The following is a 72,089-nucleotide window of genomic DNA, read 5'->3' on the forward strand; positions in this document are numbered from 1 at the left end:
CGTTATGAAGAAATACAAACTGTACTTGGAGATGGACATGACCCCAAGGATAGATTCAAGCGTGTACTGATCCATTGTGCCTTCCGAAATGGCGAGATCACCCAGGAAATGCCACGAAAACATCCCAGAACATAACGCTCCGTCGTCGAGCCTAGACTCTGCCGACAATTATTGAGGGGTGTTTGCTTTCAGACGTTTCACGCCATGGACCCCGACGCCTATCTATCCCATGGTGCATAAAACTTGATTTACTGAACCGCACAATAACCCTGGGTTCGGTGTGCGGCGGCGGTGGGGTTTTGTACCACTGAGGTTTACCGCGGGGACGAAGCCTCTCCGTCGTTTCTAAGGTACCCAGTTCAATACAATACAATACAACTGTAAAACATGTATTTTGTCTCTTTGAAAATTAATAATTGTCACAATTAACACACAATAAACTGATTCTACAGTTACAATGACCTTTATAAAGTCGTTGGATGTGAGGGCTATACATTGTCTCAATCGTCACTTATGAATACGCGTATTGCATTGATAACAAAACAACTTTCATTACCTTAATTATTTCCAGTGTGGTATCTTGCACATAAAAAAATCATTAATTCCCGTAGAAAATAGTTATGTATCCAACACACATCAGATACAACACGTCTTTAACTTGAAAGTCCTCCATACATCTCTCCAACTAAAGTTACTCTCTACATGTCTCCGTTTAAATTTACTCAAAAACATTACCCATCACACATTGTACCAGCGATCACTGCTGACTAGCGACACTACAACACAACCGAAACTACATTTGAGCATCTCTGTTCAATGTACTCTGTGATATACCTTTCAGCCATCATCTGCTGGAATTTATCAGTTTCTGTGACGCATTCTACAGGCCTTCCACCTCATCAGCTTCGTGACAGTGGCAGTGGCTAGGTTGGACTGTGTCAAACGTCGGGCTTTGTACGGGCGCTGATGACCGCGCAGTTGAGCGCTCTACAAACCAAACATCATCATCATCACCCCATCAGCTCATTGATGGATGGACTTGCGTGGTATCCATTCTTGCCTGATATCTTCTCTATATTTCTGAGGCTAGTTTTACTATTTTGTTCGGGTTCCCTTCTATATGGGCAATATAGTTATTAAGTTTTTTGTACAGAATAGTGCTAGCGCTTGAACTACTTCCCTGCTCCGTTCCTCAGTGGTGAAACATATATTCCGAGTTTTATTTAATGTTGTCTTCATCATACGTATGATAATTCTATCATAACCCCCTTGATCTTGTTATTCTTACGGATTTCCCATCTTAAAGAGTATCCCATGAAGTTTCGCGCAGCCGTATTCCGTCGACGTTTGACCACGATATTTGAGCTGACAACCATTCAGTTATCCTCAGGAGTGCGTTTTGCACTGGAGATTTCTAGTTCACATCACTAACTTTATATAAAAAAGATAGCGCGAAGACGCATACGCAAAAGCAGCCGCTATATGAGCGACTTACGTCGGGTTTCGCGTCCTCTTCGAGTATGACAGAGTTTGGGTACAGCGCTTTTAATTTGGGGGAATTTAAACCAAAGGTCTTCTGGCGATATGTGGACGATACTTCTATAGCGTGGGCGCACGCTGAAGAAGAACTGTCTCTCTTTTTGTAGCATCTGACTTCTATCTACGAGAATATCACATTTACGTTGGAAATGGGGAAGAGCGGCTGTCTGCCATTTCTGAACGTCGTGGTCAATCGGAGAGTAGATGGATCATTAGGCCATTCCGTTTACCGTAAGCCCACACATACAACCTTGTATTTGTAGGCGTCTAGGTAGCACCACCCATCACTACCTATACGTGGCCTTCGCACGTTGATGCATCGGGAACATGTGTCTCATGGAGACAGCCTTGCAGGCCAGCTGGAACACCTACGGTCTGTGTCCAAAGATAAAATTTGCTCTCCACGTCATATCAGCATTCGCTCACTTAAAAGATAAAGAAGAGAGGCCTCGGTTCAAGTCCAGGTCGTTCCTGCCGTACGTCGACAATATTTCGTTGAAATTGGACGGAATCATAAGGAAAGTAGTCTTCCCCCAACCTACAAAGATATGTGCTGTTTTCGGTTCATCAAAAGAAGATGTGGAATGCAGCGGATGGAGCATTTCCTAGTCATCTTTCGAATGGACCTTTTCTTTGTCAACTCAGTTTTCATTCCAAGACTCTTTGACGTGCCACTCTAAAACCATTGTCTCACAGGGACGTGAAAACGTAAGAGGATGTGTGGACGAGGTACTGCCGACGTCACAGCGTGGAATTCCACATTCTACTCCATTTCGGAGCGTGAAATGGAGAATCTGGAATGCCGTATTTTTGCCCCACGGAGAGGAACATGACCAGTGGGATGCGACATCGTTTTGCGTTACAAGCAGAACATTAGTATCCGCCATGTTGTATGGGGTTAAACATCGTATTTGTAGTTTTTGCTTCTCACAGAGCACGCGGTATGGATATCAACTCTTCCAGAGTATCAACAAATTGAGAATCTCTCGAAAACGCGTCGTTTCGGCTAGGATTGTTTGTAACAAAATTACAGAAGACTGCTTATTGGTAGATAAGAGATTGCTCTAGTTGTTTTTAGTGTTATTACTTGTGTGCTACGAAAGTATACCTCTTCATTGCTACCCAGAGTGATGAACTATCAGAAGCGCGTCTTTTTGGTACAATTTGCATAATAAATATTAAATAGCAAATTTTATAGGTACTGTCTTTGGAGAGCGAATGCCATATACATGGGAACAGCGTTGCAGTGTCGAATCTCAGGGCAGTGTATAGCGTCGTGAACTCTGATAAGTGAAAACCACAATAGTGTTTTCGTCTACACCTTCTTCGAAAACATTTTTATCTTTTGTTTTCTAAAGGATTATAGGTGTTTCCTTATTCATTTAATAGATATATTCTGTCAAAAGTAGATGTTATTTATTATTAATAATGTATTTGCTTCAAATCTTGTAGCAAAGGCCAACGACTGGAACATTTCCCGAGTGGCTAGAAATCCTATTCGCAACTACCGGCCTATCTCTGAAAGTAAACACAAGTTACACACTAGAAAATTTGGATGTTATGAAACTTTCTGTAAAATAAATACGCATTCTGATCTGTGGGTTTAAGGACTGCTTCGCGTTAGTATTTTGAAGTAAATATCTTCTTCAGTGATGGTGAGTAGCTTTGAAAAATATCTCTTTTTCCATTCGAATGTACTGACGATACTAATCTCGATATGAAACCTGTGTTGTGAAGTGCTTTATGTCAGAGTGTTGTTAATCAATGATACTTCCAGAATACGAATATGACAAAGCGAAAACCGACACTGGACACTAACATAAATTAGATTTAATTTAAAACCGAAACTGGAATGAATATTCAGTTGAGTTAACCAATGATTTCTACTAGTATACCTATTTATCTCAGACCGTTGTGTAGCTTCTTGTAGCATTCCTCTATCAGCAATATGCTGTTCAAGCTATCGATGAGTTCAGAACCTTCTTCGACCATCGCAACAGAGTTACCGCGACTGTTTTACGCGAAACCATTTTCCTAAACAAATTATGTGGTTTGCCAGCCAAATGAAGTCGTCATCGGCCGCTAGAGAACGCTAAGAGTTAATTTTACGATAACCATATCGTCCCCCTGTGCCTATGGCGCTGTGTCTCGTGAGGTACAATGTCCCAACCGCGTCCACATTAATGTTAGCTGTCTTATTCCTTGTGAGGACGGCTTAAGGGATTTTGCTCGTACTGAAACCTGCACCTAAGAGCGTACAATGTGATTCGTGTTTCGTTCTTCGTGTCTTTGTAAGTACTGTATCGCTAATTAAGAACTGAAATTTTTTCTCTCCGTTTCCCTTTTAACTATCATCGTCATCTGCATCTCTTCAGCAGTTTTCAGAAGTCAGCAAAAGATACTTCGCGGATCGTACTTGAAGAAACAGAATAATTTCAATAGTTTTCCTCTAAATCCGTCACTTCTCACATAGCTTCTCACTGAATTTTCAATAGTGATCAGTTTTTAATCCAACTTCTAATGCTCCGAGAATAACGTACAACACTCAAGAGCTACTCCAACTAGGATTTCGTAGGTCATTTAGATGATGTGATTTATATACTACTTCAGAATCAAATCACTTAAAACGAATATTCGGATAATTGACTGTTAGGACCGTCTCCTGTGGCTTATCACTGACCGTGCAGGAAGATGACATCCTTTCGTCTATTTCGGCATATTAAAATAAATTTATTAAGTTGAGTGTCACCTACTAATATTTTCAGCAGTCGATAATTGTCTTAAAATTTTCCAGCTTTTGTCAACAATTTTCTAATGTCGTGATCACCTTGAATAGAATTACGTTGTCTCGAAACAGTGCTGTTTATACGCATCATGAACAGTATCTTTCGTGTCATAACTCTTTAACGTGTTACGGAAGGAAGACGTTGATAGAGTCGCATAATTTGTTTATTCTTCATTAAGCAAGTATTTTGTGTAAGAGACGACGTAATAAAAGTCAAGAACTACAGCAACAAATTTGGTCCCACGAACAAGAGTTCCATGCTTGTCTTGAAGGAAAAGAGAAACATGAGCTTCCCGTGGTTGGTGTTTGTGAAACCCGCACTGATACCTTCTGAGAAGTTTTTCGATCCACTCGTGCTCATTCAGTGAACACTAGATTGAAAAACTAACTGCACTTGGACAACATTTCCCTAACCATTGTAACAAAGGTGTTCACTATTCAGTGAGTTTCATTTTCAATCGGCTTCCATTAGAACTGAAAACAATATCTTAACAATGAACCCCAAGTATTGAAATATGGGTTGAAAGGTTTCGTTGTGGCACACTTCTTCTACTCAAGGGAAGAATTCTTCGCAATGGTTGAGAGCTTTTCTCTGGATTGTGTCATTTATTCATTTACTATCTGTCACAATGTTTTATGATTTATTGATTCTTTTTTGTCAATTATCTAATTATAGTTGTGTAAACTGTGTATTGACTCGTTTCATGACGACGGGAGGTTGAACTCTAATCTTCCTTCCCCTCTGCTTCGTTTCCTGACCAAGTAACCTTGGGTTGCATGGTCTGGTATCGCGCGCCGCGGAGGCAGAATGCGCGCCAGAGAAGATGGAATTAGGTGGCCGTTAAGCGACACCGCGACTTTGCAGCGCTGTGCTCGCATGGTGAGAGCGCCAAGGTTCCGCCACGCGAGCACGGAAAGCCAATAGCGTTCTCCCAAGCGGGTATATAGGCGGCTGCGCAGTGCGCAAATGGCCAGTTCAGCGCTCGCGCTTGATGCTGTCGGATCTGACTTCGCTGTACTGGGACTGCTTCATACTTAGCTTGTCACCGAGTTACTGTTTTTGGTGGTGTTTTGGGATTTGTCTTTCCACTACTCGTCGCCTTGCTGTCGTCGTTGTGGCGGTGGCTTAGCGTGGTGCCTAATTGTTATCTAGTTTATCCTTTCTTCCAGGAGTGCTAGTTCTTAAAGGCTCGCAGGAGAGCTTCTGTGAAGTTTGGAAGGTAGGAGACGAGATACTGGCAGAATTTAAGCTGCGAGGACGGGTCGTGAGTCGTGCTTGGCTAGCTCAGATGGTACAGCACTTGCCCGCAAAAGGCAAAGGTCCCGAGTTCGAGTCTCGGCCCGGCACACAGTTTTAGTCTGCCAGGAAGTTTCATATCAGCGCACACTTCGCTGCAGAGTGAAAATCTCATTCTGCTATCTAGGTTGTTTGTCCTTGCCCTGGTCTGTTGCCTTGTCTGCAGTATCTCTGTCGCATCTCGTTCGCCTACCTTTGCTTTGAGTTACTGTTCCGCAGGAGGCTCTCCCACCAGACAGCTTCCACCATTTCTTAAATTCTTCCGGATCTCCGACGTGCGACCCGAACACCGGATGTAGCATTGATAAAGAGAAAAAATGAAGTTTTGTAATAGCATGGACGCTAAACTGGTTTGCCTGCTAGCGCAACAGCAGCAGTTAACGAAGCGACAGCAGGAGCAGCACAAGTTAAACTTGCTGCAAGGGTGTGATTTGTGCAGCCAGAATATGCACTACACCTGTGGCACATTTCTGATGTAAGGCTTTACCTTAAGCCTGATCCCGTTTGGTTTGTATTGGACTGTGCAAATGTCGTAATAAGCACACTGCACAGTGTTCTTAAAATTTTGAGTAGGGTACGCACTTCCTGGTATATTTTACTCACTGTATTCTGTGTACCCAGTGCTGTCAAATATCAGCCAATCCGAAAGTGCCTAAAAAAAGGTGAAACTGCAGCCAAGACTACTTGTTTCTTCAGATCGTACATGCTGGTAGCTACGCGAAACCCGCTATGAACGGGGTAAAATATTGCAAAAATAACGCCAGCTTCAGGTGGACAAATTCAGGTCACACGAGGGTCTGTTGCGAAAGTCCTCCAAACGTCATCTGTCGTTCCACCTCTCAGTGATGCTAAGGAGGACTGGAACACACATTTGCATCCTCGGAAACAGCTTTACACGGCGTGTCAAGTTTCGCTTTATTCATTGCAGATGTCGTTATTTTTGTCCAGGGCTTCACTCGACAAGTTCTTTCTGCTCCGAAAGCGGGCCCTGCTGTCATCCCAGTCGCACTCTCCTTTCAAGAGATGTGCGTACTGTTGACTAATTACTATTCCCAGAGATACCATGTGGTGGCCTCCGGGCTCGTGTTCCATCAACACCACAAACAGCCAAGAAAATCATACCACACTTGGGTGACTGACTTGCAGTGCCTCAGCCGAAAATACAATTTCACTTGCATCAACCAGGTTTGCAAGGCTTCATACGTGGGCTCCTTGACTTGTGACATGTGGTCCAGCCTGTACCAGATCAGAAAGTCTCCACTGCCGCACTGCGGTGCTGAAACTAGATAACCCCTAGTTGAAGGACATTTTAGGCATCGCAAATTGCACAGTGTCTACCGAACGACTCATGAGGAGACCAGAAGTTGTGGCAGTTAGCGCACCTCCACCAGATCCACTCTCATACCGTAGGCATAAGGCAGTCCCAGTTTGCAACACTGCCGTGGTTCGTGCTTGACTGACTCCTCTATGGCTTGTGAGTCTATGCTTGTTCCTCATCACACATAATGGGGGAAGCTCCTTTCGTGCCCACTCCTGAGTGGACTGTCAAGAGGCTGGGGGTCCTCCACACTTCATGGAAAGAGGGGCATCTTTGTGATCATTGTGTGGCAGCCTTACAACCCTCTACTATACCGCCCCTTGAGGGCCCCAAGACGCTGTATGTGTGCTGCAGTCATAGTCCCACTGGACATATGGAACTTACTTCTCACATTCCGCGTTTATAGTGAGTACCTCCGTTTTGAGGCAGACATGTAGGTCACCGTCATTGTGATCAGTGTGGAAAAGTATGCACGACTAGGCTTGCCCGAATCGTCTCCACACTTAACGGCGTTTGGTGGCCTATGGGGGCCATTTTATTCTCCTTCGTGGGCAGTTCTTGATCATGGCAGCCTACATAAACGTTACGCAGCTCATTACATTATTTGGTGTTGACCGCTCTCTCGCTACTAACGTTTTTGGTGTCTGTGGTCTTTTACCATCTGGGTGTTCTATCTCTGGCAATGTCAAGGTCTTTTCCTCTGTAGGCACTGAACAATGTTTGCTCTCATCGATTCCCTTCTCCATCCAAGACACGTACCTGAACTGCAGGTGCTTTTGGGCAAATTCTTACCATAAGCATCCCACATTGCACAACCACTTAATTACTTGCGTAACAAGGGGCGCCCTATAACTGGAGCCATGCTTGTGACCAGGTTTCTCCCCAGTCACAAACCACGCTGAAATCTGCATCTGCCACTTGTCTCACGCGCGTCTCTCCCTTACGTCCAGTGATCGTAGCGGCCAACGTAACTGCCTACGGTATCGGGCAGCTCTAGCACATAGAAAAGAGGATAGCCAGCTGCGTATACTTTCAAGCCATTGTCCCCTGCACAGCACAACTACTCACAGATGGAAAACGAGGCACTGGCGATGGTGTTTACTTTTAAGAGATTTCATGTCTACCTTTTGCCACACAGTTCTCTCCAATTACAAATCACAAACCCTTTGTTACATTATTCAGGCCCCAAAAAGCTCTATGCATCCAGTGCTGGGCATTATTCCTGAGTGCGTACAGCTAACTATACCATCTGGTTTAAGCCCATGAAACAACATCCCAAAGCCGACGCCTTTTTATATCATCCCACTGGAACAGGCTCTGGTTTTGACCAAAAGGCGTCTGCTTCAAAATTGTACAACAAGCATCCTTGGGAATTTTCCTCGTTATGTCCACATGTGTAGTCCCTGCCACATGCCATGACCTCACCCAGCTGCAGGTCTGCTGCGTCATGGTGGATGCCTTCCCAGGGACAGTGGGGTGTAGGCCAAGATGAAAACTAATGAGGATGTGCTGGATGCACACCATGAACTCATGGACTATTCACTAGATGTTGCTATTGACACCCAGCCAGTACATATGTTGGCAAGCCAACACCTTCAAGTGGGACATGCCCCAATAATTCCGGTGCAGCAACCTTAAGGCTGACTGCTCATCGAGTACCCCTAAGACACAAATGCTGTCCACCACAACCGACGTCATCCTCACCGCCGTGACCCAGGTTTTCGTCATCGAAGGGTTACTTCGAACTTCGGTCTCTGATAATGGGCTCCAGTTCATGGTGTCTACCTTCAAAGTGTTTTGTGTGACCAATGGCATAAAACATATTATCTGCCCTCCATTCCATCTTCCTCCAATGGTGAAGTAGAAAGTCTCTTTCGGACCTCTAAGCAGAAAATGAAGAAAGCTGCCGAATACTCTTCCTCTACATTGGCCCTCAACCTGTTTTCGAGCACCTCTCACACCTTGCTGATTGACTGTCGTAAGACTGTCAAGGTGTTCCATGAGTGGCAACTGGGGTTCCTGCTCTATCTTCTGACAGCACTCCCTTGAGCACTCTGCTCCCTGCCTTCCCAGGGGTATGCACCCGGTGTGGGTGTGTGGGCCTGCTCTTATCTGCAGCCTTGGATGCTCGTGACGGTACTAGAGACACAAGGGTGATGATTAACATCTTTCCAAATCCAAAATAGTCTCGAGTGCCACCATCAAAACCAGTTCAAGCCTTGGTCATATGTGTCACACCCATCACCACACACTCGTGGTAGGCGCCACTGGCTATTGCCGACGACTCCTGATGCGTATACTGGCACCATCTTCTGCATCCATCAGAGTCAGGTGAACCCTCCACCATTCCCACCTACAGTGGCATTACGATCGACATCACTGAACATTTTCCGTCCTACAATCATAATTGCCTCTTTTCTGCACACGTCACTGCATAACTGTCAGAATGTGTGAAATAAACAATGTCCTACGAGGAGGATAGAAAATGGGTGCCATGTGATGCATCAAAATATTGCCACTTCTCAAATAACGCTATTCCTCTATTGCACCAATGAACCAATGTAATGTTTAATTCCAAGTGTCTGGAAGGTGGATTTTGGGATGGAGGTTGACTTGTTATATTTTGTGGGGGGTTTCTTTTTATCTTTCATGAAACCAGGAACGTGTAATAGGATCTTACCGTTTATTATGGTAATGGCAAGAGTTTCCTGAAGACTGTTCTTATATGTATTAATCACTGATCGCCATTTCAGCCCACTATGCCATTCCCAAATGACGCTCACTATGAATCTAAAATGCTCTTGGTGACTAATTCCTGCTCTTACTTATACATCATGATGAATACGCTGTGGATGCTCTCGTTTTTGCAGGGTTGCATGCATACGTTTCTGGTTTGAAGAATACTCAGGCAGTTAGACGCACTCAACTGCACATCGACATCTCACTAAATCACCCAATTGTAATCATACAGAAAAGCTCCGGCTCCATTTGCAACAGTGATTAAACCATAGCACTTAACATCCTCATAATTGATAACTTTTTGTATTCTAATCTACCCAGTTAGCTGGGTTTGCCCTATATGAATAAACCTCGGGAGACTCTTCCTTAACAAACTGAGACATCAAGTGTAGAGGTTGTGCTGATTTCTCCGGAGGAAGACTAATCCTATGTTCAGCATACTTACAGTTTTTCACAGTAGTTAATCAATTTCGTAAATAGGCTATTAGATTGTATTAAATTTCATAAATTGGATGTACTGCAACGTGAAAAATGCGGCTAATATTAATATAAGCTTTTCATGTTCCTAGAGTGAAATCCCAATTTAATATTTACTGTGTCCTTGTACCAAATTTGAAAAGGCAATCTCACTCAGAAAATAATGTTAGTTCATGTATCGTGAATTTTCGAGTTAGGCGGATGTCAAGAATTGGGTGGTCCAGTAGCACAAATAATTGAGCCAAGAATGATTAGATTGTCAAGCTTACTTTTAAAACAACTATTATAACTTTCACTGATACTTCTTTGTATGTGAATCAGCCCTAGGTGGTACTTCAAAACGCTATTCCTTTCGGACAAAATTACACCAACTATATCTTGAATGAGTGTGAGATGTCAGTGCTGCCCTTCAACGGCTATCGGATGCCTTCAGTGCAGATCAACACGACACAGCCTGGTATCCAACTTGTTGCAACATTTATTATTTTACATAAAGCACTCGTAGCATCGTTCAGCTGCATGGCGTCAGATACAATCGGGCTTACTCTTTAGTAAATCACACATAACAATTATCTGTAAAATTAGATACTCAGTCCATTTACTTTATTACCTGAAACACATACAATAAAGATTAATTCGATAATAGACGGTATTCTTGTATGAGGCTTTGAACATTTGTGGTACAGAAGAGCATATAAAATTTATCAAAGATAAATATATGACTGGGAACGCGGAATTAATTTTCGACAGCAGTGTCAGATTAATTTTTCTTCTCGATCCCTTTTTAAACGTTTTACACCTTCAGCATGCTAAGTAAAACACCTGAGTTATTTTGGGGACTTCACCGACACTGGCCGAGCGGTTCTGGCGCTACAGTCTGGACCGCTACGGTCGCAGGTTCGAATCCTGCCTCGGGCATGGATGTGTGTGTTGTCCTTACGTTAGGTAGGTTTAAGTAGTTCTAAGTTCTAAGGGACTTATGACCTCAGCAGTTGAGTCCCATAGTGCTCAGAGCCATCCACCGACACTCACAATTTTAAAAAAAAATCTTCGAATATGTGTCTACACTGCTTGGAGAAGAAAAATCAAATGTCGCAATAAAGATAAAAATTGACAATCATAAATAAAAAATGACAATCATAACCTTTCGTACAAATTGTGCACCGTATAAACATATTTTGTTTTATTTTCTGTAAGATAACTTTACTAAAATAAGGACTCTACTGGTAGGACGCATAGTGATAAGTAGTAAATCTATGCAGCATCTGGAATACTTTGCAAGTAAATGATCTCGAGAAGTGCAAGAGTTGTCATGGGTCGCCTACATGTGAGGTTCAAAGACCTTGAATGCATTATGTCATCAAGATAGTTGTGGCAAGAAAATTTAAAATAATGCAAGATGGCGGTGGCAAGGAAATTTAAGAAAAGCAAGGTGGAACACGAGAGAAATTTAAACATTAATTTATAACGTCCATTAAAATGAAACAGTGGATTACAATGCACTATTTTACCAGAAATTGAAATGAAACACCTACCGACTATGTAACTGTCACATCGAAAGTATTCTATTCAACATTACAATTTTACAGTATGTCTGCATGAAAAATCGTGTAAGCTGAAACTGAATTCCTCGTTGAAGTATATGATTCTTTCTCAAAAATTATGGAAGCACACAAACACAGACACACACTTATTTTCATTATGTTCCACATTATTTAGTTTATCTATCTATCTGTCTATCTGTTTCCCTGGTTTCCTCTATCTTTCACTCTCTCTCTTTTGGCAATTCACTAAGAAAAAGCATCAGTGTAAAATACTGTGCTGTCTCATCGCTAAATTTCATCGGTCTTATACTTTACCAGAATCTGTTCATGTCAAAATCTGTACTGCCTAACAGTAAAGTTCATCAATCTATTCTATACACCAGTAAAAATGTTTATCCAAATACTGTACCGTTTTGTCAGTAAATTTCATTTCACTCTGTTTTATACTTCAATGATGAATAGTGATTTTACATTAACTTTTTGAAATGATCGTTACGTATGTCTATTTGTAACTGATTCAGAATCTTATTGCTGCTACTCTATATCACTTTCAATTCATCTACAATCTCAGTACGAGTTTTAGTCTAGAGCAGTAGCTCGTGCTTGTTTGGAGTGCACATCAGTTACATAGTTACATGCCAATAACAACAATAAGATGGAAAAGTCAAATGAAGCAAACCACGTTACTCTAGAATATATTACACAAAGCCTTACATTACTTTCATTGTTCATAATACACATATAATTATCTTTAACACTTTTTAGAGCATCATATACTGTAAACACTACATTAAGTCAATGTGTAAAACATCCCCAGCGTCTATTCGAGTTTTAACAGCTCTGTCTCCCTTAATAAAAACACACTGTCACTCAGCTGCGTTTTTTAGGTCAAAAGTATACAGTGTAAACCATATTTCCTTATTGTAAGAGACAGCCAGTTTATTTTACTGTGTCAGAAACAGAATTATTGAATTATATGAGAAAAACGTAAATTAGTTACAAACTGCGACGTGTACACAATTTATTCAACATGTAAACCTCACTATAGGCATTTGGATAAAGGTTATGATATGTGTTCGATATGGTATTTGGGTATAGGTTATGATATGTTCGATATGCCTGCCATCATTGGCGATGATGTGGCGCAGATGTATAGCGAAACTATGCATGACTGGCTGAAGTGTTGTAGAATCAATGCTCTTGATGACCTCCTGAATGGCTGTTTTCAGCTCAGAAATGGTTTAGGGATTACTGATGTACATCGTGTCTTTCTTACAGACCGACAAAAAGATGTCGCATGTGTTCCTATATTAACACAGTTCACAGTCTTTGCTTATATTTTATTTGAGAAAAGTGTTAGCATATAGCAGAACTGCAAATGTTTGCAAACACTGCAATACACCAACGTAATTATCACAACCGAATTAAATGCAGGGGAATGCAAAGTGAAATACTTCGTGCAAATAACTGGACATGTCAGATGTGGATGTAAACAACAGAATCTGTAGCGGGAAAACAAGAATGAAAGACCAGCATGAACACAAATGTTTGAAGGTCGGACGAGTAAATTATCGATACCAATGCGCTGTAAGTAATCTCACTCTAGGAGTTCAGGAAAAACTATAATGAATGGTATTTCGTATTTCGCCAGCTGAATTGATTCTGCGCACATTAAGAACTGTGAACGTCACAGTAAGAATTGTATCATGTGTATCATGCGGCAAAAGAGTTACCATTATTCATACACGAACGTCAGTTGAATCCGACCAACCGACATATAGGAGGAGCCGACGGAGGAATACTATCCTCGCCAAATGGATTGGGCACACGACAAGAGGATGTAAAGGATGCAGTGTAACGGACATGCTAAAATGCAGTTGCCACGATAATCTGACCGCTGACGATATAGAACGATATCAGGAGTTCAAAAATACTTTGATAGTCGATTTTCTCAGAGGTTAATTATTCTGATAACAAAGCTACACTGACACTTTCTGTAATTAAATTCTGTCTGACGTAAAGATAAGATTATAAACGTAACATACTGTTCGTGAATGTGTGATTAGATATCAACACAAAGTAATAGGATTCTACCGCTTTCCTATTTCCAAATTGCAGTCGTACAGTTGCAATTGAAGTTCTTATACATAAACTATTTCGATCTGTAGCACGCGCTAAGCTACGTCTCATATTCCTCAACATTTGTGTTTTACGTCAAATGACGGAAACTGGAATCGGCATTGATGTTGCAAAAAATAAGCTAAATTCATTTATTTCTAGACATTTTTCCTTCTTCTGAAAAAAGCAAACTCACTTTAGTTGGTGGTGGTGGTGGTTAGTGTTTAACGTCCCGTCGACAACGAGGTCATTAGAGACGGAGCGCAAGCTCGGGTTAGGGAAGGATTGGGAAGGAAATCGGCCGTGCCCTTTCAAGGGAACCATCTCGGCATTCGCCTGAAACGATTTAGGGAAATCACGGAAAACCTAAATCAGGATGGCCGGAGACGGGATTGAACCGTCGTCCTCCCGAATGCGAGTCCAGTGTGCTAACCACTGCGCCACCTCGCTCGGTACACTTTATTTGGAGAAATTACATTTTTTACCCTGTACTCTCTCACTGAATTAGTTGTTGATAACATGTATCTGCAGAATTCTCTCACTGAAATGTAGGCACAGAAACTATGAGTGGAGCACTTGCCCGCGAAAGACAAAGGTCCCGAGTTCGAGTCTCGGTCGGGCACACAGTTTTAATCTGCCAGGAAGTTTCATATCAGCGCACACTCCGCTGCAGAGTGAAAATCTCATTCTAGAAACTATTCGTATTTGAATAACATTTACTATCCATTATGCGGATTAGTGTAGACTACTCTGCAGCTTCCTTTTACAACAGACTTACAGTAGGAATAAATGATGATAGTGATAAACTTCATATCTACAAAAATACAATATGTGTGTCTCTGTGTGTGTTTGTGCATTTACAGCCCTCAATCATGAGGCTATCAGCGCTAAAAATTCCGAAATGAATGTTGTTAAAACAGTAAAAATAAGAACACATGAAATATAATTTACCTTCAAATGACAGTTACTGTCTCCCATTTTTATCAGATTCACCAATGTAGATATAATTACGAAGAATTTAAAATTTTTAATGCTGTGAGTGTTAAAATGTGTGAAAATCTTGTATGAAACTTACCTCTCAGACTCTCTTTTTGTTCTGTTCCTTGCACTTATTTAGAGTCTTTCACTGTAATTTGTTACTTATTTATTCAACTATCGCAAATGCCTTGAACGTTACGTGCTAAAATTTGTTATTTAAAAAACCTGTGATTCAACACTGTGCGACCTTTCAATTCCTTTTAAGTGTATCTGATCTAGAACAGCCCTAGCTGCCCTAATTTTGAATACGAACAATAGCTGTGAAAATTATTTTTAATGTGTTTGATGCCAATAAACATAAACTGAATCTGGCTATTTGTAAATGAAATTAAATACAAAGAATGGTTATCAATACAGCGCAGAATAGCTTCCTCATGAAAAGGTCTCACTCAGTGACTAAATACTGTTGAAACTATCTCCTGCTAGAAAATGCATCTACAGAAATATGTGAAAATTTTGCAAATGGAAACAGTTCCTAATTTCATAGCAGAAGATTTCTTTAGGCCCTAAAGGTTTTTCCCACTATGCAACACTTAACTCAGCGCTGTTGTGTGTGCATACTGCAAGAATCTGAAGGGCTGATCTACCCTGAAGTAGATCACTAAGCGGTTGTTTACATGATCTTATTTTACGCTGCATTAGCAGATGAGAATTTTGTTACTTTCCTAACAATGCGGCTAGATTGAAACGCAGTAGTGCAAGGCATGACAGTTCAATTAAATTATACTTTCCATAAGCTTCACTGAAATGTTTTCAGAGTGATAAAAGGGTGTTTCGAAACTGTATTCAAGTCCTTTTAGTAACACAAAAGTGTCTTCTTCTAACGTGAACTATGACTTTTCTCCTAGCATTTCCATATACCAAAAAAATTAACTCATAGAAATAATATTTTAAATACGTAAAATTTACTCTTTGCTTTCCTAATGAAATAATTTTACCCGAAGATAGATGGTGAAAAACAAGTATTACGATTCTGAACACATGACTGATAATTGTTGACTGATAATTGTTGACTGACCAGTGTTAAATACAATATGATCTATACTCTACAATAACTGCTTAGCTAGCTCTTGCTACAAACAAAACTCAATGCATATTACCGGTGTCGGAAAACGTCTTCTCAAAATTCTCCTCTATTTTCAGTGACTGAGCATTTGCGCCGACTCAACACTCTCTCTTTCTCTCTCTCTCTCTCTCTCTCTCTCTCTCTCTCTCTGTAGCTGGCACGCTCACTCAATCAACTTCTGGTAGTAAAAGAATAGCTATCACCCAATGTTCAGGCATCCAGAGACGCTCATAGGCGCATATATTGAAAAACAACTGCGATTTCACATGATATATACACCTTTCAGCCTTTTCGTTTACTTCGCTTACCTTTTAATTTCTTTTTTATGTCTGGAGCAATTTTTGCATTATACAGCGGCTTGTTCCATGGACAAATAGCTTTGCCGCTTATAGTCCCAGGGAACCCAAAGAAAAATTATGAATTCAGAATCTATCCTAATCATTGTGTTTTAACACAACGATTTCGTCTTTCGATTGACCTCGTGATATAACGTCTGCGAAAGTGACCTGTTTCGACAGTACACCTTAGATTATCGCGGTGTCTGTCATTTTGGTGAGTTGGTCTTAGACAGAGGAGCCAATTAAAGACGATTGTTGGTAATAAGAGGGCAACTACCACAGAAGTGACCTCTGCACTTCCTATGTTATAGAATGTAGTGTCATCGATAAAAGTCTTGATAAGGTTTTCAGGTATATCAAAAACACATCTATATATTTTGTGACTTAGCAAATAAAGTACACGATGACAGACAATAGTTCTAACAAACAGTACTGTACCCATATAAGCAAACAAGAGAACACGTTAGGTAATAATACATGTGAATGGTTCTTCTGTAACCATGTAGCAACATTTTCGTCACAGTCATGAGCAAGCAAGGGTCAGTATTGCTCAGTTGGTTTTTCAGTTTGTTTCTTCCCTTGTTCATGTAATCATTATCTTACATTACCCTAAGTAAAGAACTCATCAACTGATTTTACTACTTCGTTCTTTTCGATACAATACGCATTATTTTAACGTAAATGAAATTGGCTTTCCAGCCTCAACCTAGTTTTATGAAAGTCTTTCATCCTGTGTTGAAATCTATATGTTCTGTTTGTCTTTAGCACAGCCACACTAGCAAAACGTGTCTGGTTCATACTTCACTGTACGCTTTCCATCTACGATATTCCAGTTTACGAATCAGTGATCTTTCACCATGACTGTTGTTATTAGTTTTCATGAAGTGACTCCTGTTTAAATTATAAATATCTCACTATCCTGATGTACTACAATTTAGGGTGGAGAACTGACATACACACTCGTATTATTCAGTATTCTTACATGGGAGTATCAATTATTGGTTTCTGTATACCAGTTACTACAGTTTTCTTGACTATTAAGTTTTGTTTTTGATACGACACAATCACATGAGAATGTTACAATGCCAAATTCGTTATCAATGAGCCACTGGTCACACTCAGTCCAAAGCCACCATCTGCAAGCAGTGATGTGGAGTTTCCGCTGCATTGTCAACAATATTTAATGATTGTAAACTCTGAACAGACTCCTGAGTGGTGTTATCGTTTTTTCTTTCCTTTTCTTTTCATCTCAGCAGTATGTGAACACTAAACATATTTTTGTAAAATTACGTGTTAATTCTGTCATAAAAAGTATAACTGAGCTCACTGCCACTGTGTTACGTTACATACGAATATATCATGAACATGTGTATTTTGGAGTGTGCAACAATTCAGTTTCGTGTACGTCTTTGTAATTACTAAATTGATTGGCTGTACGAGCAGGTTCCCAAATGTCTCTGAGCACTATGGGACTTAACATCTAAGCCAGCCGGAGTGGCCGTGCGGTTCTAGGCGCTACAGTCTGGAGCCGAGCGACCGCTACGGTCGCAGGTTCGAATCTTGCCTCGGGCATGGATGTGTGTGATGTCCTTAGGTTAGTTAGGTTTAATTAGTTCTAAGTTCTAGGCGACTAATGACCTCAGAAGTTAAGTCGCATAGTGCTCAGAGCCACTTAACATCTAAGGTCATCAGTCCCCTAGAACTTAGAACTACTAAAACCTAATCAACCGAAGGACATCACACACACATCCATGCCAGAGGCAGGATTCGAACCTACGACCGTAGCGGTCGTGTGGTTCCAGACTGAAGTGCCTAGAACTGCTCGGCCACACCGGCTGGCTGTACGAGCAAGTGATACATCGATAGTCGCAGAGTCGAACTGTGAGTGTGCGTAGAAGACTTCATGCGAACACACAGACAGTAGCGGACGAATGTCATCGGAGCTAAATGTAATCCACATACTGCAGAATATTTACATCCTCAATATGCAAAAATAATTCTATTCCACTGCGGCAGAGTGCTACAGAAATCAATTACGAATTATTTCATAACAAAACCAGTCTAGGCAGCGAAATTATGTAATATCACTGACGCACTTCACTCTTTTGGAGCATCATAGAGGCTCTGTGAATGTAGTTGGATATGTGACCCATAAAATGGAAAATGAGTGCAAGGATTTTCAGTTACTGTTGCGTCCATTTTGCATGTTATATGCCTATATGACGGATGGGTTATGCATAAACCGAGTTTTACACAATCTGACGATGCTCCAAAAGGATCAAACGTGCCACTGATATCAAATAATTTCGCAACCAAGACTGTTTATATTCTGAAATTCTCCATAGTGCATGGACTTAGTGTCTTCAGGCAAGTACGCCCATGCCCTCCCTCGCCACCCCCAATTTCTCAAAGCAAGGAAAAATATTTTTATGTCTGGCAATTTTCTATCAAGAAAATGGTTTGAGGGTTATGTAGGGTATCTGACAGGGGCAGTGCTGGAACCTACAAGTCGTCATTTGTCTTCCAAAATATTAAAATATTCCATACCCGCCGCGTGGTCTTGGGCGAGTTGCCACGGTTCGCGCGGCTCCGCCCGCCGGAGGTTCGAGTCCTTCCTCGGGCATGGGCACGTGTGTTTTCCCTAGCGTAAGTTAGTTTAAGTTAGATTAAGTAGTGTGTAAGACGAGGGACGGATGACCTCAACAGTTTGATCCCGTGAAAACTTACCATTAAATTCCATACCCCCAGGTGTCTCCTTCCCCCCTCGACCCTTCTCCGCCTCATCCCCCAGCAAGCTATCGCACGGGTCCCCTTCTCTCCAACAACTTTGTTTGAAGGAAGTACCTATCGGACAGACTCAAATAATTCTTTTGAATACACTGACTATGTAGACGCTGTTAAGCCACGATTGTTTCTTGGAAGTGACGTGAGTTACAAAATCCGGTATTTTATGCCCGAGTTCGCGGGTGTAACACAGGGATGGTAAACGGGCGAACTGAATTTTCATATTTCGCGAGCTGAATTGATTCTGCACACATTAAGAACTGTGAACGTCAAAGTAAGAATTGCATCCTGTGTATCATGTGGCAAAAAATGTTATCGTTATTCATACACGAACGTCAGTTACATCCGACCGACCAATACATAGCAGGAGTCGACGGAGGAGTATTATCCTCGCCAAATGGATTGGGCACAAGTAAAGAGGATGTAACGGATGTAGTTTAACGAACGTGCTAAAATTTGGTCTCAACACTATCTTCCCACTGGCGATATACTAGGGCTATTCGGAAAGTAAGTTCCGATTGATCGCGAAATGGAAACCACTGTGATAATCAGAAATATTTTACCTACAGCTTTCAGCCACTGCTCTACATAGTCACCACTCCGACTTAGACATTTGTCGTAGCGTTTGTACCAACTTTCCAATACCCTAGTCATAAAAGGCAGTCGCCTGTGCTTCCCGCCAATTCCCTACGCTCGTTTATAGCCCGTTGTCTGGGCGAAAATGTTGTCTTCATAGCCAGTAGTTAATGTGAACAGAGATGAGCCAATTAGGGGCTACAGGAGCATTTTCATTGCCCCTTCAGATTGCGGCCGAGAATCATCACGAAGTAGGAACCGTATGACAGTTCTGTAATGTGGGCTGTATCAAATCAGGGGAAATATCTCACCATGACCTCATTCTTGGCGGGAGACACTATTTTCTATGCATCTTTATGTGCTCACCTTGTGCTCAGAGCTGAAAAGAGCGAAGTGACACAACCGACAGTCTTACTAGAGACACTGTCGAACACATATGTGCAAAGCTTTATTAGATTTTCACAATGGTTTCCATTTCTTAACCGATCGGAACTTGCTATCCGAATATCCCTCATAGAACGATATCAACCGCCACTCAAGGTTAAACGGCGATATAGTTTCGTATCCTCATAGAAACACTCCCTCCGTGGAGACTCTGAAAGCAGATCAAATAACGTATTATGAAATTTCATTTTGGCGTACTTAATCAAATACGTGTTATTAACAAATGTAGTTTCAAATATCCATATTACATTGTTAGCCATGTAAGGTCCATACTCTTACCGTTTGCCAATTTCACATCATTTTGCTTTTTTGTCAATATTTGCATCTTTATATGTCTTTCGGGGGATGTGCGCCGGAATGTGTTTCTTCATTGATGTTGCTGGGAATTCTACTTGTTTACATGTAGCAATAAGTAACATGTGGGCGATTTGTAGGGTCCGCGATTAGGTTACTGGCTACGATTAATCAGAATAAAGTAGGTTGTTTCTCAGTGGTAGAAAATCTAAATAAACTGGGTAGTTTTTTGAGTGACAGCTGTCCGACGATAGGACTATACGATTGCATTAACGAACTCTTAACGATGCAACATTCTGGGCGCCGTGTCTGAGCATATTTATTTTTCCAGTTAATTTTTGGCAACATAACGTTTTGTTTGCCTTAGTTTTACAAACCTGTTAGCTGTTACCCGCTGCGTCTCTCGCGTATCAGTAGTTTACGCCTCGCCTGGGCCCGTCAATACCGACGTTAGACCGTTGATGAAAGGAAACATATTGCCTGGGCGGGTAACAAATTTTGTCGATGGTATGGATGTGAACAGGTAAGGAGGCAACCTCATGAATCAATGGACCGTACATGTCAGCACGGTCTGGTCAAGCCAGTGGAGACTCTGTAATGGTGTGCAGCGTGTGCAGTTGAAGTGTTGTGTCTGATCACGCGCAACCATTCATGTCCATTGTGCATTCCGACGGACCTACGCAATTCCAGCAGGACAGCGAGACACCTCACACGTCCAGAATTGCAGCAGAATGGTCCAGGAACACTCTTCTGCGATTAAACACTTCCGATGGCCACCAAACTCCCTAGACATGAACATTATTGAGTGTATCTGGGATGCCTTGCACCATGCTCGTACCCGCTCGTAATCCTACGGATTTATGGACAGACTCATGGTGTCAGTTGCCTTCAGAACTACTTCAGAACTGGCCGTGGTGGCGGAGCGCTTCTAGGCGATTCAGTCCGGAACCGCACTGCTGCTATGGTCGCAGGTTCGACTCCTGCCTCGGACATGGATATGTGTGATGCCCTTAATTAGGTTTAAGTAGTTCTAAGTTCTAGGGGACTGATGACCTCAGATGTTAAGTCCCATAGTGCTTAGAGCCAATTGAGCTAACTACTTCAGACATTAGTCGAGTCCATGCCACATCGTGTAGCGGCACCCTATACGATATTAGGCAGGTCTACCAGCTTCTTTGGCTATTCACTGTATATGCATGGTTGAGCGCGGTGGCTTCGACCACACCGGGAGGAAGCGGCGTCACTAGAGGGTCGTGCTTTCAAGCATCCGACAGCAAGCGGCAAGCAGAAGCTGTTGTCCACATAGGCGCTGCCGCTCCTGTCGTCAGGTCAGTTGTTTTCGGGAGTTTGTCTCAAAGTCACTTGATGTCTGTTATCCACGTAACATCGACCTACACGTGCCTAAGGACATGGATTAGGACAATGTCATTTTGCAAGAGGAAGCCTCGTTTCTGCTTAGTGTGCAATCTGATGTTCAGTTGCCTTTATTCCCTACTGTTGACGGCTCCGCTGAGGATTTCTTGTAAACAGGACTTATACGTGTGAGTTATAGTAATGTGCAAGTAAATTGGGACAAGCTCACATTTTACAATGAATTGAAGTTGTTTAGCTACAACCGGTTTTATTCGACCAGTTGTTGGCATCTTGGCGGATTGTTGTTGCCTTAATTATGAACGGTAACTGTAGATCCACTGCAGTTGAGTGCTTGTATGTACAGCCGTGTGTTACGTCTTTGTTCTTGATAGGAAAACTTCGCGTTTATGTTAAAATGTAAATTTCACATAAGAATCGGGCAAAAATATGTGCTCTTCGTGAACACACATATATAAATGCAAGGAACATTATCTCTCTCGTTACTATGGGAAAATATAGTGTTTCAAGACTTATTAGGGCATACAATGAAACTGCCTCATTGTCCCCAAAGAGAAAAGTCAGATGTAGAAAAAAACGAAGAATCATCCTAGAATTGACAAGTAAACAGTAGAGTACGTAATCACAAGACAAGTAAGAATCTCCAGAGAGATTTATTGGTTACTAGGGCAGAAGCTGCCTATTCAACGGTTTGTTGTAGGCGTCTTGATTGGGGGAGGAAGGCACAAAAGCCAGTGAGGAAACAGCTGTTTACACCTTCTATGAAGAAGGTACGGCCAAAGTATTTACATTTAGCACCTCCAACGACTAGAAACATGTAATTTTCAGTGATGAGTCACATTTTATTGTTCAAGGATTGTCAGGCGAAGCACCCATGAGGCAGTGAGAGCTGAGCATCTTGAACAGATGATTGCATGATAAATTCAACCAAATACTTTACAAGGAAATTCTTAGGCGCAGGATTGAGCGGTTCCTACAGATCTTTGCAAATGGCGGAGGAACGTTTTGACACGATCTGGCCCCGTGTAATACTTCTAAAGTAGTCCAGACGTATTAATGTGCTTCAGGTGGTTGGCAGTTCACCAGGCACAAATTCCGCAGCGAGTTTGTGGAGTATTGTTAAAAATTGGTTCAAATGGCTCTGAGCACCATGGGACTTAACTGCTGTGGTCATCAGTCCCCTAGAACTTAGAACTACTTAGACCTAACTAACCTAAGGACATCACACACATCCATACCGAGGCAGGATTCGAATCTGCGACCGTATCAGTCGTGCAGTTCCAGACTGTAGCGCCTAGAACCGCTCGGCCATTCCGGCCGGCTATTGTTAAAAGGCCTCTTGGTAAACTGATTGTTCAACAAAAGACTCCTTATTAGTAAGTTTGGTCAAAGAGTGTGCTCTAAATGCCACAACTTGTTCAGAAGCTCATTAAAGCAAAATGTGGACATATTACTTATTAGCATTCAGTAAGCTACTAATGGTATTATACGAGGGTCATTCGATGAGTCAAGGAAACCGCGGTGTATCTTGCGAAAGAGTGGGATCACTGTAATTGCAGTAAATATATTCGAAAGCACGCGGCTAACATTGCCGAAATCAACTGACAGATTGCGAACGCATGCTAGGTTGGCTCAGTACCAGCGCGTGGAACATTTGGGGTGAGGTTGGCCATGCTACTGGATTGATCCCCACCCACCCAACTCAACAGAACTCAGTCCACGCGACTTAAATCTCATTCCACAACTGAGGAAAACATCGCGTGGGAGGCGCTTTGCAAAAAGGCCGAATGTGCTCATGGAATTTCGGTGACAGGTGGCACTCATTCATGACAATGCCAATGGGATTTATTGCGCTTCCCATCGTTAGCAATGCTCTGTGAATGCACTGCGAGACTACTTTAAGGCATAGTACCAAATTTTTATTCATTTGTGTTCCGTTTGTACTCGGCCTCAATAAATTTACTCAGAGTTCCAATGCGTGTGTTTTATTTCAAGCCATACCACGACCACCTCTACTGGGACTCTGTTGTATGCTGATAATTAGATGCACATTGCTGTACCGGTTCAGTGGCACACCGTGGCATTCGTGTGTTGTCACATTAGCGCAAGATATACCATAGCTGCCATGACTTACGGAATGCCCCTCGTACATATATAGTAAACATCTACATCTACATTTATACTCCGCAAGCCACCCAACGGTGTGTGGCGGAGGTCACTTTACGTGTCACTGTCGTTACCTCCCTTTTCTGTTCCAGTCGCGTATGGTTTGCGGGAAGAACGACTGCCGGAAAGCCTCCGTACGCGCTCGAATCTCTCTAATTTTACTTTCGTGAACTCCTCGGGAGGTATAAGTAGGGGGAAGCAATATATTCGATACTTCATCCAGAAACGCACCCTCTCGAAACCTGGACAGCAAGCTACACCGCGATGCAGACCGCCTCTCTTGCAAAGTCTGCCACTTGAGTCTGCTAAACCTCTCCGTAACGCTATCACGCTTACAAAATAACCCTGTGACGAAACGCGCCGCTCTTCTTTGGATCTTCTCTATCTCCTCCGTCAACCAGACCTGGTACGGATCCCACACTGATGAGCAAGTATAGGTCGAACGAGCGTTTTGTAAGCCACCTCCTTTGTTGACGGACTACATTTTGTGAGGACTCTCCCACTGAATCTCAACCTGGCACCCGCCTTACCAACAATTAATTTTATATGATCATTCCACTTCAAATCTTTCCGTACGCATACTCCCAGATATTTTACAGAAGTAACTGCGACCAGTGTTTGTTCCGCTTTCACATAATCATACAATAAAGGATCCTTCTTTCTATGTATTCGCAATACATTACATTTGTCTGTGTTAAGAGTCAGTTGCCACTCCCTTCACCAAGTGCCTATCCGCTGCAGATCTTCCTGAATTTCACTACAATTCTCTAATTCTGCAACTTCTCTGCATACAACAGCATCATCCGCGAAAAGCCGCGTGGAACGTCCGACACTGTCCACTAGATCATTTATATGTTCACAGTTAAAGTTTAATCGTCTTGTCCTGATTAATCTGCTGATTGTTGTGTGTAGGCGAAATAAAGTGTAAGTTTTGACAGTCACAATTTCTGTCTCCAAGCAGTTGGTGATAATTGTGGTGAGTATCTTTGTACATTACGAAGAGGAGGTTGATAGGCTGGCCTCGTCTGCAAATAAGAGTAAGAGGTGAAAGTCATAAAACAGTAAAATAATGAAACTGTAAAGTAAGGTATAAAATTTTATTTCTAGGTATCAAACAAATGAATCATTGGTGATTTTGTTTTGATTATGTTTTCGAAGACAAAGAAATAGTTGCTAAAGAGCGAGTTATCCTGTCGTGAGCTGTGGTGGCGTAGCTTTCCCGTGAGCGTCGACTATGGTAAGATGAGGGCGAAGACGAAGAGCAGGCTCAGTGGGGATGTCCGTAGCCTCCGAAGCCTCCGAAACCGCCTCCGAAGCCTCCGTGGCCTCCGTAGCCGCCACCGAAGCCTCCAAAGCCGCCCCCGTACCCTCCCAAGCCGCCCCCGTAGCCGCCCTTGAGGACGACGGGCACCGGCTGCTTGACGACCACGGGCTGAGGTACCGGCACAGCGACGGGCTTGGGCACGCTCACGGGGTACGGCACGGGCTTCTCCACGGGGACGGGGTACGGCTGCGGCACGCTCACCGGGTACGGCCTGTCCACGGGCACCTTGACCGGGACCCTCACGGGGAAGGGCACCTTCCGCTCCACGGTGACGGGGTACGGCTGCGGCACGGGCACCGGCACCTCCTTCGTGATGGTGATGGCCTTCACCTCTCCTCCGCCGTAGCCGATGCCGCCGCCGTAGCCGCCGCCGAGTCCGCCCCCGAAGCCGCCGCCGTAGCCGCCGCCGTAGCCGCCGCCGTAGCCGCCCCCGTAGCCGCCGCCGAAGCCGCCTCCGTACCCGCCGATGCCCAGGCCGTAGAGGCCGCGCTTCTCCGTCTTGCTGGTCTTCTTCTCCTCCGCTTTAGCGGCCTCTTCGGCGGACGACAGGTAGCACGCCGCTAGGAAAACTACGCACACCTGCGGGCGGGAATAGTACCATTAACAGACAAATTTATTAAAGGAACGGGGTAGGTGCAAAATAAGAAGGTAATACAACATACGAATGAGGAAGGGCAATAAGCTGACAACGAAAATTTTAACTTACAAATAGCGTTCCAAAGAACTGGAAAAGGGCACAGGTCATCCCCGTTTTCAAGACGGGACGTCGAACAGATGTGAAGAACTGTAGACCTGTATCTCTAACGTCGATCAGTTGTAGAATTTTGGAACACGTATTATGTTCGAGTATAGTGACTTTTCTGGAAACTAGAAATCTACTCTGTAGGAATCAGCATGGGTTTCGAAAAAGACGGTCGTGTGAAACCCAGCTCGCGCTATTCGTCCACGAGACTCAGAGGGCCATAGACAGGGGTTCCCAGGTAGATGCCGTGTTTCTTGACTTCCGCAAGGCGTTCGATACAGTTCCCCACACTCGTTTAATAAACAAAGTAAGAGCATATGGACTATCAGACCAATAGTGTGATTGGATTGAAGAGTTCCTAGATAACAGAACGCAGCATGTCATTCTAAATGGAGAGAAGTCTTCCGAAGTAAGAGTGATTTCGGTTGTATCGCAGGGGAGTGACGTAGGACCGTTGCTATTCACAATATACATAAATGACCTTGTGGATGACATCGGAAGTCCACTGAGGCTTTTTGCGGGTGATGCTGTGGTATATCGAGAAGTTGTAACAACCGAAAATTGTACTGAAATGCAGGACGATCTGCAGCGAATTGACGCATGGTGCAGGGAATGGAAATTGAATCTCAATGTAGACAAGTGTAACGTGCTCCAAATACATAGAAATAAAGATCTCTTATCATTTAGCTACAATATAGCAGTTCAGCAACTGGAAGCAGTTAATTCCATAAATTATCTCGGAGTACGCATTAGGAGTGATTTAAAATGGGATGATCATATAAAGTTGATCGTCGGTAAAGCAGATGCCAGACTGATATTCATTGGAAGAATCCTAAGGAAATGCAATCCGAAAACAAAGGAAGTAGGTTACAGTACGCTTGTTCGACCACTGCTTGAATACTCCTCAGCAGTGCGGGATCCATACCAGATAGGGTTGATGGAAGAGATACAGAAGATGCAACGGGGAGCAGCGCGCTTCGTTATAGGATCATTTAGTAATCGCGAAAGCGTTACGGAGATGATAGATAAACTCCAGTGGAAGACTCTGCAGGAGGGACGCTCAGTAGCTCGGTACGGGCTTTTGTTGAAGTTTCGAGAACATACCTTCACCGAGGACTCAAGCAGTATATTGCTCACTCCTACGCATATCTCGCGAAGAGACCATGAGGAAAAATCAGAGAGATTAGAGCCCACACAGAGGCACACCGCCAGTCTTTCTTTCCACGAACAATACGAGACTGGAATAGCAGGGAGAACCGATAGAGGTGCTCAAGGTACCCTCGGCCACACACCGTCAGGTTGCCTGCGGACTATGGCTGTAGATGTAGATGAAGAAAGGGGCGGTATCAAGAATTTCTCGGGGGGGGGGGGGGGGGCGGCAAGGGGTGTTGGGGAGTGGTAAAGAGACTTGTGACTGGTTGAATACGGCTTGCTACGGCTTCCTACCATATGCTCAGCCTTCATGCCAAGTCCTTAGTTGATCTACATATGTATTTCCTCGTTCCTCACTTCGTGGAGAAAGTTTGTATCCCTTTCCGCCTTCGTTGAATTCGTCTTTTCCTCTGTCGCCCAACTCTCTTTTCCCTAAATCTTTATAGCCGGCCGTTGTGGCCGAGAGTTCTAGGCGCTTCAGTCCGGATTCGCGCTGCTGCTGCGGTCACAGGTTCGAACCCTGCCTCGGACATGGATGTGTGTGCTGTCCTTGGGTTAGTTAGGTTTAAGTAGTTCTGAGACTATGGGGCGGATGACCTCAGATGTTAAGTCCCAAAGTGCTCAGAGCCATTTGGACCATTATATAGCTTTATAACTGATTACTTGTTTAAGTATTGTTTTCCCCCATTATGTTGACATTTTGTTTCCATGTTAGTCTCCTCGCTCCGTCTCTTTTTTATTGAGTGTATCTTAAGTTTTTCTCTTGTAACGTGTGTCTGTGTTTGATCCCAGGCGATACATCCTTCAACTGTCCTTAAAAATTTCATTTCAGCAGACTTCGTTATTCTTTTGCCTTTCTTAGTTAATGTGGAAAATTCGTCTGCAAATATTAGAATGACAGTAGGCATTTCTTTCTTAAGTTGTAAAATTGTATTTTTCCTTGTCTTGTCACCCACGTTTTTTTGCGTTGTTCACATATCATATAAATCTTATTTTATGTGTTAAAGACGTTTAATGAATATTGCTGACAGCTGAATATATGGCACTTGTTCTATTGATTGTTCATATAGTACTATTTTGGAATGACCTATAACTTCCATTTCGAAACCAGTATTCTTTCTTTAGACTATTTTACATGGTTGATTTAGGCGATGTATTACGAACTGGGGGTCATTTTATGTCTTGTGAATAACTGTTTCTTCTTCAAGAAAGAGCAGAAAAATTAAAAATTTATGCATTCTGGTATCTACTTAACTTTTCTTAACTTCTCTTTTCCATTATTAACAGTGTCGTCCACACTGAAAATAGCAGGTGAACGGCTTTATCTACAAACATACACTACAAACTACGGCTGAGGGTTTTTCCATTCCAGTCAAATATGGAGCACGGTAAAAAATAGCAATTTAAATGTCGCCGTACCCGCTGTATTTGGTTTTAAGAGGTACGTAGAGCGCTGAAGTGTATCTCTAGACTCTACGCTTAATGTTGATTCCTGAAATATTGTAATTAAGCTTTCGCTCAATAACAGACGTCAAGTGTTTCCTGGTTCCGGCTCTTGAGAATTTTCGTCACACCCACTCACGAGTCAAACAAACCTGTGCCCATTTGAGCAACCTCTCATTCTGTACACTTCATGTCCCTCATAGTCTTATTTGTGCATTGGTTTTAAGATAGGCTGCACGAGGGTTTTGTAAGCGGTATCCTTTATAGGCTGGTTATAATGTTGCCACTATCCTGCTGATAAGTCAGTCTCTGACTTGCTATACCTACGAGTAAGCCTATGTGGTAGTTCAATTTAATATGTCTACAAATTGTTACAGCCATGTATTTGTATGAGCTGACTGATTTCAGTTGTGACACAGATTTTTTAGTCAAACGATATAACACTATAGCTATTTCTTATCTTATTCTGCTGTTGCCCTTCAGTTCAATGGCTAGGTAGTTTTGACAACATTGCAGCTTCCTCCAAATGAAACAGTGCATCATCTTTAATAGATTAGATATCGCTAAAAATCTAACATAGCTTCCTCGCCGAGGAAAGAGGCTCGGTATGGCGTCATTGCATATGTAAAGATAACGAAGCCAATTTAAGCTTCTATCCTGATTTGTGTGTTCCAATGTATCCCCCAAAAATCGCTTTCAGGTGAATGATGAAAATGTACTTCCCGAATCGCTGCTGGCCATTTTTTCTTTCACCTTTCTGCGGCGTTGCATAGAGAGGGCGTCAAACGGTACTCCACCTCTCATTCTAAGAAGTATCATAGACGTTACTATAATCTGACGTCGATCTCAGTGCGTCACAGAGCAGAAGCGTTGTGGTGCTGTTTGTGTTACACGTATCGAAATTACCATCGTGAAGTTTGCCATTATCCAATATTGGAAGTACATATATAGAAAGAATCAAAGAGATCATGGTCATTGTATGTCATCAATGAGTGTGATAAATGAAGACTTGTTATTTAGAACTGAAAACTTATTGACCTTGTACGGAGACGTTAAATGTTGCCCAGTCGCGTGAGTCATCAATCTAGCAGCGAAGTATTTTTGTCAATACGAGTTTTTAAAAGCAATATACTGTGTGTTTATTTCAAGGGAATAAGTTCGAATAACATGCCACGATAAAACTGGCTTGTGTGGTTTACCTCCAACGAATAGATACACTCCTGGAAATGGAAAAAAGAACACATTGACACCGGTGTGTCACACCCACCATACTTGCTCCGGACACTGCGAGAGGGCTGCACAAGCAATGATCACACGCACGGCACAGCGGACACACCAGGAACCGCGGTGTTGGCCGTCGAATGGCGCTAGCTGCGCAGCATTTGTGCACCGCCGCCGTCAGTGTCAGCCAGTTTGCCGTGGCATACGGAGCTCCATCGCAGTCTTTAACACTGGTAGCGTGCCGCTACTGCGTGGACGTGAACCGTATGTGCAGTTGACGGACTTTGAGCGAGGGCGTATAGTCGGCATGCGGGAGGCCGGGCGGACGTACCGCCGAATTGCTCAACACGTGGGGCGTGAGGTCTCCACAGTACATCGATGTTGTCGCCAGTGGTCGGCGGAAGGTGCACGTGCCCGTCGACCTGGGACCGGACCGCAGCGACGCACGGATGCACGCCAAGACTGTAGGATCCTACACAGTGCCATAGGGGACCGCACCGCCACTTCCCAGCAAATTAGGGACACTGTTGCTCCTGGGGTATCGGCGAGGACCATTCGCAACCGTCTCCATGAAGCTGGGCTACGGTCCCGCACACCGTTAGGCCGTCTTCCGCTCACGCCCCAACATCGTGCAGCCCGCCTCCAGTGGTGTCGCGACAGGCGTGAATGGAGGGACGAATGGAGACGTGTACTCTTCAGCGATGAGAGTCGCTTCTGCCTTGGTGCCAATGATGGTCGTATGCGTGTTTGGCGCCGTGCAGGTGAGCGCCACAATCAGGACTGCATACGACCGAGGCACACAGGGCCAACACCCGGCATCATGGTGTGGGGAGCGATCTCCTACACTGGCCGTACACCACTGGTGATCGTCGAGGGGACACTGAATAGTGCACGGTACATCCAAACCGTCATCGAACCCATCGTTCTACCATTCCTAGACCGGCAAGGGAACTTGCTGTTCCAACAGGACAATGCACGTCCGCATGTATCCCGTGCCACCCAACGTGCTCTAGAAGGTGTAAGTCAACTACCCTGGCCAGCAAGATCTCCGGATCTGTCCCCCATTGAGCATGTTTGGGACTGGATGAAGCGTCGTCTCACGCGGTCTGCACGTCCAGCACGAACGCTGGTCCAACTGAGGCGCCAGATGGAAATGGCATGGCAAGCCGTTCCACAGGACTACATCCAGCATCTCTACGATCGTCTCCATGGGAGAATAGCAGCCTGCATTGCTGCGAAAGGTGGATATACACTGTACTAGTGCCGACATTGTGCATGCTCTGTTGCCTGTGTCTATGTGCCTGTAGTTCTGTCAGTGTGATCATGTGATGTATCTGACCCCAGGAATGTGTCAATAAAGTTTCCCCTTCCTGGGACAATGAATTCACGGTGTTCTTATTTCAATTTCCAGGAGTGTATATCAAAATAAGATTAGTGCTTACGAGGAATCAGTTACGAAAGGTGTAATTTATTTAACACGTGAATCTAGTTCTTTTTAAAATTATCCCAAAGTTGTAATCACTGCTACAGAACATGGAGGAAAGTACTCACTATGGTATTTATCGTTCGACATTTCCAAAATTAGAAATTGTTTGGCACCATACTTATAAAAAAGGACAGTTTAGCTCAAATCACTGTGCGTATTTTGACATGAAGTCTTAACTAAGAAAAATATTCTCACAGTATGGGTGCGTTGAATAAAACCAAATGCAAACACGAATTTATTAGAAGCTCTTCACAGTTGGTATTAGGAATTACGAATGACAGGATGACTCACTCCGTCATTAAAGAAATGAAACAGCTAATAAAAGAGTGGTTGCACCAAAATCTGCGAAAAACAGTGTTGTATGTGCATCGACCAAAAAGGAGTTTTGTCGCCAAACGGGCATACCTCTCCTAATTACTGCAGTCTTTCATTAACCTGAGTGGCTAGAAGAAATAATATTCTGGATAACTGCACAATACAATATTTTTCTAAGTTCAGGAATCTCGTATGGATCTTTCCGCGAGTAATGTCCACATCCTTGTTACGCGTTAATTTTTGTAAAGTGTCTTAAAGGTATAGTAGCCCAACGTTGCGTAACGGAAGTTGCAGATCGTTTGAAATAGACATCCTACCTGACCAATGGTCGCCAAACTATCGATCGATTTCTATTCGAGTCTGTCACATTTCTTTCAGGCACCCTGAAGTTCCTTTCGCTAAATAATGCGAAACAACGTCTAATTGCACGTAAAACTTTAGTTACTGGAGTATTCATGTACCTACTTCTTTTTAATGAGTACTTTCTAGGCATTCTTAGTAATTTACATAGCACTAGAAAGTAGAAACAAACACCCCTTATTAGATAATTTTATTTTTATGTCTATTATTTCGCACACTCTCATTTCACTTCCGTTGGCAAAATACATCTGAGGTCCTATGGTTTTGAGTTATAACGTAAAATTAATTTTAATTTCATAGATTTATACCATTTGATACTTAACTGTTTAATTTTCTATAGCTCGGTCGGATTTAAAACATTTTTACCAGTTCTTATCTTTTCTATGCTTCAAGCAAAATTAGTTAATGTAAAATTTTAGTATTTTCCTTTTAGTCGTTTAGTCTTGCTTCCCTTATGAAGTGACAGTGACTTTTAATATTATTGAACGATTTTGCAGCTCTATACTCTGTAGCAAAACACAAGTGCCCCGAAATATCAGTCTATATAATGTGTGGTAAGAGCATCAGGAACGTGGACCACTAAATAATTTTACTTTGGGATTTAATGATAGATTTGCCGGTCGTTAATTGAATATGTCGACTAACGGAAAGCAAATAGACGAAGACTTCTTCCCTGTTTCATTATTTTTCATTCATTCAGAATAGTCGTTTCCGAAGAAGGTGTAGTTCTCCAGGTGGAGAACTTTTAATATCTATAAAAGTTATAAATATGGGTATGTCTGTCTTCCACCTGTCTTCAAACAAGAAACGTATGGTCAGTACTGTCTCGCGTGTTGTCAAATTTCCACGAGATCGGATTCTACAGTATTTTCATTCTTCTGGTAATAATTTGTGTCCGTATTTTGCAGCCGTGATTTATTATTCGCAAGGATCTATAGTATTCATTCCTGTCGGCTCTTGGCTTCTTTGGAACTGGAATTATTACATCCTTTTTGAAACCTTACGGTATATCCCCTGTCTCATATAGGTATATTGCACACCATGTGGAATTTTTTGTCATGGTTGTCTTTCCTAAGGCTATCAGTAGTTGTGACGAATTGTCGTCTTCTATAATCGGTTCATCGTAAGAATAAACCTGATGTAAACAAACCCAAACGCGATGATTGGTCAGAAGCCGTAGCACACGTATACTGGTATTGTTACGCTCTTGGAAGTAGGTCGTACGTATGTACCAGATATATTATTACTAAGCTACGTTAAATAAAACTTACATACCCAAATTTATTAAGAGACATCAACGTTTTTCTTAAGCACGCTCTAGCTACATAGTTTTCATTTAAAAAATCCTGTATAGCTACAGCCTCTGCAGCGTTGTGCTCTGATTGCAGTAAGCGGTATGAAAATGGCTGAGGCTGCTTTCTGTTCCGTAGTGAAACACGCGCGTGGAGCACGGTTAAAAAGTGCCGAGAAATATGCTGTTCTTAATTTTTTTCATAAATTTACGGAGATAATCGGCTTTGAGTTTTCCCAGCGTTGTATGCACTGCAATTGATAGTCGGTAATGTAATTGAGAAAGAACCACATGCCGATATTCGTGCACTGTTTCAAATCTCGCCAGCGGTCTTTTTTTTTTTTTTCCTTGTTCAGTTTGAAATACCTACACCTCGTAATTATAAAACTCATAATTTTTTAAGAATAACGCACGTCGTCTTGTTTCTAATTTTTATACTGGACGCGAAATTCCTGTTTCCATTTCAAATACGATTTCTTAATTATCGATGTTTGATGAAAGACTATTCATAAAAGTTGTTTAAATGAAGAAAAGAAGAAAATTTAATTATTTAAGGCAAAAATGAAAAACCAAATCCTCTTTATTTGGACTATGTCCATTATTTCATACCACACAGGTAGACAAGTAGCGTAGAAACATGAAAAACAATCTTTTTCACAGCATCGAGCACATCATGCAAATGCCGCATTTTTACGTTTGCTACTGTACCATTACAATATGAACCCAACAGAATTGATCTAGAGCCAAGCAGCTGGATTCGGCCCGAGAAGTAAGAATACTATGAAGCTGCCAGACGTACTGGAACTAACCCACGCAGTTTTTCACACGTCACTGCCGAACGCTGGCGGGGTATAGAACGGCTCGTCGAAAAGAAGAAGAGAAAATGCTACTCCTGGGGGTTTTGTGGATTCTGTTGTTGACAGGCTCGTTATCAACGTCGCAGGTGACATTTCCAGAACTGAAATTTAGTTCTCGTATTCGGGTACGGAAGGAGCTAAGAGATTACCAGACGACTGACTGTAAGTAATACCTTCAGTGGCTTCAATATTTAACCATACGGTGAAATCCTTCAGTACTCTCTTATGTTACTCATAGCTTATGCAGAAAAATTGCCCTGTGGTTTAGTCAGGTTTCATAATTTTTGTTTTTAATTACCAGAGTACGTTAGCTAAAAACGATAATGTGTTGCGGTTTTCGTCTAGACGTCTAAGAAGCGTATTGTGGGAGATTTGCAGTGTATGACATTCGAAGCTGTATTGCTCCTCTGCTCGTCTCTTTTGACGTGTGAACAGCAGCTGGCCACGGCATTGCAGGCGAGCTGTACCAAGTACAGCTGTTCAAGTTAAAATGCGCCGGTAAAGCTGATGTCCCCTGTTGTCACCAAATCGATGTCCGCGTAACCCACAGCACAAAACGTACCCTTATTATCGTGCTCGACAGTACTCGAGACAGTGTGGCTCCAGTACCACGAGAAACTGAAATCCAATGAGGTTCCAGCAAACGCGGAAGAATACATAGTGCAATGTTTACATCGGGTTTATTCTTCTGATGGACAGATTATACCAGGGCCTTGTTTCAATTTAGGCCTATCGCCTCCCTGTCAATGTTTTTCGCAGAATTATATCTCCCTTATGATCTTCAGCTAATTCCTCTTCTGTCTCTTTATTATTATTATAAATGTTTCCCTTACATAGGCCCTCTATATGTTCTGTACATATTTCAGCTTTCAGCATAGTACTGGCTTGTCAGCTGAGCCTCCATACTCAACAGCTGTATCTCTTTCTCCAAAAATCTCTTTAATTCTTTTTTGTCCTCTAACTATTCCTGCTTAAGCATTTTCTTCTTTCATTTTCTGCTAATCTCGTTTTCTAGATTTCTGCATTCCTTTTCGTCAGCTTCATTTCTTGCATTACTTCCCCTCGTCAGTTAAATTCAGCATCTCGTGTGATGTCAAAGGATTTCTACCAGGCCTCTTCTCTTTACGTATGTGACTCTCTGCTGCCTGTCCTATCTCTTAAAACAACTCAATTGTCTTCGGTTTTATTCCATTCCCTTGTTTCTGCCCAAAGCTGCTTACTGCTACTTATGAATCTCCCAGTGGTTCAAATGGCTCTGAGCACTATGGGACTTAACATCGGAGGTCATCAGTCCCCTAGAACTTAGAAATACTTAAACGGAACTAACCTAAGGACATCACACAAATCCATGGCCGAGGCAGGATTCGAACCTGCGACGGTAGCGGTCGCGCGGTTCCAGACTAAAGCGCCTAGAACCACTGGGCCACACCGACCGGCTGTAACTCTCAGTAATAATATAATTTATCCAGGTCCCATCTTCTTGATTTCCTATCTTTCCGCAATTTCTTCAGTTTTAATCTGCAGTTCGTATTCATTACGATCATTAAATTATGTTCGATATAAAATTCTACTAGGTTGCATCCTCCGTCATTCCTTTCCCTTAGTTCGTTTGCTCCTGTTCTTCCTTTTCTTCCTTTCGCTACCATCGAATCCATCGTTCACAATACTTCAATTTTCGACACCCTTAACTACCAGAATAATTTCCTTTATGTGAGCATACATTATTACAGTCTCTTAATCGTCTGTAAATAAACTTGTATTACAGTGTGAGTGTTGGCTTTCTGTCTGTTTTGTCTATGATAATGCGTCCGCTGCTTTGTTCATAGTAGCATACCCCACATTCCTATTTCTTAATTCTTTATTAGGAATACTCCTACATTAGCTATATTCGGTTTTGTGTTGATAATCCTATACCACCCCGATGAGAACTCCTTTTCATCCTGCCACCGCACTTCTCTCCCTCCGTTTATGTTTAACTTTATCCAATCAGTTTCCCTTTCTAAAATCTCTAACCTAGGTTCCCCATTAAGAGATCTTAACATACCAAGCTTCGATCCATGGAATGCGAGTTTTGTTTTTCCTGAAGACATCCTCCTCGATATTCCCTGCCGGAACATGCGAATGTGGCACCATTTTACCTCTTGAATATTTTCGTCAAGAGGATCTCCAGTGTTTCCGTAATACTGTACTACAACTGTCCACCTGCTTCTCTGGGTATTAAAGTGCTCGTGTCACATGCAAGCTGGCCTGGGTTTGCTTCCCGGCCGTGTTGGAGATTTTCTCCGCTCGAAGACTGAGTGTTGTGTCGTCCTAATCATCATTCTGGTCACTGGCCTGCAAGTCGCCCAATGTGGCGTCGCCTGAAATAACACTTCTACTTGACGACGGAAAATCCGCGTCTGGTGCCTCCCGGCTACCGATTCCATTTTCTATTTACATTTTTTTTGTACTATGACTATTTGTTTTTTCGTCATGAAATGTAGCAGACAATTACATAAAAGCGTTGGTCGTACAACTCCTCCATCAAGCGAGGTGTCCAGAGATTAAGAGATCAGGTTTATTATCTTTCATGAACGGTTTTCTAATTCTTCCCTGTCATCCAAATAATACTTATTCTACGATTAGATTACACCAAGCAAATTCTAGGATGGTTCTTCTAAGAGATAAAAACTTCTCCGTTCCCAAAATAGTGCTCCGTATCTAAAGACCTTGAAGTCGACTACACGTGTAAGTCTTTTATTTTTCCCTGAAAATGGATTCTTGAAAAAATGATTATATATTCCTAGTTTGGGCAACAGCTTCCAAAAACTTTTCCAGGAATTTTTACTAAAGTGTACTTTTCCATAGGAGTGGTTCATTTTCAACGAAAACAATTTTATTTGCATCTCTTGTCATTTAAAGGAATATGTCTGAACTACAAATTTTGTTTCAGAGATTGGTCTCAGCTAAGTTCTTAGAAATCTATGATCAATGGACTTTTCCTTTCGGCGCAAGACATTTAAAATAGGTTCCATCCAATTAGGAATGAGGAACGAAATCTGGCTCTGCAGTGCAGCGAATTATGAATCCATAATTCGCTACAGTTTTGAAAGGTTCGGTTCTATTTTTGTCACGCGGCGTTCATGGTTGATTTTAGTTGGTGGACTTGAACCAGTGGCGAACGAAATCAGTATCCGTCGAGGCCACTCATCGCATGGGTTGTTAGTCCATAACTACAGCTGGCAGTTTGTTATACTGATAGCAAGTGAAGAGCCTCGAGGAGTTTTATGGCCACGGGTAGGCATTTCCTCCTAACCCAAAAAGGTATGGTTTTCCCCACTTGGCGATCTGGTCGCCACATCCGAACGCCATACAGACAGAAGCTCGAGGCTCATAATAACACGTCCCATCCATCTAACAGAACAATGTCTGAAACTAAAAGAAGTATGGAGACTAGAAAGCAGCCCTTCCATACTTACTGTATTAAGAAATTTGGGCAAGTGATTAAGAGCAACCAAAGCTAATTACATGCTCTTTAACGTTCAGATATAATAATAATAATGTTATTAATAACAAAAATAACGATAATAATAATAATACTTAAAATCTTTCTTGGACATTATTTTACTCGACCCATTTCTCTAAAACGATATAGCTTGAATAGCCGAGAGAAGTCACGCAGTAGCTATGGGCACTGGCCTTCCATTTGGCAGGAGCGGGATCTGTACCCCGTCCGTAAACAAGGTTTTGGTTTTCTACGGCAAAATGTAGCGACTCCTCTGAAAGTGATCCAGCGTGTTTACTTCCCTGTTCTTGTCCTGCCCGAGTTTATGCTCCATCTCTGACGATCTCGTCGCCTACAGGAAGTTATTCCCTAATCTGCTTTCCGCATTAACGTTCCTTATACCAGTTCGACAGATGTGTTGCTGAAAGTAAGAAATATATTTTAGCTAAGGGATGGACCAAAGACTGGTTGTTGGACGCCCCATAGACACTAATTTTAGAGACGAATCGGTTATTATTTTGGGTACAGAGAGAGAATAAAAAAGATTGCGACCCACGGTGTACAAAGATAAAATTCTTCGTACATCCATATTTCAATTGGATGATGGTGGGACACCAGCTGGAGGAGTTTCATTTTTAATAAAAAGATAAAATTTGTTGTCCAAATACTGTTGCACAGCAAATGGGTATCCAACGTAAGGTATAAGTCTGCCTTAAAAGGACGCTCATGAAATATTTCTTCGAAGGCCCCGCCGGCCGGGGTGGCCCAGCGGTCCTAGGCGCTACAGTCTGGAACCGCATGACCGCTACGGTAGCAGGTTCGAATCCTACCTCGGGTATGGATGTTTGTGATGTCCTTAGGTTATTTAGGTTTACGTAGTTCTAAGTTCTATGGGACTGGTGGCCTCAGAAGTTAAGTCCCATAGTGCTCAGAGCCATTTGAACCATTTTTTTTTTTTTTTCGAAGGCCCGAAGGGTTCTTTGTATTATCGAAAATGTAAAGTGTAAAGAAACGGGATTATGAAAGCAGCGGCAAAGTATGACGCAGATGGCGTGCTTTGGAGGAAGTATCCCAGAATTCGTTTGATACGATTTATTGTTGTTGTTGAGGTCCTCAGTCCCAAGATTACAACATACAGCTCTCCCGGCTAGTCTACTCTGTGTAAGCATCCCCATTTTTTCATAACTATTATAATCTACATCTGTTTTAACGTGCTTATGTAGTCGGGCCTCGGTACCCATCTGCAACTTTTGCCTGTCACATTTCGCTGCATTAAGAAATTAATTGTTAGTTGATGCCTCAGGTTATGTCCAACAAGTTGATGACTTTTTTAATCACGTTGTGCCATCAATTTATTTTCTCCCCATTTCGATTCCCCACCTTTTCATTAGTTGTTCAACCACCTGTTTATTGTTTTGAATTCTTCTGAAACATTTCTTCAAAATATCTCCTAGAATTCTTCGTAATACCTAAATTAATATTAGACACCAACAATTTTAAACACCTTTCTTGTTGTTGTAACTCTGCATTTCATACACTCTCTATCTGCCACACTGTCAGTTATTTTGCTACTCAAATGGCAAAATTCTTCTACTAGTTTTAATGTCCCATCCCTTAATGCCTCAGCACTGGCTTGTTTTATTTTTAATGATATTCATCTTACATACAGTTTTCAACTGTTCTGTCAAGTCCTTCGTAGTGTCTGCCAGAAATTGCGATATTATCAGTAATCCCTAAGGTTTTATTTTTTTCTCCCTGAACTTCAATTATCTTTCGAAATTTCTCCTTGGCTTCCCCTACCACAGACTCAGTATACTGAATGGATGTAAGCTACAGAGGCTGTCTTACTCGAAATTGAGAATGAATTTCGATTTCCATTTCATGTCATTCTACACTTATAATTCCAATCTGTTTCCATACAAGTTGTATATATAGCTTTTCGCTCCCTCTATTTTATCCCTACTACCTTCAGAATTTCGAAGTGAATGTTACAGATACAATGTCAAAAATTTTCTTTAAATACTTACAGATAACGGCCAAAGTTGTATTTCAGGTTCGTTTATTACGTCACAAGACGTTTCATTTCAAATGTACATCTTCAGCTGATCTAAAGTTCATCAACATCATCATAAGTAATTCTCAAAAATTACTGGAAATATGTCACTGTCATAAATCAAAGATGTCTAATCGTTATACTAACGTTAAATGATACAACACGACGAACGCACTGGAACAAGCGCAGCTATTACTACGCCCACGACACATGACAGCTTGCTGTGCCGTAACTGTACAGAGCAGCCCATGTAGGAGGTGAATTTGCGTGCCTTCTGTAGCGGATGTGGTGTTTGCGTAATGTATTGCCAAAGTCTGCATAGTGCAGCATGTTGTCACCTATTCTGCATGTACTGATGACTGTGCTTACTCTAGATGGTGGGCGAATTGGTTAACTATGCTCGTCGTGTTCCATAACGTACCTTTTAACGTAATGTATGGCGAGTAGATATTTTTGAGTGATGACACCTGCACATTTTTGTCACTCTCTAAGAATTAATTACAAACATTGTTTATGAACTTTTGGTCACCTGAACATGTTCATTTCGAACGAACCTGAAATACAGCTGTGTTGGTTTTTACAAACTTTTATATTATTAAGCTGTGGAACAGAAAATGATCACAACTATTTACATTCTTTATTGAGACCGTGGTCAACGGCATTGCTAAAGTGGTAACACCGGTTCCCGCCAGATCAACGAAGTTAAGCGCTGTCGGATTTGCCCAGCACTTGGGTGAGTGACCTCCTGGGCTGCCGAGGGACGTTGGCAAGCGGGCTGCACTCAGTCCTTGTGAGGTTTCTTGAGGATCTACGATCATGAAAACTGAAAACAGTAGAGAGAGCGGTATGCTGACAAAATATCCCTCCATATCCGCATCCAGTGACTGAGGACCACACGGCGGTCGGTCGCTACAGTTGGGCCTTCCGAGGCCTAATCTGATAGAGTATTGTTCAAACTACGGAAACTATAGGCCAATATTTCTGACGTCGATGTGTTGTAGAATTTTGGATCGTATTTTATGCTCGCGTATTACATTTCTGGAGACTGAAAATTTTATGTGTAGAAACCAGTCCGAAAGCAAAGGTCACATAAAACCAAGCGACACCATGTGATCAAAAGTATCCGGACACGGCTGAGAATGACTTCAAAGTTCGTGGCGCCCTCCATCGGTAACGCTGGAATTCAATATGGTGTTGGCCATCCTTAGCCTTGATGACAGCTTCCACTGTCGCAGGTAAACGTTGTCAGGTGCTGGAAGATTTCTTGGGGAATGGCAGCCCATTATTCACGGCGTATTGCACTGAAGAGGTGCATTGATGTCGGTCGGTGAGGCCTGGCACGAAGTCGGCGTTCCAATAGATCCCAAAGGTGGTCTGTAGGATTCAGGCCAGGACTCTTTCCAGGCCAGTTCATTACAGGGATTTTATTGTCGTGTAACCACTCCGCCACAGACCGTGCATTATGAACAGGTGCTCGATCGTGTTGAAAGATACAATCGCCATCCACGAATTGCTCTTCAACAGTGGAAAGCAAGAAGGTGCTTAAAACATCAATGTAGGCCTGTGCTGTGATAATGCCACACAAAATACCAAGGGCTGCAAGCCTCCTCCATGAAAAACACGACCATCCCATAACACCACCGCCTCAGAATTTTACTGTTGGCGCTACATACGCAGGCAGACGAAGTTCACCGGGCATTCGCCATACTCACATCCTACCAACGGATCGCACATTGTGTAGCGTGGTTTGTCACTATAACAACGTTTTTCCACTGTTAAATCATCCAATGTTTACTCTCCTTACACCAAACTTTTCCAGTTTTTGCAATTAAGAACTGGCTCATTTGATTCTACTTCACAAACGACACAGCTTACAAAACACTCATTAGACCAGAACTTGATTATTCCTCGTCAGTCCAATGTCCGCATCATACAAGAGTGATACAGGAAATAGAAAAGGCCAAAGAAGCTCAGAGTCTTTAGTTCAAATGGTTCAAATGGCTCTGAGCACTATGGGACTCAACTGCTGTGGTCATAAGTCCCCTAGAACTTAGAACTACTTAAACCTAACTAACCTAAGGATATCACACACATCCATGCCCGAGGCAGGATTCGAACCTGCGACCGTAGCGGTCGTGCGGTTCCAGACTGTAGCGCCTTTAACCGCTCGGCCACTCTGGCCGGCAGTCTTTAGTTAGAGCATAGTTCAGTTAGCTCTAACGCATCACGGTGATGCTCAGATAATTCTACCTGCAGATGTTCAACAGTGGCATTCTGCATCGCGTTGTGGTTTACTGTTAGACTTGCGAGATAGTGAACCCCTAGAAGAGTCAACCAATACGTTGGTGCCTCTTACGCATAACTCACGGAATGACCACAAATGGTAAAATCAGAGAGATTCGATCACACACTCAGGCTTACCAGCAATACTGCGCACTATGAAAAAGCGCTAGCGACTGTGGTCCACAAAATACTCTCCGCCACACACTGTTCAGCAGTTTGCGGAGTGTAAATGTAGATGCAGAAACGCTAGACTGGAACTGGCGGATGCTTGTCCTTTACTCGGTTTGCGACGATACTTCTAAATACAGTTTCATTTTACTATTTAACACTCTGTCTACGATCGTGACGTATTTGTCCCCGACAGGTTATCAGAAGACTGTTGTAAGTTATTGTTTTATATGTGTCCAACTAGTAAAGGGAAGGCTACTAGTAGTAGAATTACCATAATTACAGGTTTATCCTGTAGATAGCATTGTTCTCAAGTTAACCCGCGTATCCGCATTGTCACATCCAATTACTTCACACCTGCAGATAGGCAGCCCAATTACCAGATTCGTCAAACGGGCTTCCTCCGCCCCTTCAAATGGTTCAAATGGCTCTGAGCACTATGGGACTCAACTGCTGAGGTCATTAGTCCCCTAGAACTTAGAACTAGTTAAACCTAACTAACCTAAGGACATCACAAACATCCATGCCCGAGGCAGGATTCGAACCTGCGACCGTAGCGGTCTTGCGGTTCCAGACTGCAGCGCCTTTAACCGCACGGCCACTTCGGCCGGCTCCGCCCCTTCCCCGACACATGGTGTCAACGACTTGCATCCACAAATTGACCCTTGCCACATCGAAAGCGAAGCCCATATTGAGCACCTGTAGTGTGAGTTACAATTAATCTGGAGAGACGCTCTGTCCACTGTGCCTGTTTCTAGTATGTCTTGTAGTTCTCGCACAGTCTTCTTCTGAAACCCAGGAGGTATTTATAGCCGGCCGGAGTGGCCGAGCAGTTCTAGGCGCTACAGTTTCGAATCCTGCCTCGGGCATGTGTGTATGATGTCCTTAGGTTAGTGAGGTTTATGTAGTTCTAAGTTCTAGGGGACCGATGACCTCAGCAGCTAAGTCCCATAGTGCTCAGAGCCATTTTTGAGGTATTTATAAATAGCCCTGTGTGTGCTACCGTGTATGTGCTACCACAGCACAACCCAGTCCCCTCGGGAAACGAAACGGCGGGAAATATTTTTTTCATATTGCTACTTCTGACTAAGGCATTACTTACAAAAATTAATGTTTTTGAAATGAACCTGGTAGTCAAAGGGTTAAGACCACGGACAAAGCGGTTTACGTATTTCAAATCTGCGCTGGGAAACGTAAGTACTCACTAGAGAGCTGAGAGAGGAAATGTTACGACTAAAATCAGTAGAGTGAGGGGAAGCAGAGAACCATAGTCGCGATGATGGAATATGTAACGTGGCCCTGCGTTGGGAGAGACAACAGGGGCGGCAGGTAGGTATTGTGGAAGCCGCAACTTACCGTGATCCTCATTGTTGCTCTGCCTGGGCTGCTGGTGGGCAACGAATGACTGATAGCAGGCCCTGGGCGGCGCCGGCTTATATAGCGGGCGCTGGCGGAGGCGCTTCCCGTGCTTTCTCCTTTCCGGCGCCGAGGAGCCGTCGGGACACGCGAGTCACGCACACACGCGCGCACACGCGCGGCTCAGCTGGGGGCGAGACGAGCCGCCGAGCCGCCCCAATTAGCAGCCCGCCCTCCCGTCATTAGTCCCGCACGGGCGGCCGGCCGCGGCGCCGGGAGCTGCCCACCGAGCTCTTCCGTCTTTTGTGCCGCGGCCGCTGCGGCTCGCTACAATTGCTTACGGACCTCAGAGTCCCGTACTGCAGCTCACGTATTCTCAAACTCCTTAGACACACGACCTACGTTTGCGTTTTCGATCGAGGAGTTTCTTCAGAATGAGATTTTCACTCTGCAGCGGATTGTACGCTGTTATGAAACTTCCTGGCGGATTAAAACTGTGTACAGGACCGAGACTCGAACTCGGAACCATTACCTTTCGCGGGAAAGTACTCTACCGATTGAGCTACCCAAGCACGACTCACGCCCCGTCCTCACAGCTTTACTTCTGCCAGTAAAGGACGGGGCGTGAGTCGTGCTTGGGTAACTCAGTTGGCAGAGCACTTGCCCGCGAAAGGCAAAGGTCCCGAGTTCGAGTCTCGGTCCGGCACAAAGTATTAATCTGCCTGGTAGTTTCATATCAGCGCAAACTCCGCTACAGAGTGAAAATCTCATTCTGGAAACATCCCCCAGGCTGTGGCTAAGCCATGTCTCCGCATTATTCAGGAGTGCTAATTCTGCTAGGTTAGGAGGAGAGCTTCTGTTAAGTTTAGAAGGTAGGAGACGAGGTACTGGCAGAAGTAAAGCTTTTGGGACGGGGCGTGAGTCGTGCTTGGGTAGCTCAGTTGGTAGAGCACTTGCCCGCGAAAGGCAAGGTCCCGAGTTCGAGTCTCGGTCCGGCACACAGTTTTAATCTGTCAGGAAGTTTCGAGGAGTTTCTTGTCGGTACATGACCAGCTACAGTGATCGTGACTGTCTGCCAAGATCACCATTGGAAAAGATGGCGTTAGGTGCTGTGTAAACAGGCCTTATCTCCTATGACTGCAACGCTCTGTCGCCTTGGTGGATGACAGTTTGGACACATCTGCAGTCTTTTCCTCCAGTATACCGACAAACGTTGAAGCTTTTAGAGGGTTTGAAGTGAAAAATAAACTGCCGTTGTAAACACGTGTCCGAAACCCCCCTTTTTTTTTTTTTTTTTTGGTCATTAGTCTACTGACTGGTTTGATGCGGCCCGCCACGAATTCCTTTCCCGCGTCAACCTCTTCATCTCAGAGTAGCACTTGAAACCTACGTCCTCAATTATTTGCTTGACGTATTCCAATCTCTGTCTTCCTCTACAGTTTTTGCCCTCTACAGCTATCTCTAGTACCATGGAAGTCATTCCCTCATGTCTTAGCAGATGTCCTATCTTCCTGTCCGATCTCCTTATCAGTGTTTTCCACATATTCATTTCCTCTCCGATTCTGCATAGAACCACCTCATTCCTTACCTTATCAGTCCACCTAATTTTCAACATTCGTCTATAGCACCACATCTCAAATGCTTCGATTCTCTTCTGTTCCGGTTTTCCCAAAGTCCATGTTTCACTACCATACAATGCTGTACTCCAGACGTACATCCTCAGAAATTTCTTCCTCAAATTAAGGCCGGTATTGAATATTAGTAGACTTCTCTTGGCCAGAAATGCCTTTTTTTTCCATAGCGAGTCTGCTTTTGATGCCCTCCTTGCTCCGTCCGTCATTGGTTTTTTACTGCCTAGGTAGCAGAATTCCTTAACTTCATTGACTTCGTGACCCTCAATCCTGATGTTAAGTTTCTCGCTGTTCTCATTTCTAATACTTCTCATTGCCTTCGTCTTTCGCCGATTTACTCTCAAACCATACTGTATACTCATTAGACTGTTCATTCCCTTCAGCAGATCATTTAATTCTTCTTCACTTTCAATCAGGATAGCAATGTCATCAGCGAATCGTATCATTGATATCCTTTCACCTTGGATTTTAATTCCACTCCTGAACCTTTCTTTTATTTCCATCATTGCTTCCTCGATGTACAGATTGGAGAGTAGGGGCAAAAGGCTACCGCCTTGTCTTACACCCTTCTTAATACGAGCACTTCGTTCTTGATCGTCCACTCTTATTATTCCCTTTTGGTTGTTGTACATATTGTATATGACCCGTCTCTCCCTATAGCTTACCCCTACTTTTTTCAGAATCTCGAACAGCTTGCACCGTTTTATATTGTCGAACGCTTTTTCCAGGTCGACAAAACCTATGAAAGCGTCTTGATTTTTCTTTAGCGTTGTTTCCATTATTAGCCGTAACGTCAGAATTGCCTCTCTCGTCCCTTTACTTTTCCTAAAGCCAAACTGATCGTCACCTAGCGCATCCTCAATTTTCTTTTCCATTCTTCTGTATATTATTCTTGTAAGCAGCTTCGATGCATGAGCTAGCAAGCTGATTGTGCGATAATTCTCGCACTTGCCAGCTCTTGCCGTCTTCTGGATTGTGTTGATGATGCTTTTCCGAAAGTCAGATGGTATGTCGCCAGACTCATATATTCTACACACCAACGTGAATAGTCGTTTTGTTGCCACTTCCCCCAATGATTTTAGAAATTCTGATGGAATGTTATCTATCTCTTCTGCCTTATTTGACCGTAAGTCCTCCAAAGCTCTTTTAAATTCCGATTCTAATACTGGATCCCCTATCTCTTCTAAATAGACTCCTGTTTCTTCTTCTATCACATCAGACAAATCTTCATCCTCATAGAGGCTTTCAATGTATTCTTTCCACCTATCTGCTCTCTCCTCTGCATTTAACAGTGGAATTTCCGTTGCACTCTTAATGTTACCACAGTTGCTTTTAATGTCACCAAAGGTTGTTTTGACTTTCCTGTAGGCTGAGTCTGTCCTTCCGACAATCATATCTTTTACGATGTCTTCACATTTTTCCTGCAGCCATTTCGTCTTAGCTTCCCTGCACTTCCTATTTATTTCATTCCTCAGCGACTTGTATTTCTGTATTCCTGATTTTCCCGGAACATGTTTGTACTTCCTCCTTTCATCAATCAACTGAAGTATTTCTTCTGTTAACCATGGTTTCTTCGCAGCTACCTTCTTTGTACCTGTGTTTTCCTTCCCAACTTCTGTGATGGCCCTTTTTAGAGATGTCCATTCCTCTTCAACTGTACTGCCTACTGCGCTATTCCTTACTGCTGTATCTATAGCGTTAGAGAACTTCAAACGTATCTCGTCATTCCTTAGTACTTTCGTATCCCACTTCTTTGCGTATTGATTCTTCCTGATTAATGTCTTGAACTTCAGCCTACTCTTCATCACTACTGTATTGTGATCTGAGTCTATATCTGCTCCTGGGTACGCCTTACAGTCCAGTATCTGATTTCGGAATCTCTGTCTGACCACGATGTAATCTAATAGAAATGTTCCCGTATCTCCCGGCCTTTTTCCAAGTATACCTCCTCCTCTTGTGATTCTTGAACTGGGTATTCGCTATTACTAGTTGAAACTTGTTACAGAACTCAATTAGTCTTTCTCCTCTTTCATTCCTTGTCCCAAACCCATATTCTCCTGAAACCTATTCTTCTACTCCTTCCCCCACAACTGCATTCAAGTCGCCCATGACTATTAGATTTTCGTCCCCCTTTACATTCTGCATTACCCTTTCAATATCCTCATACACTTCCTCTATCTGTTCATCTTCAGCTTGCGACGTCGGCATGTATACCAGAACTGTCGTTGTCGGTGATGGTCTGCTGTCGATTCTGATTAGAACAACCCGGTCACTGAACTGTTCACAGTAACACAACCTCTGCCCTACCTTCCTATTCATAACGAATCCTACACCTGTTATACCATTTTCTGCTGCTGTTGATATTACCCGATCTCATCTGACCAGAAATCCTTGTCTTCCTTGCACTTCACTTCACTGACCCCTACTATATCTAGATTGAGCCTTTGCATTTCCCTTTTCAGATTTTCTAGTTTCACTACCACATTCAAGCTTCTGACTTTCCACACCCCGACTCGTAGAACGTTATCCTTTCGTTGATTATTCAATATTTTTCTCATGGTAACCTCACCCTTGGCAGTCCCCTCCCGGAGATCCGAATGGGGGACTATTCCGGAATCTTTTGCCAATGGAGAGATCATCATGACAATTGTTCAATTACAGGCCACATGTCCTGTGAATACACGTTACGTGTCTTTAGTGCAATGGTTTCCATTGCCTTCTGAATCCTCATGTTGTTGATCACTGCAGATTCTTCCGCCTTTAGGGGCAATTTCCCACCTCTAGGACAAGAGAGTGCCCTGAACCTCTATCGGCTCCTCCGCCCTCTTTGACAAGGCCGTTGGCATAATGAGGCTGACTTCTTATGCCGGAAGTCTTCGGCCGCCAATGCTGATTATTTATCCAAAATTAGGCAGTGGCGGGGATCGAACCCGGGCCCGAAGACGTTATGATTATGAATCAAAGACTCTACTCCTAGATCACGGGTAAGTCCCGAAACCCCATCGAGGCAATAGAGCATCGCAGTCATGTAAGTCATGAGTATCAAGAGCTCAGATGGAAACCCAGTTCTACGCAAAGAAGGAAAAGTAGAAAGGTGGAAGGAGTATATAGACGATCTATACAAGGGCGATGTTCTTGGGGACAATTTTATGGAAATGGAAGGGGAGGTAGATGAAGATGAAATTGGGGATATGATACTGCGTGAAGAGTTTGACAGAGCACTGAAAGATCTAAGTCAAAACAAGGCCCTGGGAGTAGACAACATTCCATTAGAGCTACTGAAGGCCTTGAGACAGCCAGTCCTGAGAAAACTCTACCATCTGGTGAGCAAGATGTATGAGACAGACGAAATTCCCTCTGATTTCAAGAAGAATATAATAATTCCAATCCCAAAGAAAGCAATTATCTACAGATGTGAAAGATACCGGACTATCAGTTTAATAAGTCACAGCTGCAAAAATAATAACGCGAATTCTTTACAGACGAATGGAAAAACTGGTAGAAGCCGACCTCGGGGAAGATCAATTTGGGTTCAGTAGAGATGTTGGAACACGTGAGGCAATACTGACCCTTCGACTTATCTTAGAAGAAAGATTAATGAAAGGCAAACCTACGTTTCTAGCATTTGTAGACTTAGAGAAATCGTTTGACAATGTTGACTGGAATACTCTCTTTCGAATTCTGAAGGTGTTAGGGGTAAAATACAGGGAGCGAAAGGCTATTTACAATTTGTACAGAAACCACATGGCAGTTATAAGAGTCGAGGGACGTGAAAAGGGGAGCCGTGGTTGGGATGGTAGTGAGACAGGGTTGTAGCCTCTCCCCGATGCTGTTCAATCTGTATATTGAGCAAGCAGTAAAGGAAATAAAAGAAAAGTTCGGAGTAGGTATTGAAATCAATGGAGAAGAAATAAAAACTTTGAGGTTCGCCGATGACATTGTAATTCTATCAGAGACAACAAAGGACTTGGAACAGCAGCTGAATGGAATGGACAGTGTCTTGAAAGGAGGGTGTAAGATGAACATCAACAAAAGCAAAACGAGGATAATGGAATGTAGTCGAATTAAGTCGGGTGACGCTGAGGGAATTAGATTAGGAAATGAGACACTTAAAGTAGTAAAGGAGTTTTGCTATTTGGGGAACAAAATAACTGATGATGGTCGAAGTAGAGAGGATATCAAATGTAGACTGGCAATGGCAAGGAAGGCGTTTCTGAAGAAGAGAAATTTGTTAGCATCGAGTATAGATTTAAGAGTCAGGAAGTCGTTTCTGAAAGTATTTGTATGGAGTGTGGCCATGTATGGAAGCGAAACATGGACGATAAATAATTTGGCAAGAAGAGAATAGAAGCTTTCGAAATATGGGTCTACAGAAGAATGCTGAAAATTAGATGGGTAGATCACATAACTAATGAGGAGGTAATGAATAGAATTGGGGAGAAGAGGAGCTTGTGGCACAACTTGACCAGAAGAAGGGTTCGGTTGTTGGGACATGTTCTGAGGAATCAAGGGATCACCAATTTATTTCTGGAAGGCAGCGTGGAGGGTAAAAATCGTAGAGGGAGACCAAGAGATGAATACACTAAGCAGATCCACAAGGATGTAGGCTGCAATCGGTACTGGGAGATGAAGAAGCTTGCACAGGATGGAGTAGCATGGAGAGCAGCATGAAACCAGTCTCAGTACTCCACTTGTCGTGGCAATCAATCGCGACCACTGAGCAAACTGCGAGCCGTTCCATCTACGGTCAATCAGCGTACAAAGTAACTTTCTCTGCCGGAGAGGTAGCCTAGAAACGGGAGCCATCGTTAATAACTTCGACGCTCAATAGCATCTTTGAGGTCACCAGCACACGGGTTCCAATTCTCGACTCGTTCCTCAAGACAGCCTCTGCAACCACTTAAAGTGTGTCACGACATATCTAGGATTCACTGTGTATTGACGAATATAAAATATTTCGTTGAGAGAGAAAAGCTTCAATTCATAAACCAACACAGTTTGAGGAACACAGCTTGCTCTTTTTCTCACACAATATACCACGAGCCGTGGCTGAAGGGTAAGAGGCAGATTCCACATCTATAGTTTCCAGGAAATCATTTGGCGAAGTGTCAAACTACAGACTGTTACAAAAGTCCGAGCATACGCAGTAGGTTTTGAGAAATCCGAGTGGCCCGAAGGTTCTTTACTTATGAGGAACCAGCACGTTTTCCTGGATGACGGGTGTCCATCAGAGAGAAAGCTACCATCAGGGAATTGTGATAGGACCGTTATAGCAGCCCTCTTGTTCTCTATACACCGAAACGATCTGACGGATAAGGTAAGCAGCAGTCTCCGATTCTTCGTTGTTGACACTGCAGTGTACGAGAAAGTGTCCTTTTTCAGCGAATCCAGGAGGGTACGGGATGACATGGATAAAGTTTTTATTTCGTGTTACGAAAATATGGCAAAATATAATGTATATGTGTAGGAGACACGATCCTGTAATGATCGAGTGCGGTGCTAGTGGTGGACTGCCTGACACAGTCCCATCGATTACCTATCTAGAGTAACGTCCAATAGTAACATGAATTGAACGGGCACTTGAGTTTGATTGTCGGGAAGGTGAATGATCGGCTTCAGTTTATAGGGAGAATTTGTAGCAATATGTATCTCATTTACAGAGGACACGGCGTACCGAACACCTGTGCGACTTATTATCGAATAATGGTCCAGTGCTTGATCTCCACTTCATGTCGGATTACAGAAAAATATCGAAGCTTTTCAGACGCCTACTGCTAGATTCGTTAACGATAGGTTCTGTCAGCAAGCGGTTATTACAGAATTCTTGTGTAAACTCGAATTTGAATCATCGGAGGATAGAAGACCTTTTTGCAAAACACTATTGAGATCTACGCGATCACTACTGAGAAAGCTTAGACAAGCGGAATTTAACAGAGAATTCAGAACGATGTCACTGCCACAAACATGCCTCTCGCTACGAAGACAAGTTAAGAGAAAACGGGATTCGCTCGGTCTTCCCATGGTCTTTTTTATCAGTGTAACAGGAGAGGGAACGATGGGCGGTGGTAGGAGAAACCCTCTGCCATGCACGTTATGTGGTTTGCCAAGTAAATGTTTGAATGTAACTGTTGATGTGTACTTACTTCCTTTCCGAAGAGCAGTAGCCCAGCTTCGAGCGATGTTTCTATTTTTCTAAAGCTTACTACGCTGTTTGGACAGAGCACATTCATTTACTCAGATCGCTGTAAGGAAGACTGTGGGTGGGATGTACCTTCGTTGCCCGTGAAGAGGATTTTTGACGTTACCTTTTACGAGTGGGCATCAGAATGCTTAGCGACTAACTCTGTAACACTTCAACACATTCAACTTGTGCTTAAGGATAATCGGAGAACAATCCACAACATGTTGGCGTGTCGTGCGAAACTGTTCAGGCAATCTTCAAGCACGATTTCAACATGCAGCGTGTGGCTGCAAAGTCTGTCCACAGGCTACTTACAACGAGAAGGGACCCCACGTCGAAATCTGTCAAGAGTTCCGTCAGCATGCCGTGAATGGTCCGTCTTTCCTGCGAAGTATCACTACAGGTGACGAAACGTGGGTCCACGGGTACGAATCTGAGACAAAGCGACAGTCTTCACTGGTGAAGAGCCCATCATCTGCACGACCGTAAACGACGAGGTGGACCTGCAGCGCAACCAAGCGCTAGCCCATCTCTTTTTTGACATTCGCGCATTATACACCACGAATTCTTCGTCATCTTCCCGAAGCTGAAGATCCAACTCAAAGGTCGCCGTTTTGCCACCATTGCGGAGATCCATTGCGAAACGCTGAAGGTGCTTCACACACTTCGAAAAGAACATTCCCAGGAAACGTTTTAGCAGTAACAGAAAAGCAGAGTACGCTATATTGATGATCACGGTGACTAAGTAGTGCGTAAACGTAGACACGTAAGGCACGTTCTTGTAAACAGAGTTAGGCTCGAATCTTATTGATACATCCTTGTAGACCAGTGTTCGGATTTTATTACAGAGGTGTTTGCCCTTTGTCAGATCATCTTTTAATCCGTCTGACACAGTATCTCTAAATCTCTGCTCAGTCTCAGTGCTCCCCAGAGCCTCTATGGAAGTACAGGTATCACTCTTCAGTACAAAAGACTCAGAAATACTTTCAAACACGCGTTGATGCTGTCACACATGTATTGTTCGAATGGGTTCCTATACATGTCAGCAGGTTATATGATGAGGCTGCTGATGCTGCTTCCAAGTTTCCGTCTCTACAGTCCAGATGTTTTATGTATTCTGTTCCCTCGGACTATATAGCCATTACTATACGTAGGAACATTGTGTCTTTCCAGACATAGCAGCCCCTTAACGTTAAGCAACAATCCCACCACCTGGCATTACCAAAACTGGTGCCCAGGGGCGGGGGGGGGGGGCGGGGGGGGGGGTTCGTAAGCCCATTGACTCAATATTTATATCTTGAAATCAAAGCTAATTGTTGATTACTGCATTAAAATTAATTGCAAGACATTTATTTGATTTTATTCTCCGTGGGCCATAGAAGCTCCCCCCTCCCCCTCCAAACGCCCCTCCCCAGTCGGAAATACCAAGAAAGTTTTCAGGCGGTTGAGACTTTGGATCTAAACATTTGAAACGAAAGAAACTCTTGCATTGTTATCTTCGAACACAGTTTTATGAAGTCTATAGTTTTTATTTTCATTCTTTCTGCTGCTGTTGGAGAAGTAACATGAATGGAAAATGTTTGCGTGATAGTTCTATTGAAAGAGTGTGGGAAGAAGTCTCAACGAATCAGTTTAAGAGGAAAATGAAGTGAATGCTTATGTAGAAGAAAGTGGAACTGATTCACCTCTGAGAATGAAGATGATGTTCAGCCTAACCCACCACATGCTAATGATACTAACTGTGATAAATTTATTGCCAAAAGTGGATGCATATATGTTACGAAGCCACCACGAAACTTTCGGCTTTCTGTACAAAGTACACGGGCTACGACAGTAAGGGAAAATGTCTTTGTTCCGTCACTGCGCAATCAAGATATTTCTGAAAGAAAACCGTGGAAAATACGGCTTTCTAATTAGAATGCTCTTTGATTCTGAGACTAGATACGCAATCACCATGGACGTCCATATAGGAAAGTCTGGAAATACACAACACCTAAACGGACCAATGCGTGTTGTAAAGAGACTAATAAAACCAACTGAGGAATCAGGCCACAGTGTTAGCACAGATCGATACTACACTTGACTAAGGCCCTATGGAATGATTTTCACTTCACACCTGTTGGAACGGACGACACATACCTAAAGAGCTGAAGACTACAACTGGCTGCAACGAACGCTCATCTATCTTTGCATATACTGGTCCTCAGACACAGAAACCAGCAGTTACTCTCGCATCAACTGTAGTCCATGAGAAACAAAGCGACTGCTGTTGATGCTTTCGGCTTATGACACAGGTGTTGCTAGTGAAGTTTAGAAAAAGACGAACATAAATCTTTTTTGTAATTCTACAAAGGGAGGCGTGGACATCAGAGATAAGATGGCAAGGCACTACAGCACAAAGAGAGAAAGAAGAGGATGGCTTATGTCCCACGTCTACACACTCTTTGGTATAGTAGCAATAAATGAATACTCATTCTTCTTTCTCAACATTCCAAACTGGAAAAAAAAATTGTTAAATCGCAGAAGAGTTTTTCTCACTACCTTAGGTCTTCAGTTGATAAGGTCTTGTGCAGGCTCCAGAAGCCAGTATTAATGGCAATGGAAAGCACCACACTATGGAAGCTTAGCTTCATTATGGAACTTTCACTATCAACAGCAGAGCCAGGTACAAGTGTACGGTGCCACCTATGCTGCCAAGAAGCTGCCTCTAAAATGATCAAGTACAAAAAGTTGGAAAAAATCAACCCCCAGTGTCAGTGTCGCAAACACGTCTATGGAAAACACAGCAAGAAGACTGTTGTGTGAAGAATGTGTTTCAGAATGAGACAGTAGCTTCTGTTTGTTTCATGTAGTGGACTGAAATTAAATAGATGATTTTGGTATAAGAGAACACAGTTATTAACGTTACTGGGACAAAAGTTATACAAAGTGAATTTGTTGATTTTTTTCTATTATAATTTAATTTATTATTACCCAGTTTACAAGAATACTGTCTAAGCAGTTCTAAGTGTTTTCAGCGGTATCAGATGTAAATAAACTTGCATTAAGACAAATTAAATTTCCACTCTCTTTCTGAGCCGCTGAAGCCCCCCATTTGGTATAACATGTAACAAAAATTATCTTGGTAATGCTAGGGCTTACAAACCATTGACTGTGTGCCACTTTCGAACGCGTAGTCACTTTTTAACACCTTGCGCTTTAATGTGTTTTCGTGATCTGAATTGTCCGATGTTTAAACAGAACGAATTTTACTCTTCACTCGTCGTACCAATATGTCGAAGGTAATTTTATTTCCTTTTGGGGTCACGGGTTGTCCTAGCAAATATTAAGGAACCGCCCATTAAAATGGGAGGGTTGTGGTAAAATTTCATTTAATATTTCCAATGTAGTTGAGCTATTCAACTAGCGTTCCAGGCTCAATGTCGTTACTTTTCTTAGTTCTACCCTCTAGCAAATGTCTTTTGGTGTGCTATGTGGCAACTAACTTCAAGAAACACTTTTGATTTGAGTGCTCGTAGTCTCAGCAGTTTTACTCCCTGAAGCACCAATATAACGTGATATATCATATCCGGACCGAGCTTTTGTGTTGATCTTCTCCGATATTGTAGATGATAGAGTCGTTTTCCAGTGTCTGTGGGATAGGAACTTTTCCTCGGCCTGGGGATGATTGGCAGATGTTTCCCTAACTTTCTCTGCCTCGTGATGACTGGGTGTTGTGTGATGTCCTTAGGTTAGTTAGGTTTAAGTAGTTCTAAGTTCTAGGGGACAGATGACCATAGATGTTAAGTCCCATAGTGCTCAGAGCCATTTCTTTTTGTTTCCCTAACCTTCCTAAATGGATGGCGTGCAGGGCCGACTAGGCTGATCTCACGGGTGGGGGATTTTCCCAAGATAGCTGGTGTATTACAGCACCTTGTGGAAGAAAAGTTGTAAAAGCCCTGGTAAGAAGCTGCACCCTTGCAGAGTAGCACCAATAGTGGGAGTAGATAATATTCAATTGAAACGCTTGCCTTTGGTCTCTGAAGTGAGTGGCAGAAATGTCTGGACGCAAAATACTTTCGTGAAGCGATGGGAGCTACAGAAATCGCATATAGACTGTCATCCCATCTAGGGGTGAAAACTTGTAGATTTGACTAAATTCTAGGGGCGTTCTATAAATAATAGAATACATTTATTTTTTAAAGAAGGTTGGTTTTATTCAGTATTCCATTACAGCATGTTATTGCCCAGTCCTTTGGTTACAAAACCTTGTTTTTCAAGATGATCTCCGTTCAATGCGACGGCCATACGCCACCTCTGTGGGAGGGCAGTATACCTGCATGGTACCATTCTATTGGTTACGTCTAAGCCAAGATCTTGCTGCATCAATAACCTCCCCATCAACGACGTACTGTTTTCTATGGAGTACATCTTTCATTAGGCCAAACAGACTGAAGTCTGATGCTGCGAGTTTCGGGCTGTAGGGTAGATGAGGTGGAACCGTCCAATAAAGATTTCTGAGCTCCTCTCGGGTGCGGAGACTTGTGTATGGTTTTGCGTTATAATGGCCAAGGAGACGTTTTTTGGCATGTTCGTGGCATGTCGGTTGAGAGTGCCCGCACATACCAACATTGTTGGAGTCACAGCTGTTTTCGGCCGGCCAGCACGCGTGTGGTCGGACACGGTTGCGCGACTATATTGCGATGATGACAGACGCTTCGCCCACCGACTCACCGTGGTTTTCTTCACTGCTAGGTCTCCGAAGACATTCCGCCAGCTGCCACGAATATCTACGATACTATGGATTCCTGCCAAAAGAAACTCAAGGACATCTTTCTACTTGGGACGTATCTCCGTTACAGATACCGTTTTGAAGCCGATGTATGATGCGGCCACCTACTTCATGAAACTTTAGTGGCTGAAGCAGCGATATTCCAAGATGTCTCACAACAATTTGCGCACTTTTCAACCAAAACTTGCCAATAAAAATGTGGTGCATTACTTATTGAAACCTCTCGTAGCTAGGCAGTATAATTACGAACACCTTAAACTGGGATTATCACACAGAAATTGTTGAGGGGAAGGTGAACCAAAGAGTGCATTTTAGTGACAGAACACTTCTTAGAAGATGCAACAAATGTAATAAAGCTAAGGGTTACTACAACGATCTGATTTATTACTAAAAGCTAAAATTAAACCCCGTCCTAACAGGCCACAGAAAGCTCAACTGTACCGACAGACCGTCGTGTCGTCCTCAACCAACAGGCGACAACGGATGCAGATATGAAGGGGTATGTGTTCAGCACACCGCTCCCCCGGCCATTGTCGGTTTTCGTGACCGGAGCAGTTAATTCTCAGGCAAGTAGCTCCTGAATAGGCCTTACGAAGGCTGAGCGCACCCCACTTGCCATCAGCTCTAGGATGACCAGATGGTCACCCAACCAAGAGCCAGCCAAGCCCGACACGTTTAAAATCGGTGATCTGGCGTGAACTACTGTTACCACTGCGGCAAGCCCTTTGGCGATTATTACTAAAGACAACAAACTTGTTTTATCAGCTGAATCAAGGATACAATTAATTATCAAGGAAACGAGGGATTGAAAACATGCACAATAAACTCGGGACTTATGAGTGGATACATGATACAATAAAAAATAGCTTATGCCCAACGTGTAAGTTAACGTGCTAAAGAAAACCAGAACACTACGCTTGTCCGTCCTTTTCTGGAGTGTAGTTGCGCTGCATGGGATCCTTACCAGACAAAACTGACGACGGATAATGACAACGTTAAAAAAAGGGCAGCACTCTTTGTATTATCATGAAATAGGGGAGAGACAATTATCGATATAATAAGTGAATTGTAAAATGTTCAAATGTGCATGAATTACAAAGAGACCAAACTGCTAAGGTCATCGGTCCCTAGACTTACAAACTACTTAAAGTAACTTACATTAACTTATGCTAAGAACAACACACCGACACACCCATGCCTGAAGGATGGCTCGAATCACCGGCGGGAGGGGCCGCCCAATCCGAGGGATAGTGCCTCAAACCGCGCAGCCACTCCGAGTGGCAAGTGAAGTGGAATAACATTGAACGAGAATTTCAGTCACGAGCTTTCTCCTCCCGTGTGAAAACATTTTCTTGTCCCCCACCTACTTAGAGAGGAATGACAATCATGCTAAAATTAGAGAAATCAGAATTCGCATGTATGATACAGGCTTTCGGTGGGAGTGATATTTGTCTGGGGGTTGTGTAATTGTGGCCTTGGCAACAAATGATAAATTTCATTAACAATTGACACTGACAGTGCACATACATAAATAAACATGGCAAAAATTTGCTCTCGAGCTTCAAATTCGTTAACTTTAAATGAACAAAATTTAAAGATACAGGTTCTCGCCCCAAAGTAATTCCATATAAAAATTTCAAAATGTGCACGAAAAATCTACAATAACACTTAACATTAGAAAAATATATTCGTGTCATAAAAAGGTACTCGAATATGGCATCAGGCTGCAGAAACCAACTTTACAAGGGGCACTAATATATATATATATATATATATATATATATATAATGTGTTACATGTGTGTTCTTGGAAGTTAGTGTTGTGTAGTACCTTACTGTGAAAATTTGTGCTGGAGTGGAAATCGAACCGCATTTCCGAGTTTACATGAGAGGTCGCCTTAATTGTCTCCCTATCCGAACACACTTTCCGTCTGACCCAAGTAATGTGTGACAACTTGAGAATTAAAAGTGTCAAATCAAAAGACCTTCAGCCGTTTAAATTTCCAGTTCTATTTTTGCTACCAGTTTTAGCGTTACATTACGCAGTCTTCAGGCTCCCTGACCGACGTGCTGAAAGAACTCCACCTCTTGTACAATCAAAATAGGGGCCAGCATACAGACACTGGGACTTCTTCTTAACAAAGCGATACCTTTAATCATCACCTGCATTCATCAGTATGCAGGTGATGACTGAAGGGATCGCTTGGTTAAAAAGATGTGTACAGATTCCAGTCACTGTATGCTGGCCCCTATATTGAGTGTCCAAGAGATGGAATTCTTACAGCGCGTCGATTAGGGTGCCTGAAGCTGAGTGACGTAGAAACTGATAGCAAAATTAAAATAAAATTGGGAGTTTAGATTGCTGAAGGTGCTTTGATCTGACATTTTATGTTGAACAGCCGAGGTGTCGCAGCCACCAAGTATCAGGATGGACTTACAGGGACTTGAGAATTGGGGTCGGACGGGAAGCATGTTCCGACAGCCAAAGCAGATAAGGTGACCGCTAACTGAAAGTGAAAAATCTGTGTTCGAGTCTCGGTCCAGCACGTATTTCCAGTTGCCGCCCTTGAATTCAATTCATTGTCGATTTGTGGCCGATGTCAGATTTTATTACATTTCGTTAGAAGCTGATACGCGTTCAATCACAAACTGGTGATACAGCTACCACTATGTAATCACTGCTCGGGCAGTACAGGAGCAACACAGCACCACTTGGTTTTAAAATTTTACACACTAACGTCAGCACTCATACAGCTGACGACCACCTCAACGACAAAAGTCAGTCTTATGTCCACTTTAGAAACGTCGTAACGGAAATTTCCTTCGACAGTTCTTCGGTGTCTCCCAGCTGCCGTATCTTCTTGAAGTGCGGGAGAAATACCGTACATGTAGATGTCAGTTTGACATCTGGGACCACACTCCGTGTTGATCTGCAGCCTTCACCTGGCTTTCTGATTCCACAACAGTTATTGCTTTCCTGGGTCCGTCTTGGTTTGTCGATGTTAAGCAGCTAGCTCGATGCAGCACTCTCAACTGACTGGCCACAATCTTGTCAGTCATCCTGATAACCAAAAGAAGCATGGCCAGAGGGCCATACGAGGCCCAGTGCCGTCCGCCCTCTCCCATCAACGCTGACTGAAGCTGATCCCACCTCTCGGTAGGTGATACCCGCCGACTGGCTCTGCATCATCCAGCACTGCACGCTAGGTCTTGTCCACTGCTGCTGCCCATGGGGACCCGGAGTTGGCTTCAAGTTGTCGCTCCTTTCATACGCACAACCCAACTGTCAACAGTCGCCTCCCCCCCCCCCCCCCCCCCGGTTACTACTAGAGATGTCAGTAATAGCATGACCCTCAGCACCTAGGCAGGATTTGCTTTCTAAATTATCTAGAAGTAGTAATCGTTGTGTAGCCTAACAAACATCAACTTACACAGCACTCTGACCAACAACACTGACACAGATTAGATCCGCATGGACTGAATGAATCGATTTTTCCCCAAGAGGGATGTTCATGTGGATAATTACTAAAATGAGTATCACTACATTGGGATGCTGGACTTGAAGGTCAGTACCAAGTCTCCTTCTCCAGATTATGTCGGTGAAAGTTTGTCTTTATCTACTCTTTCCTGTCTTCTTTTATTCATTTGTTAAAAAATTATACTATAAATTTATAATTTCCTATTCCGAATTCCTGTACTTTTATATAAAAAATGTTAACTGCTGTAAGTAAATAGAAGATAACACCAAAGCGCGGCAAAAAGAACTCCATATAGCCCGACGACCACGTGGTGCTACATGGGCAACGGTGTCCTTGGCCTCACCTTCATAGCACAATTTTGATGTGCGGTGGTGGTAATGGGTACTGGCTCAGAGGTCTGTGCGAGCACTACTGCCTGCCTCAAGTAATAGGATGCCATGTCCTAGGAGTCGTAACGCACGCTGAAAAAGAATGCAGCTTGTAAAATGCCTGGAGTGTGTCGTCATGTTCACGTCGATTGATTTGCATGACCAAAGGCGCAGGTATAATTTACCGTCATTCCTGAAAGACGTTCAGCTGCTGGAAGTCTGTCTCACAAAATGTTGCAAACAAAACTGCATCAATGATTTGGCACCTGCTATGTGTTTTTTACACTTGCCCTTCAATCATTACGTATCTGACCTGCGAACAGGATAGCTTAATCTACCAAGAATAAAAACCCTTAAACTAGACTCAGAGTTACTTGCAAGTCGACGAAGAGATGCTTTCAGTGGTGAATAAACATTGTAGTTTAGGATGCGGCAGCTGTGTCTCAGAATATAGCAGACAAGTTGAAGGGAACGGAATCATAGAATTGTGCATCAGACGTCTAAAACTGAACAGAGATCTGACAATACGTCTTGAATGCTTCATAGAGTAAGGAGTCGGTTGAGCATTTCGCATACCGCTGAGATGCTACAGTACCCATCCTCAGTGGTAAGTAACACCTCATAAGATCAAGCGAATGAAAAACACCAGTTGCAAAACGGAAAACAGTTTTTCTAATCAGTTTACCAGCAGTGCCCCAATTAAACATAGAATGTGTGTGCCTCGCCTCACACAGATATATTGATAACAGTATCCATCAAACAATGGAGAGAAGCTAAGGGTTACTATAACGATCCGATTTATTACTAAAAGCTAAAACTAAACTCCGTCCGAAAAGGCCACAGAAATCTCAACTGTACCGACCGACCGTCGTGTCATCCTCAACCAACAGGCGACAACGGATGCAGATATCAAGGGGTTTTTGGTCAGCACACCACTCCCTGGGCCATTGTCGGTTTTCGTGACCGGAGCCGCTACTTCTCAGGCATGTAGCTCCTGAATTACAAAGTCTGAGCGCGCCCTGCTTGCCATCAGCGCTAGGATAACGAAATTTTCATCCACCCAAGTGCTAGCCAAACCCGACAACGTTTAACCTCGGTGATCTGACGGGAACCGCTGTTACTACTGCGGCAAGCCCGTTGGCGATTATCACAAAAGACGACAAATTTGTTTTATCAGCTGAATAAAGTATACAATTAATTATCAAGGAAACAAGCAGTTGAAAACACGTACAATAATCTCTGGACTTATGAGTGAATACATGATAGAAACGATAAAAGAACTGCTTATGCACAACGTGTAACTTAACGTGCAAAGAAAACTATAAAAGCAAGTACTCTCGCCTCACCGTATTGAGTGCCTAGCTAGCTGCCTACGAAAATTAAATCAGCATTGCGATACTTAGTCATTAGGCAAGAATCGAGGAGACTGAAATGCTACATTTATGCGAAATATACTAATATACATGTGCTGTGAATATGAACGTACCATCTCTGGTAGTTCAAGGTGTTCTGTTTTTTTTCTGAACATGAGTGTAGAATTCTCAGCCATTACTGCAGCTATCCTCTGCTCAGTACATAATCAGAGAAGTAAGCTTGGTCCACATTTACTCCCATAGAGATGAGGCGATCCTGAAGAGTCCTGTTGTGTAGTAGGCACAGCATGCATCGTGGGTCCTGATAACTTGTTCTATGCGTGATGGCATCGACGCGTATAATGCCCGAATGACGTCCTGGGGTATAGAAATCCGTGCTACATTCACTTGGTTCCAAAATTCATCTATGGTGTTGGCAGTGGGTCACACTGCTGCAATTGTCGTTTCACCATATCCCACAAATTTTCGGTTGGTGACAAGTCTGGTGATCTTGCGGACCAGGGCAAAAGGCTAACATCCTACGGCACCAAGAAGTAATATGTTTGTGCAACAACATGTAGTCGTGCATTGTTTTGCTGAAAAACAGCGTCGGGGTGTTATGCAGAAAGGGTATGTCTACTGATCGCAGGGTGGCATTCACGTAGGTCACAGTGGTCCCAGTGCCCTGGACACGCACCAACTGTAATTGTAATTTCTTGTTCTACTCAACAGCACCTCAAACTATATGGCCTTGACTTGGCGCTGTAAGTCTTGTGCGAATGCAGTCACAATTATGCTGCTGCTCCTGTCTGCGGCGAATCAAAATGCGGCCATCATTTTCAAATAAGCAGTGCCTGTATTCGTCCACAAACACTATCTGATGCCATTTCTGTCCCCAGAGACGTTGTTGAATACACCATTGCCGTCCGGCATGTTTCTGCACATTCTTCAAATGTAGGGGAAGAATTGGACGACGTGTGCATAATCCATTCCATAGTAAACGGCGATGGGCGGTCATCCATGACAGTTTATTGTTTCACTGTTGCGCCAGAGCCGAGGAGGACGCAGGACTGTCCCGCAATGCCATTCGGATGAGGTGTCTATCTTCTTGGCTGATTGTCTGGATGGTGCGATCCAGCCGATCTCGTCGTGTTCAACAGTCTTCCGTGAATCAGTCTGCACACGCCCATTTCACTGTCGAAACAGTTCGTCCCAGATGAACAGCAAATTGCCGGATAATTGCATTCCATTTTCTTATGCCATCTACGTGCTCTGTTTCTAACCCATTGATTTGACGGTGCAGTTCGCGAATTCATCTGCGAGACATCCTGCACGTCAGCTCAAGTCACACTGATCCAGTACCTTCGGTTTATAGCGACAACGAGAGCATCATGCACATTTTACCGGTAGGTGGTGTTGCGTCACGATATCAATGTTGTTCTTGAACCCGTGGAACTACATGGTTCAAATACTGATCATTTCTGAAGAACAGAAGAACATACTAATTAACATGTTCTGCGAATATGAACGTCCTATCTCTAGTCGTTTAAAGTGCTCTGTTTTTTTCTGAACATGAGTGTATGTCTAGCCTCGCTATTTGAGTTCTGCTCTAAGTTGAAGGAATCTCGCTCTGCAGCTCTAAGATGAAACATCACTGTATAAAGCCCTGTGGAGAAGTCCTCTCTACTGTGCCACAGGAACAAGTATTTTCTTACCCTCCTCTACAAAATTTATCTGGTTCCTCATCCACAGGAATCTCGCTATCTCTTAGCAACAAACCTTGTAAGTTCGAGCCAATGATAATGTATAAACATGCTATCAAATTATCTGCCGTGATTAACCAATCAAGTACAGTTCTTCCTTGGTTTGGGGTGGACGGTAAAAGATCTCGCCCAATATACGTCAGATTTATAGTTTGGGCCAATTAGAGAGAGTGCACGCAAACACATGTGGGAACTGTACCCTGGTACCAATAATCGTCATGAGCCAATCAGGCTTACCAAATTTTGAACAGAAATTCTAGCTGACCTTCTTCATGCCTGATAGTTGGATCCCAAGCAAGCAGTGTCGTTTTTTTCTTTTGTGCAGATCTTTTCTTTGCTAAAAGGCATTCTTTGTGCTTCATGCACAATGAAACTTTATAATGGTCTGGGCTACCCTCACTTGTCAATCCCCCATGTTCGGCTGGCGGAGAGCTCTTATCACTGTGTAGACGGCTGAGCCTTTGCTTTCAGCAGAAACATTTTTTTTTTTTGCCCCATGTAGCTCCCCTCGTGATCCTTAGATTTCGCCAGCCAGCTAAAAACCAAAGGCTGCAGCACATTACAAGAAGCAGGATAGGAAAGACAGAGATAATTAAAATTGCAAACATTGGCATTTGTTTTTATTCCTCTTAATGTTCATGTAGCATTAGTAGTTTAATTTTATTTACTTTTCAGATAATTAAATGTTATGTGACAGTTTCGGAAAAAAAAACTGCCATCAGTTTTATGAAATGGGTGAACACTTGGAAGATGTAGAATACAGTTAGAGGTGACTGCCAACAACGTGTCCAAAACTGAGTCATAGCGTTTCAAACTAAAAATGGAAGCTTCCGCTTACAAAGCGAAACGTAAGTAGAATTACTGAAAGTTTCTTTAAAAAATAATAATAATTATTAAAAATTTTCTATTTATTTATTTTTGCACTGGCAGTTGCTTTGCTTGGATTTTCTGAAAGATTGTGTAAGTAGTTGAGTCTACTCCAAACAATGATTCGAAACAGAAGTTAATCTGACTGCGTGATTTCCGACAATGTGTACTGAATCACCTAATAAAGAACACCACATTCTGTCTAAGTTACCTTCAAAAATCGTGACACTGTTTCATAGTTCTTTACTTCACTGACACGAAATTCGAGGAAACTGCAACTGATTTCCGGCCAAATGAATAGGAAGTCCTCTGAAATTAAAATGTAATTTTTATATCTATTTTGCTTAGCGTCTCTTTTAATGAGCGGTAAACTAACTACAGGTGAACTCCATGTGAAATGACTCTACGTAATGTGTATGCATTTTAATCTGAAATTGTGAAACTTTATCTTGTGAATGGCAAAGATTGGCAAATGGATGATGACAAAGATTGGGAAATGGATGATGACGTGGCAAATTATGTTAATGCAGATTCTTTTTAAACGTGTATTGGAAGACATAGAAAAGTCACTTTATGTAAGTATTCTTCATTAAAATCAAGAACCGCAAAGGAATGATATTACCAAATATATGTGTTCAACATAGATTACAAAAGGTTGCACTAATTGAGTTCGTGTTTTCTGAATTGTCACTAATCTTACCTGATTAAAAAGTAGGGAAAGTTCTGTGTTGAATACCATGTTGTAATAGTGAACAGGCAGAAGCTGTAGTGTAATTAAAGCAAATAAAATTAATTAATATCTTTTTAAGATATCTTCATCAAATCAATACAAGAATCTTTCTCTCTCGCAGCAAAGATAACAAAAATCGCATTATAAAATAAATATCCTCATTAATAACAAATTTAGGTCAATCTGCTCATGACACTCTGTAGACCGTGGTTCACTCCAGGGTAACTCTAAATGCGGAGTAACTGTTTCTGCGACCAGAATTCGTGCAGTGCAGATACTGTAGACGCGCAGTACCGGAGTTGACATTGCGCGTTGTCTGAGAAGCAAAGATAAGTGCTGTGTTTCCTAGTTACAAGGAAAGTTGACAGTGAACAAATATGAACATTCCTTTTGGCGTTTTTCAGTAACCCTATTATGTCTGGATGAAAAAGAGCCAACAAAAGATTGTTGCAAAGCAGTTATGCTTCATGCCGAATGTAGGAAGTTTTATGTATTTTTAAGAAAGAAGGACGATTTCTTTGATACTAACATTGAACAGATCAGAATAAATGTCTTACAGAACAAGAATTAATGTCTGAAATCAGTAATGTCAAAATCTCAACGCACTCGCGTGAATTAATTTGATAAATGTACTTAGACAGTAGTATCGAAAAAAAAGGAAAACAAGTATGATGGTGCAGCGAGGACATGGTCTTGTGATATCGTTCCCCCTACTAGCAATGGTTTAGAACACTTGGCTTTGTTTGAAGTATTATCTCGCAGTGAGTTCACATCAGACATGAGAGTCACTGTGTAAAGTATATCTGTTCAAATGTATATTTAACAGATTTGATAGTTAAGTGAATGTTTCTCAAATAAGTAATGTCATTGGAGAAAAAAGAAAACATAGCGCAAATTATTCATTGCCAATAACAAAATTCTACGTCAGAACATGAATATTCATCTGCATACGGTACCTGATTGTAATGTTTCGGCGACCCATCTGTCCGCCATTTTCGGAAGAATACTGCTGTGGCTGAGTCCTGCGTTCGACTCCCCGTGTGGGAACTTGAGCACAAGAGCTGGTTTGCAATGCCGAGTTCACCTCACTCGATTTCCTGATCCGCACTAACGGCCAGGCAGCGACTGTTGTAAAGGTATTTTAAGAAATTTACGGAGGGATCCAGACTTCGTTTCTGGTAAACGGCATCGTGTGGGGAACCATTATAAGTGAAGTATGCGACGAACTTTGTCATTCACAGGTCTGCTGGGCTTTTGTTTTAATCAGTTACATAGAGGTGGAACTACGTGTTCTAGTGTGGTACTCTGAACATTTTAGTACCCATTTTCTCGTTACAAAAACCGTGTGCCAGCAGAAACGCACTTCGGAGAGTTGAGAGCATTTTTACTTCAAGGCGGGCAAACATTCTATGAACTATTACCATTTGTCGTTCTACAACCGATGGGGTGTTAGGCCTTTGATCGATTTTTAAATTGATTCTTCCTTTAAGAGCTGATGCTTTCTGTAGACGATTTAATGGATTATTTGATCATAAACTATATTTCACATTACAAACCGACATCATTATCTGCATCCTGTAGGACGCTGCAGCCACGCTGCCCGGCATCGCTGACAGGTGGAGGTCGTGGTAAATGCTGCCCTGGAAGCAGAAGACAAGCACTGGCTCGTTGTTCACAACAACACTGATGCTCTAACTATAGTTAGGAAAAAAAAACAAAAAAAAACTGAAACCGCTCAAGACGAAAGTGAATGATGTCTGTGTTTTGAAACAAATATTTGAAAGAAACTGCGGATATAGAACAATATTTCGCACAGAAACTGATCAAAAAATCTGAAGAGCTCGAACACTATCAGAAACGCACTAATCACAGGAAATTCGGAATTGCAGGCAACGGCAGAGAGAACACTGTCGAATCAGTAATGTCCGAGAGAAGCTAGGCAATAGAGACTGATATCGTCAGTAGTCGTAGAGTGGTACGTGGCACGCCGAGATCTACGAAAGCTAGACCGACAATCATAAATTTGTGTTTCGTACAGGGAAATTTCAAGGCACTGTTTGGAGCCAGTTGTCGGAAAACAAGGCGCCACTGGGCTATGGCTAAGCGAAAACTGCGTCAGTGATCTGTATCGAGTGAATCTCCTTGATATGCACGTCACCCCCTCTGCCTCAGATGTGAAGTGACAAACTGTGCGCAACGGAAATTAAATTAATGGAGCTGACAGACGAGTCGTGGGTTCTTGCCAAAATCAATAAAACTATGGGGTTAATCTAACTGCAATTAAAGACAGATCTGCTCTAAATTACCTTTAGTGTTATAAAATTCTATAGGAAAAACAAAACGTGGTTTATAAACGAAATATTAACTTCTCCAGCCAACGGATGTAAGAGAAAATTAGTCAGACTCTGTACAATGCATTCAATTAACAAGAAGTCCTCTTCAAAGGGAATTAGAATGCATGGCACTAAATACGCGCTACACTGGAATAAATTAAAATATATCTTCCGGAATCGGCCATGATGCCGCGTCGATCGTTGTGCGGTGAAGCAAAACACACTCAGGAGCCTCAAACATCTTAGTCATGACATAGAAATTGGTTTGTCCTTTCCAGGATTATCTTAATTAGGATTGTAGGTTCTTCTGATTAATAGTTAGAAATTTGTAATATTAGTTGGGAAAATTTTGATGAATATCTTAGATGGTATGGATGAGCAGCATGATAGCAAATGTAATGACTAACAAGGAATTTTGAAGAGGAGGAGTTTGTGTAACAACTTGTAAGAAGTTGCAGCACATTTACTAATATTTTTAGCTTTATGGGCTTAGTCCACTCTCTGCTTCCTTTCTGCGTTTAATGTGGGTGTAAAGGCGTTATTGGTTCACTTACGGTACCTCATAGGACAGCAGGCAGATCTTATGAGAGAATGGTGATGGAAGGAACAAGCAAACTCAAACTGCAATGACGGGAAAGATAATAACAACGGTGCGGAAGCCGAGAATGAAGTGGTAGAATTGGGATGTATGTGCAGTGATGAGAGAATAGATAATGTGTAAGGCGATAAAGGTGTGCGCCACCTACACCAATTGTTAGGGAAAAGAATGTGAATGATTTATAAATAAGGACTCTTGCTGTAGATAAGGGAATCTAAAGAGAGGTATGAAAAGCAGGGAGCACATCAAAACAGACGAACGTGTTGTTAGAGAGGCAAGAAGAGAGTTGAGAAAAATAGGGCTTCCAATGGAGAAATTTCTGCTCATTCAGTGGCAAATTAGCTAAGTAGAGTGATGGCAAGGGGGAACAAGACAGCCGCACGGTGCAAGCAGAAAAGCGCATTGAAGGATTAAGAGTAGCAGTGCATAATATACCGAAAGAAATCGAATGGAAACTTCGCGAGGCCATGGAACAGCTGAGAATCAGCCGTGAGATCCTGACGCAACCTATAAGAAATGTAAGTGAGGTGTCACAGAGTACATGCCTCACGCCAGTCTCAGAAACGGCGTAACTGCTGGAGTTACTGAAGTTCAAGGAACAGCAGAAAGTAGTAACTGAAAACAAGAATATTGAGAATAAATAATAATGGAAGAGTTAGGATATCTCAACGTGAAAGTTGTGTATTAGGGACAGTGGAAACTGTAGCTGAAGTGGACTGCAGCGTGGACTTGCTTGTTGACTACACAGTGGAAGCAGATCCAACACATTAATTGATCAGAGAATACAACAAAATCATGGCCCGGTCTGATCAAGTATCGACCCTCGACTTGTGATAACCAGTTTACCGAAGACGTCGGAGGATGAATCGTTTGACTACAAGCACTTTCTTACATTTTGAAACTTTCAAGTATTTAGACAGAGTGGCTGTAATCTTCACCCAAAAACTTTGTTGGACAGTTCTAGTTTTATTTACCTCCAACATGGCGAGTACGCCATCAGTTAGAGTATTTGTACAGTTACCTCGGGGGAGAATCGACGGCGAAGTTACAATCAATTACTTCGAGTTGCAAATCATATCGAGAGATTAGAGACGCATTTCTGTCAAAGTGTTGGGCAGTGGAGGTGCAGGCTGGACTGAAAGACAAAGTAGTGATGTGTGACAACCTAATAAATCAGGAATCCGCACCCCAGTAAAATATCTGGTGCTAATGTCGAGAAAAAATCAGTTTCAGGAAATTCCGTTCGGTTCATCAGATTCCATACGGTTGTGTAACATGGAACTGGCACTACAATCAGCAAATGCTAGCAGAACCGTGTGCGGCTAACGAAGAGACATTTACGTCATTACTCTGAGGAATAGAATATGAAGGGCGGGGCACATACCAGTGACCGGGACCAGTGGATATGCATACAACCAAACCCTGTGACACACGCACCACGTGTACACCCTCCACGTTATCAACACCTTTTCAGAGAGTATTGCAGACTGTGGCAGTGTGAGTGGAACAGTGCAGAGCGAACGATGGTACTCACAGTAGAGCATCGGGTGTTCGGTGCGGAAAGTTACATGACAACGAAATCGTGGATACGCTGCTGAGAAGTTTAATGCTGTCAAAGTTCCAGCAAGCAAAGCTTAGTCCGAAAATGGTGTCAGACAGGATCTGTTTTGAACAAGTCAAAACATTCATAAGCGTGGCCGCACGCCAGGAAATGTCGCTGAATTTCACTAGAAAATGCTTCAGAGTCCAACCAAAAGACCATATTTCCTGTCCCCTGCTGTGTTTCTTTGTACCCTGAAACTCTGTTCTTCAGACCATTTTTATTTGCCCAACTCTGTATTAATTGCAAATGCAATACAGGCTTTGGGCCAAGAGGAACTGGTTGATGTATCTTGACACGACATAGAACATGCTGTGGTAGAAGAAATTAACATTACCAATCTGGTGGGCTAAGACCGTATGTAATGAACCAACCGAACAGAGTAAATGGGGGCCATTGTTGAGAGAGTGGAAACAATAGACTGGAAATGATAGCGTACGTAGTGTAGAGAGACAAAGGGTGGAGATAAACTAGATCCCAGGATATTTATATACACAATAACAGGGGTATAGCAATGGAACAAGACAACAGGAGGGGCACGTGGATAGTTTTGACATAGGTGATGTGCATTGGCTTGGCTATGACTACGACTGCGGTGTATTGTCTGAAGTGGAAGAGAGTAGCCAAATTTACATTTGGCTATAATAATTTCAGTGAGGCGAATCAGGTTGGAGACAACTGGGACAGTGATAGTGAAGCTCGAGTGATCGCTGAGGAAGTATTAGGAAGATGTCTGATGAAACGTGATTGGCTGATGCTGAAATTTCGAAAGACTAAGATGAAGGGAGTGATGCTTAGGAAAAGTACGAATGTACATTGGCAGGTGAGACTGAAGTCTGAATGGCAAAGCAATGCTTGAGAACCTAATGTTCTAGAAATACTGAACATGAATCTGCGTGATTTTGGGAATGGCTCTCGTGTATGAGTGGGAACATTTGCAAGTTCTATGAAATGGAGCAGTTACGTTGAGGAAAGGAGTATTGATGTGTATACACTCCAACACAAGAAAAGAAGGACGCTCTATGAAGGACTTTTCTAAATGGGATGGAAATCGGTAGATGTGATGTACACGCACAGATAAAGAAATGATTACAGTTCACAAAAATTTTATTACTTATTCAAAAGAAAGAGCTTCAGTACCTGAAGAAGTCAATAACGCAATGGTTCGCCTCTGGCCCTTATGAAAGCAGTTATTAAACTTCCTATTGGTTGATAGAGTATTGGATGACTTTCTGAGGGATATCGTACCAAGTTCTGTGTTAGAGGATCAAAATCCTGAAACGGTTCGAGGGCCCTTCCCAGAGTGTTCCAAACTTCCACATCTGGAAAGAGATCCAGCGAACTTGCTGGCCAAGGCATTGTTTGGCAAGATCGAAGACAAGCAGTAGAAACTCTAGCCGTGTGTGGACGGGCATTATCCTGCTGAAAGGTAATCTCAGGATGCATGCTTTGAAGGGCAACTAAATGGGGCGTAGAATATCGTCGACATAGAGCTGTTCTGCAACGGTTCCGCAGATGACAGTCTGGGACGTCCTGCTATGGAAACAAGTAGCACCCCAGACCATTACCGCTGCCTGTCAGCCCATATGCAGGCGACAATCAGACTGGTACCCCACTGCTGTCTTGGGCGTCTCCAGACATGTGTTCAGTATTATCAGGGCATAATTCGAAGCATGACTCATCACTAGAACCAATTCTATTCCAGTCAATGAAATTCCAGACCGAACACGTGTCTGAAGATCCCCAGGACAGCTGTGAGATACCATACTGACTGTCACCTGTAGAGCGACCCACCAGCCAAAAGTGATGGTCTGGGGCACCACTTCTTTTCATAGGAGAATTCCTTTGGTTGTCATCTGCGGCACCCTCATGGCACAGCGGTACGTCGACGGTATTCTACGCCCCATTAATAATGTCGTTCGTGGCAAGCTATCCTGAGCTTATATTTCAGTAAGGTAAAGTGCGCCCGCACACCACTAGGGCTTCTACTGCTTGTCTTCGTGCTTGTCAAACCCTACTTTGGCGAGCAAAGTCGACGGGTGCCTCCCCAGCTAAGAATGTTTTGAGCGTCATCGGTAGGACCCTGCAACCATCTCTCGATTTTTGACGATCTATATCATCAAATATAATTTGGCACGATATCCCTCAGGAGGACATCCAGAAACTCGTTCACATATTACCAAGCCGAATAACCTTCCATAAGGGCCAGAGGTGAACCAACACGTTAATGACTTGCCCAGATTGTGAAGCCTTACTCCTCAGTAAATCATCCACTTTTCTGATATTTTAATCAGTGCTTTGTCTGTACGTGCACATCAAATCTCCTGATTCCTGTCCCATTCGAAATTTCCTTTGTGGTTTGTCCTTATTTTTTGTCCTAAAATGTACGTTTCGAAGAGCATTCAGTTAAGGTTATGATCGTAACAAACTGTTTGCAAATTTGTGTAGAGATAAATGACATTGATACAGAGGAAGGTAGAATATTAGTGGCACAGGCAGGAGAGAATCTGAGGTCTGATTTGCCAGGTGAAGAAGGGATAGGAAACAAAAGTAGACAGATTGTTGAGAGAATAAGAAATATCAAATTGAAGTTTAAGGGAGACGTATTGAATGTTTTAAGAAAGGATTTGGGAGTATGTTAGTCTTCGTGGCCATCAGTTAGTGATTTGAATATAAGTTTGAACCTTAGGATCATGCGAAATTCTTTACTATTCCATATGCGATACTGTTGATATACAAACGAAAGGTGTTTGAGAAGGTACTTGCAGTACTCGACCAAGGTGTGATTGAGGAACCAGTATCATCATATAACAGCCTATTATTGGTCGTTCCAAAGGGAAATAGTGTGATTAGGCTAGTTCTGAACTGGCCACCACTTTACCACGCTATGACTGGTTTAGGTGAAGTTTTGTTCCAAGAGTTTGCGGAGAAAGGAGGCGCGGTGAGGAAGATGATTGCATCCGGTAACAGGGTGATGACTGCAAGAAG

General features: G+C 42.8%; 1 protein-coding gene across 1 annotated transcript; it reads right to left on the reverse strand.

Annotated features, from left to right (window-relative positions):
* Positions 1-24,977: 24,977 nt before the first annotated feature.
* On the reverse strand, positions 24,978-43,560 carry LOC124774973 (H/ACA ribonucleoprotein complex subunit 1-like). Its single transcript, XM_047249710.1, has 2 exons — positions 43,430-43,560; positions 24,978-25,797 (listed from the first exon to the last, which is right to left on the reverse strand). The coding sequence occupies exons 1-2, from the start codon at positions 43,439-43,441 to the stop codon at positions 25,162-25,164; spliced, it is 648 nt and encodes a 215-aa protein (XP_047105666.1). The 5' UTR covers positions 43,442-43,560; the 3' UTR covers positions 24,978-25,161.
* Between the last annotated feature and the right edge of the window lie 28,529 nt (positions 43,561-72,089).

The sequence above is a fragment of the Schistocerca piceifrons genome, chromosome 2 (genome assembly GCF_021461385.2).
Source record: "Schistocerca piceifrons isolate TAMUIC-IGC-003096 chromosome 2, iqSchPice1.1, whole genome shotgun sequence".
Classification (NCBI taxonomy): Eukaryota; Metazoa; Arthropoda; class Insecta; order Orthoptera; family Acrididae; genus Schistocerca; species Schistocerca piceifrons.